Source organism: Amphiprion ocellaris, chromosome 5, assembly GCF_022539595.1.
Source record: "Amphiprion ocellaris isolate individual 3 ecotype Okinawa chromosome 5, ASM2253959v1, whole genome shotgun sequence".
Lineage (NCBI taxonomy): Eukaryota > Metazoa > Chordata > Actinopteri > Pomacentridae > Amphiprion > Amphiprion ocellaris.
This window is the reverse complement of record NC_072770.1, coordinates 7,704,038-7,776,126: the sequence shown is the minus strand read 5'-3', so window position 1 is coordinate 7,776,126 and position 72,089 is coordinate 7,704,038. Positions and strand designations below refer to the sequence as shown.

At 42.7% G+C, this 72,089-nt stretch overlaps 1 pseudogene; it reads left to right on the top strand.

Annotated features, from left to right (window-relative positions):
• The first annotated feature begins 20,860 nt into the window (after positions 1–20,860).
• On the top strand, positions 20,861–58,568 carry LOC118471081 (uncharacterized; annotated as a pseudogene).
• The last annotated feature ends 13,521 nt before the right edge of the window (positions 58,569–72,089 follow it).

Below are 72,089 nucleotides of genomic sequence, written 5' to 3'. Positions count from 1 at the left end.
AATCTTGTTCAGTCAGCTTTTGGCTGCAGACATGGTTCCAGGTTTTCATAGTGTTCTGGTTTCCTGTTGTAGTTTAGTATAATTAATTCTGAGTTTAGTGTAGTTCCCGTTTCCTGTTGTATTCTGTATTAGATTTGCACTTTGTAAATAAAAGCATTCAATCAATCAATCTTTATTGGTCATTGCACCTTTTCATATACAACAAAATTTCATTTGAGCTGCCCTGCCAATGACAGCTCCGGCTGCTGCGCAGTGCTGCGCGCACCTTTCTTGAAGAAAAAAAGAAAAAGGACATGTTGGGATCTGGGTAGGGATAGCAGAGGGTAAAAGAAAAAAAAAAGGCTCGTTGTACCAAATGAAACCTCCAATGTTGGGAAATTCAATTTGAGAAGGAACCTAAAAAAACAAACCCGCAAACAGGCAAAGCATGACGTTAGACAAGGATAGTTGGGATAAGGATGTGGGGTGGTGGAGGGGGGAGCACCGCACAGTTAGTCAGATGCTGTGCAGCAAATTACTGCGCATGGATACCTGACCCCTGTGCATAGTGAGGAAAGCTTGTGGAGGCGGGGGGGTGAGGATATGGGAATGTGTGTGCGAATGTTTAGCTCAGTCCTCAGTTCATGAGTCTGATGTGTGTGTATGCGTGTAGCCCATCTTCTTCCGTCTTAGACCTCCGGTGTCTCAGTTCGCGAGGGTGGGAGCGCGACAACACAGCAAGGTTGCTATGTTGACGTCCTCGGTTGGCCCGGTCCAAAAGTCAACAGGTGTCCTTGGGAAGGTGGGGGTGGGGGGGGTTTAGGAGAGCTATCTCTTGGCCATGAAACTTCCAGAGGAGTTTGTTATTGTTCCAGGGGCGCCAGAATGTAATCGGTTATTCACATGTTTGGGCGGGAGAGAAGTAATTTCACCTTCCCCCTACTGCTCTCAACAATTTTAGACCTCAGCTGTAGTGATTCTCACCCTGATGGCTTCCAATCTGCGACTCAAATCAACAGTCACACCAAGCAAATTGTTCATCTTACGATTGAGTTCGTCATACCGAGAATCGGCAGCCGTGATCCGTTCGTTTGCATAGACCAGCAGAGTTTGGACGTCGTTTCTGTCTGCGGTCTTCCTGATTTTCCAGAAGCTCAGGCCAGTGAACAAGCCAATTATCAGCAGGCCTGTCATCATAAATCCAAATATATAAACATCTTCCACATCCTCCACGGATAGGGGTGCCAGGCACATGATCCCCTTCCACTTCCCCCAGGCATCGATCACGTAACCAGAGGCAAAACTCCCATCCGGGCAGGTAGGCTCCCCTAGGCCTGTGCTCTTTGTGGCGACAATCTTGTCAATTGCGTTGAGAGACCAGTTAATCAATTCCATGATCGGTGTTTCGAAGGTCCAGTGCCAAGCGATCGCTCCAAGTCAGACAGACGAGACGAGACGAAGAAATGCAGCAAGCAGGGAGACATGAGGGTAGGGAGGAACAGAGATAGCGGAGCAAGGAAAAGTGCGACCGCCTCTGCCTACAATCTCTATTTCCTGTACCTGAACCTCTGACACCCACTGTAACATTTTCATTGGTATGGTGCTGTAATGGCAACAGGTGCTAAGCGTTGACCAGTCCTACCTTTTTTTTTTTCTTTTTTTTTTTTTGGAGAGGGAGGAGGTCATAGCTGAGCTCACTTCAGTGCTACCTACCCAGGCAAACCTGGAGCTGCAGCAGGGGCAGGTGGAACTTATGCTGAGAGGGATGAAACCTGATAGAACACCAGGATTTAACTGGATCTGTGGCTGGCAGTAGCCAGCTTGCTGGTGTCTTCTGCCATCTCTTCAACAGCTCCTTATTTGAACACTATTCCCTCACTCTGGAAGTCCTCCATCTGTCCCATAGCCAAAAAGCGCAACCCACCTGTGACAGTGACTACCACTAGCATTAACATCTCTGGTCATGAAGGGGTTTGAAAGACTCATTCTTTCCCAGTTTCAGGTAGAGGCCAGTATGCATGCTGACCCCCTTCAGATTGCATATAAGCAGCACAGGGGCATGGATGATGCCGAACTAACGCTGTTGCATAAGTGCTTACATCCATCTTGAGAAGTCCAAGTCACTCATCAGAATGGTCTTTGTGGACTTCTTCGGTGCTTTCAATACTGTGCAACCTCATCTGGTGGGACAAAAACCGCTCCAGATGGTTGTCAATCTGCATCTGATTCTCTGGATCTCTCATTCCTGACTGACAGACACCAGAGGGTCCGGGTCAATGGACACCTCAGCTCATCCAGAACAGTCTCCACAGGAGTCCCTCAAGGCTCTGTAATCTCACCAGTTCTGTACACACTATACACAAATGACTGTAAGAGCACAAACCCAGGTGTCGCATACATTAAATACTAACTGTGATCATTGATGCCACCAACTCCCAGGGAGACCTACAGGGTGAGATGGACAGTTTTGCGGAGTGGTGCAGGTAGAACTGCCTTGAGCTCAATCCCTCTAAAACTAAGGAAATGGTTATAGACTTTCAGAGATCATCCCCACTCTGTCAGTCAACAACCAGGCATTAGAGAGAGTTGAGTCATTCAAATACTTCAACAACCATGAATTACAAACTCACCTTTCAACCACACAGTGAAAGCATCTTCTCCAAATGTCAACAGCACCTCTTTTCCTAAGGAAACTCCACAAACTTCAGGTTCACCAGTCAGTTCTGACAGCCTTCTACAAATGTTCCATTGAATCAGTCATTACCTTCAACATCTCAGCCTGGTTTGGGTCTCTACCCACCATCCATCACAACCCACTAAACAAAATCATAATGAGCAGTAAAATAATTGGACTGGATGGAGTAAGAACCACTCATGAGCATCTACAACAGAGAGACAAAACTTAAAGGAACACAGATACCCTCAGACACCACTCACACACTGCACAGCCGATACAATCTGCTCCCCTCAGATCAGAGACACAGGTCACTCATTTTCAGGACAAAGAGAGCCATGTCAAGTTTCGTGCGCACATCCATCAGACTTATGAAGGACTGAACCACTTTATTTAACTACTACCTCTGCAGGATCTTTTATTTATGTATTTGGCACTTTGCACTTTTGTAAGGATGACATATGCTTTTTAATCTTAAATTTTACCAGTGTTTTATCTTCTATCTCTGGTATGTTGGATGTGTTGTGTGTATGGTATATTGCCTGTGTTTATGTATGTTATGTTGGTGGGTACGTGAATTGTATGTATAGTATACACACAGATGCTCTGGCACAAATTAAGTTCCTAACGGAAAAATAAAGTTATTTGTGTTATGATCCTGCTCCAGCCTCTGCCCTTCTTCCTCCTTTTCTCTTTTCTCCCATTGTTCCTCATCTGTTTGTTTTGACCTGTCTCTCTCTGGCTCCCTCTGTCTGTCACCTCTCCCTCATGTCTCTCTCTCTCTCTCCCTGTCTCTCACCCTCCTGCTCTCCCTGCTTCACCTGCCTGCACTCTGTTTTGCTGATTGCTACAATGAGTTTCAGCTGCAGCAATCAGTTCACACCATTCACCTGTTCTCCACCTCCCCTCCACCTATTTAAGCTCTGCCCGTTCATTCACTCCCCGCCGGATCATAGATTCACATCCCTTCATGGCTTCCTTTGCATTCCTGGATTCTGTTTCTCCCCACCAAGCCTCCTACCCCCTGTCAGCTTCAGCCCTTGGACTAAACTGATTCCCCCATCCTGGATTTCCCTCTCGTGGACTCTGTTCAACTTCTGTTTGTTCTTGGATACTCCCCAGTCTTCAGTACGCCAGTTTTGTTTCCCCACTAGCTTCTGATTCCCTGAGCCTGCCTAGCCCTTAGTTCTGTTTTCCCTGGTTTTTTGTAAGTACATTGCTGTGTTGTTTGGTTCAGTTTATTCCTGTTTGGTTTTGTGGTTTTTGTAGATTTAGTAGTATTGTTTCTTTTAGTGTTAGATTCGGCTTAATTTATCTCCTGGTTTGTTTTTCCCTTTTCTGTATTAGGTTAGTTATTTGGTTGAATAAATCCTTTTCCGTAAATTCACCTGTCTGCCAGTTTTCTGTGTGCCTGCACTTGGGTTCTCCTGCTTCCCCCCGTAACAATTTGAATTGAATTCTGTGTCATTTTGTGTCTCATTTTTGTTGTTTTGTTATTCTGTGTCTTAATTTTTGATAGATAGATGCTTTATTTGTCATTGCACACTTTCATATGAAACGAAATTTCATTTGAGCTGCCCTGCCAATGACAGCTCCGGCTGCTGCGCAGTGCTGCGTGGTGCCTTTCTTGGGGAAGAAAGAAAAAAAGACATGTAGGGATAGCAGAGGGTAAAAGAAAAAAAAGGCTTGTTGTACCAAATGAAACCTCCAATGTTGGGAAATTCAATTTGAGAAGGAACCTAAAAAAAAAACAAACCCGCAAAACAGGCAAAGCATGACATAAGACAAGGATAGTTGGGATAAGGATGTGGGGTGGTGGAGGGGAGAGCACCGCACAGTTAGTCGGTTCCTGTGCAGCAATTTCTGCGCACGGATTCCTGACCCCTGTGCATAGCGAGGGAAGCTTGTGGAGGCGGGGAGGTAGGGGTTATGGGCATGTGTGTGCGAATGTTTAGCTCAGTCCTCAGTTCATGAGTCCGATGTGTGTGTATGCGTGTAGCCCATCTACTTCAGTCTGAGACCCCCGGTGTCTCAGTTCGTGAGGGTGGAAGCGCGATAACACAGCAGGTTGCTATGTTGACGTCCTCGGTTGGCCCGGTCCAAAAGTCAACAGGTGTCCTTGGGAAAGTTTGGGGGGGGGGCATGAAACTTCCAGAGGAGTTTGTTATTGTCCCAGGGGCGCCAGAATGTAATCAGTTTCGGGGGAGAGGAGCAATTTCACCTTTCCCCTACTGCTCTCAACAATTTTAGACCCCAGCTGTAGCGATTCTCACCCTGATGGCTTCCACTTTGCGACTCACATCAACAGTCACACCTAGCAAATTGTTCATCTTACGATTGAGTTCGTCATACCGAGCATCGGCAGCCATGATCCGATAGTTTGCGTAGACCAGCAGTGTTTGGATGTCGTTTCTGTCTGCGGTCTTCCTGATTTTCCAGAAGCTCAGGCCAGTGAACAAGCCAATTATCAGCAGGCCTGTCATCACAAATCTGAATATATAAACATCTTCCACGTCCTCCACGGATAGGGGTGCCAGGCACGTGATCCCCTTCCACTTCCCCCAGGCATCAATCACGTAACCAGAGGCAAAACTCCAATCTGGGCAGGTAGGCTCTCCTAGGCCTGTGCTCTTTGTGGCAACAATCTTGTCAATTGCGTTGAGAAACCAGTTAATCAATTCCATGATCGGTGTTTCGAAGGTCCAGTGCCAAGCGATCACTCCAAGTCAGACAGACGAGACGAGACGAAAAGTGCAGCACGCAGAAGACATGAGGGTGTGGGGACGAACAGGGATAGATAGATACGGAGCGAGGAAAAGTGCGACTGCCTCCTACAAGAGCTCAGAGCAGTATTATAATAATAATTAATTTTCTTGTTTTGTGTCATTTTGTGTCTCAATTTTCTTGTTTAGTGTCATTTTGTGTGTGGATTTTGTTTTTTTGTGTCATTTTGTTTCTCATTTTTGTTGTTTTGTGTCTCAACTTGATTGTTTTGTGTCGTTTTGTGTCTCGATTTTCTTGTTTTGTCATTTTGTCTTTTGATTTTGTTGTTTTGTCAGATCTTTGTCATCCTTTTCTCTTTCTTCTGTCACTTTGCGTCTCATTTTTCTTGTTTCATCTTGTTTTGTGTGTCTTTTTGACAGTTTTATGTATTTGTTGTCCTTTTGCCTTGTTTTTTGTCATCTTTACCTTACTTCTTTCAGTTTGTGTCTCGTTTTTCTTGTTTCGTGTCTCTTTGGGACACTTTTCTCTCCATATACTGCAGCATTTTTAACTATTTATATTTAATTTTAAACACTTGACTGTGATTGAAGGCTGCACAGTGGCGTAGTGGTTAGCACTTTCGCCTTGCAGCGAGGAGATCCCCGGTTCCCGTCCTGGCCTTCCTGGGATCTTTCTGCTTCCTCCCACAGTCCAAAAATATGCTGAAGTTAATTGATTATTCTAAATTGCCCGTAGGTGTGAGTGCGAGTGTGATTGTTCGTCTGTATATGTGGTTCTGCGACAGACTGGTGACCTGTCCAGAGTGTCCCCTGCCTTCGCCCCATGTCAGCTGGGATAGACTCCAGCACCCCCCGCAACCCTAATGAGGATTGAGCGGTGTATAGATGATGGATGGATGGATGGACCGTGATCAAGTAATCAATCCAGATTTACTACTTGAAAACAAATCTAGTTGCTGTTCTATTTTTGTTGTGCCGTCAGCTCCTCTCCTCTTACAGGACAGTAAATATTTTTGACTTCACATTTCTGTGTAAATCCTGTTTTTCGGAGTTTCCAAACATCCACCTGCTTCCAGTGAGGCTCATGAATAATTATTTTACAGTTTCCAACCATGGCGGCGTCAGACTCTGGGATCTGGCCTCATTATGCTGCTGCTTGTTTACCGACTACATTTTGCCGTCAGACTCTGCAGCATCTCAGGAGTCGGCAGCCGTCTGGATGCTGCTTCTTCCCCCCCGAGCTGAAACCGACGCCTCGCATTCTCCAGCAGAGTTCAGCGTCACTGTAGGAGGGTTTATCAAAGCACTGCTCGAGAATAAAGATAAATTAAATATATATATTCATTGTTTGGCCTCTGGGATTTAGCTCTGGCTGTGTTAAACCACATGCATATGAATAAGTTTTTAAGGCCGGTGCAGCAGCAGTGAGTCAGAGGCAGGTTGCATTCAGAGTGTTTTTAAAACGCAGCAGAGAAAAAAACCCACAAGTTTGTAGCTGTTTCATGTTCAGTTTCACGTGAGTCAGACGACAGCAGGTTGGAGTCAAACACCAGTGAGACCGAAGCTCATCTGAGATACTAGGCAGGATTTTAGGAAATTTCATCTTTAACACCCGCCACGGTAACAGATGCTGAACAGCCAACCTGCAGAACGTCACAGAGAAGCACGAAAACAGGAGGGAACTGAATGAAACCTAATAAATCCAAAACAACAGTACGGAAGTCTGAAATAAAAGCCTGTTGAAGGTATGAACATTAAAGAAAGTCGATTCAGGTGGATGAAAGCGAGGCTGAGCTCCAAATCAGACAAACGCTGGTATTTTTTTCCATAAAATCTTTATTTTCAAACATAGAAACACTGAACTGAATGAGAAACTGCTCCAATTAACTAACAGATATTAGTTCATATCTATTGTACCAATAATATAATATAATATAATATAATATAATATAATATAATATAATATAATATAATATAATATAATATAATATAATATAATGAGAATAACTTGTTTACAGTTATTCTTCAGTTTGATTCTTTGTTAAATCCATCTTTTTTTTTGCACAAAGTTTCCACAAACTTCTTCAAACTGTTTGTTTATCTTTCAGTATATTTCTGTATTTTTGAAAGTATAAAAACGAAAACATGATGCAAAATTACACAAAACAACAAAAAGAGACGTGTGATGATTATGATGAGGTCATGCATGCTTCCAAAATACTCATGGAACCTGCTATGATCCTGTTCTAGCCCCTGCCCTTCTTTCTCCTTCTTCCTCTTTTCTTCCTTTTTCCCCCTCTTCCTGTCTTTGTCATCTGTCTCTTTTGTATTTTTCTCCTTGTCTTGTCTCCCTCTGTTTGTCTGTTGGTCTCTGCATCTGTCTGTCTCCCTTGTTTCACTCACCTGCCTGCACCTTGCTGATTGCAGTAATGCACATCAGCTGCAGTAATTACTTCAGTCTTTTCACCTGTTCTCTACTTTACCTCCTGCTATTTAAGCACTGTGCTTTCATTCACTCCCCGCGGATCATCGACCCACATGCCTTCGTGGACTCTGTTCCCACCTGGACTCTATTTTAGACTCTGTTTTCGACTCTGTTTTCCCCTCCTCTGGATTTCCCTCACTTGGACTCAGTCTTCTTTCAGATTCTCGCTAGCCCTGCTTGTGTCTCCAGCCAGTAGTTCCGATCTCATCTCCGTTCGCCCCTGATTTCCTCAGCCTGCTTCCCTGCTCCTTCTGTTGTCAGTTCCCCCCATCTTCTAAGTACCCCTCCTTAGATTAGTTTTAGTTTAGTGATCCTCCGTTTTTGAATTCATAGTGTTTGTTAGTAGTGGTTTGGTTTAGTTTTGTTTCCTCCCAGTTCAGTTCTCCATTTATGTATTGTTTTAGTTTTCTGGTTTAATAAGTCTTTCCTTAATTCACATGTCTGCCAGTTTCTCTGTGTCTGCGCCAGGGTTCTCCAGCTCCCCCCATAACAGAACCAGAGACAAGTCCTAGTTGTCTTCTTTTGTGATACAGTTCCAAGTGCAGCACGGGACATAAACAACCATTTTCCGTTCGTCTCTGCCCTCGGCCAGTCATTCCATTTCTTTCCATGTGCATCTACCTTCTTTTGGTTTCTGCCTCCATGTCCCTTTGCCATGATGTTTTTGGTCTTCCTCTGGATCTTTTCTCTTGTGTGTTCCATTTTAAAGCTGTTCTTGCTGTATTTGCTTGGTCTTTTCGTAAAGTGGAGCTCATGCATCTCCCCTTTCTTTTTCTAATTTCTTCTGCCACGTTTTTTTAAATTGGTTCTTTCCTAGACTTCAAGGTTTGTGATGTGGTCAAACCATTTGATATCATAAGCACTTGTTGATGGACACCTGGTTTTTCTGCAGTATGCAAAATGTTACCTTCAACCTGTCTGACCCATAGAGCAGCACTGCTTTGACAGAGATAAAGATTTGAATTTTCATTTTCGTGAAGGAGGTTGCCATCTTGTTTGAGTCAAAACACACATGGAAGTCAGAGTAAACTCATGAAAACACCCACAGGACAAGAGACCGTTAAAAAACTAGCATTGAGAGTATATTCAGGTGCTACAGTTCTGTTATATAGAATTTGTATACTGCTGCAGTGGTGAATGCCAGAAGCGTTTCCTCTGCATGACGCTCTGCTGCAGAACATTTTATAATGTGAATATGAGCGACTGGAGAAAACACCAGAGAAACGTCAATAAAACGGGAAAGTAGTCGGTCGGCGGCCGACTGCAACCTTTTCCTGACCTTTGGTGACATGTTGCTGAGTGTGGGTGAGGATGTTGCTGCGATCGATAACAACCGGGAAAGCTTCTGCTGCCGGAGGAACCGTGAGACGAGCTGAGAGACCAGCTGGACCTGAAGAACCAAGAGGAGAGAAAAACTCTGTGAACCTGACCAACAACAGCAGAGAAAAATCTGCAGCAACTTGGAGGTTCAGGGTGTGCTTGTGTTTTGTGTGTCTCTGGACTGAATTCAATATTTTACAGTCTCATTCACACAAACACAAAGCTTCAGTTTGAAGTCCTGCTGGTGTCTCCTACAGGAACCACAGTTCATTACAGCCACAAAGTGTGGGACAGAAAACAAAAGTGTGATCGACAGTTATATGCATCAAACCTCAGTATTCATATTAATGTTCCATTTTATTCCAGATTTCAGCAGATTCATTAAAGTTTCTCACAATGTTTCTTTTAGTCTTTCAGCTCCGAACACCACAGGGATGGTTCATAAGTTCCTGACTGTGTAACTCCTGGTTCTGTTCTAAACGTTGTGTTTCAGTGTCTGTAACTTTAAATGTAGCTGCTGCTGACATGCATGTAAATAAAGTACAAAGAAAATGAGGTTACCAAGCTTTGTGCAGTTTATTCATTCCAACTTCAGGTTCATCATAGCTTCCATCTCATCAGTACAGAGTGTGTGCATATTTTTTCAGTAATTGTTGATGTTTTTACTAATGGTGGGACGCAATTTAAAAAAAAAAAATCAATCTCATTAATTAGAGGCTTTGTTGGTTTAGGCAATGTTGGTTGAATAGACATATGTGAACTTAAACAACAAAAATGTTTAATTTCTATTTATCTGCAAAGTTCTTGTGTTGCAGGTACATGGGCCAGACGTGGCCATCGAACAGGCCGGGGGGGTCTGGCACCGTGTAGTTCCTAGAGCACAGCAGTTGTTTATGAAACTTATGGACTCAAATATCTGCCTCAACTCAAAATCTTTTTATTTATTTATTTTTTTCTTTTACCAGCAGAGGGCACAAAAGTTTAGCGTAGAAAACATAGAAAGCACACTTTTTTATACTTTTTTGAGTTACTGTATGGCTGTGTTGAATTGTTTTTTTTCCTTTTTTTGTTGTCTGCTACATTCATAGATTACTGCAAACTCAAAGTGCAATTGTAGTGATTATTACTCAAGTACTTTCAGTGTCTTGAAAAGTGGTCTATTAAGGGTTGGCTACACCGTTAGCCGGTAGCAAGACTGTCATAGCTAACATTGCATAGAGTAGTTTCATTTATGCAAACTCGATGCTGCGTGCAGAAGTTCCATGTATTGCGAAACTTTTATCAAACGTCTAAACTAGCCGTCATTAAGCTAAAACAAGGACATATTCAGCAGCTTATTTCTCACCTCAAATACTTTCAGAAATACTTTTTGCTGAACAGTTTTCATAATAAAAGAGAAAGTTTGCAACTGAGCCGCCGTGTTGGTCGGACGTTTCTACCAGACTGAAGGTTTGAAGGGATGCCATGTGACCACCTAGTGGCCCACTAGTGACACGCCCACCAAACGGGATTTTCAGATGCGGCATGTTTTCATGTGAGAAAAAAACGTCTCTGTGGACACGTAGCTTTAGCTCTGGAGCTAACAGCAACATGTTTTGCATTGAGGTGATACCATCAGGGCTGCACAGTGGCTCGGTAGTTAGCACTGTTGCCTTGCAGAGAGAAGATCACTGGTTCATGTCCCGTCCTTCCCAGGATCTTTCTGCATGGAGTTTGCATGTTTTCCCTGTGCATGTGTGGGTTTTCTGCAGGTACTCCAGCTTCCTCCCACAGTCCAAAAACATGTTGAAATTAATTGGTAACTCTAAATTGTCCATAGGTGTGATTGTTTGACTCTATGTGTATCCCTGTGATAGACTGGTGATCTGTCCAGGTGTCCTCTGCCTTCACCAGTCAGCTGAGATAGACTCCAGCCCCCCGCAACCCTGATGAGGACTAAGATAATGGATGGATGATACTGTCGGCTTGAAGTGCTGAGGTGATAGGAAAACTCTTTGTTGAACAATTTGCACACAACCACACTTTTATTTAAGCTGACATCTGGAAGATTTTAAAAGTAAACTTTCCTCCCAACAGGCTCAATGTGGTCTCGTCTTCCTTCACTGTTCACTAAACTTTCTTCTGTGCTGACATCACTCAGTGCATCCTGTGCTTCTTTTTCACGGCTGCAAACAGACTTTAGGGTCATTAGTGTCACCCACTGGGCTGGAGTATTCATCAGTGTTATCAGTGTGGTAGAAATTAGGGAACTGAGAAAGATGTGATTAAATGTATTTTTTAAAATTAATTAATCGAAATTAACATGTTAAAGACCCTACTTGTTACTAATCAATAATCTTGCAGACTCCCACCCAGATTTAAAATCACACATGCAGCATCGACAGGTTGCTCTACAGACTGTCCTGTTCTTGACCTCAGTGATGCAGCAGCTTCATTAGTAAAATTGTTAATTAACATTTCTTCAAGCACGATCTCGCTTTTTTCCGTCCTGCAGAGAAACGGTCACACTAAAAGAAGGAAACCTACAGACAGCGTCGGTTCTTCTCGGCTGCTCTTTGTCCTGTTTGACTTTACACTTGTGGACGGTTGGAGGAGCACCGTCAGCTATGTGATGGAGCTGCGAGCCGCTTCATCACACTTCCACGAATATGACGGAGGTGTTGACATGTAGCGCATCAGACAGCCTTCAACCTCCATCAGCCTCCGCAGCAAACCGCGGCCAACTCAGCATCTTCATAACTTCAGCGGATTCAGACGGCCGATGACCTCACGTCGTCCTCGTGCTGCCACATCTGCCCGGTGACACATCTGGTAAACCTCAGCGCCACAACCACATCACATCAGGTTGTCGCTGGCTTTAACACGAAGCTGCTCTTTGTCATCTTCTACAGGAAACATAATGACTCCACTCAGGCCTGGGCTTTTTATTGTATTTTATTGTATATTTTTGCAGGTACAGTGTATAAGATAAGATAACATAAGATAAGATAAGTCCTTTATTTCTCCCCACGCCAGGGGAAATTTACATTGTTACAGCAGCTTATGTAGCAATAAGACATAGTAATAGGAATAAAATAATAATAGAACAGTAGTAATAATATTTACAATATATACAGGGGTGAGAGATGAGGATGAAATAGTACAGTATTGACACACTGTAAGACAATGACAGTATAAAGTGGCTTAAAAAAAGTTTAAAAATGCAAAGATGTAGCAGTGCAATAATGTCTGTGCAAATTTTATGGTTTGGCGTGGTAATGATATGAGTCCAGGTTATGTTAACATCAGCCAGTGATGCTGATGTTGTAAAGTCTTATGGCAGATGGAATGAATGACCTGCGATAGCGCTCCTTCTTGCAGGGTGGATGTCTCAGTCTGCTGCTGAAGGAGCTGCTTAAAGACCCCACAGTGTCATGCAGTGGGTGAGAGGGATTGTCCATGATGGATGTGAGCTTTGCCAACATCCTCCTCTCACCCACCTCCTCTATGGAGTCCAGGGAACAGACCAGGACAGAACCGGCCCTCCTGACCAGTCTGTTTAGTCTCTTTCTGTCCCTTTCAGTGCTCCCTGCTCCCCAGCAGACCACTGCATAGAAGATAGCAGACGCTACCACAGAGTCATAAAATGTCCAGAGCAGAGTCCTGCACACTCCAAAGGACCTCAGTCTCCTCAGCAGGTGGAGACGACTTTGGCCCTTCTTGTACAGAACCTCTGTATTGTGTGACCAGTCCAGTTTATTGTTGAGGTGAACACCCAGGTATTTGTATGTGTCCACCATCTCAATGTCCAAACCCTGGATGTTCACCGGTGCAGTCTGGGGTGTCCTCCTCCTGCTGAAGTCCACGATCATCTCCTTCATCTTACCGGCGTTGAGCTGCAGATGGTTTAGCCCACGCCAGTCAACAAAGTCAGAGATGACCGTCCTGTACTCCCGTTCGTCCCCTTCAGATACACACCCGACAATGGCTGTATCATCGGAGAACTTCTGGAGGTGACAGCTCCCAGAGTTGTAATGGAAGTCCGATGTGTACAGGGTGAAGAGAAAGGGGGAGAGCACTGTCCCCTGTGGGGCCCCCATGCTGCTGACTACCACATCAGACACACAGTCCTGAAGCCTCACGTACTGTGGTCTGTTGGTGAGGTAGTCGATGGTCCAAGCAGCCAGGTGACAGTCTACTCCCGCTCCTTCAAGCTTCACCCTGAGCAGAGAAGGCTGGATTGTGTTGAAAGCACTGGAGAAGTCAAAGAACATGACCCTCACAGTGCTGCTGGTGTTCTCCAGGTGAGTCAGCGATCTGTGCAGCAGGTAGACGACTGCATCATCCACTCCAATGTTCGGTTGGTAAGCGAACTGCAGTGGATCCAGATACTGGCTCACCTGGGGACGGAGGTTCCTGAGGACGATCCTCTCCATGGTCTTCATCAGGTGAGAAGTGAGGGCCACAGGTCTGAAGTGGTTAGGCTCCCTGGGGTTCCTGGTCTTAGAGACAGGAACCAGGCAGGAAGTCTTCCATAACAGAGGAACCCTCTCCAGAATCAGGCTCAGGTTAAAGATGTGCAGCAGCACCTGACAGAGCTGGTCTGCACAGTCTCTAAGGAGTCTGGAGCTGATTCCATCAGGACCTGCAGCTTTCCTGGTTTTGATCTTTTTAAGCTCACTTCTCACCTGATCAGCTGTTATGGAGAGGCAGGGGGTGGTGGAGGAGGGTGGCAGGGGGAGGGGTGATGGTGGTGGTGGGGGGTGAGACGAGGAGGGGTGATGGGGCTGTATGTGGAGTCCGGAGGTGGTTGAAGACGGGGATGGGAGGAGGGGTGCTGTTGGTGGTGGTGGTAGAGAGCTGAGGTGTGAAGAAGAAGCTGGCTGGTCGGTGATTTGATGAGAGGGGGGAGGAGTGGGAGCAGAGTCAAATCTGTTAAAGAACAGATTCAGCTCATTGGCCCACTCCTGGCCTCCTGCTGCAGCTCCCCTCTCATGGCCTCTACTGTAACCAGAGATGGATCTCAGGTCTCTCCAGACGTCCCTTGTGTTATTTTTCTGCAGGTGAGATTCCATCTTGGTCCTGTAGCTGGCCTTGTCCGCCTTGATCTTCTTCTTTATCTCCTTCTGCACCCTACTCAGCTCCTCTTTGTCCCCAGATCCAAAAACCCTCCTCTTCTCCTTCAGCAGGTCCTTCAGTTCCAGGGACACCCAGGGTTTGTTGTTTGAGAAACACCGTACTTTCCTGGCCGGTACGATGTTCTCTGCACAGAATTTAGTAGTAGTCCGTGATAGTGTCAGTCAGTGAATCAATATCCTCCCCGTGTGGACCACACAGCACATCCCAGTCTGTGGTCTCAAAGCAGTCCTGCAGCGCCTCAGTGGCCTCGTCAGACCACTTCTTCACATACCTGATGGTGGAGGGTTGTTTCTTTACCATAGGTATGTAAATGGGCTGCAGTCTCACCAGGTTGTGATCTGAGCGGTCCAGCGGGGGGAGGGGTGAAGAGCTGTATGCATCCTTGATGTTTGCATACAGCAGGTCCAGGGTTTTGTCTCTGGTATGGCAGGTCACGTACTGGGTGAACGTGGGGAGAGTGGGAGAGAGCGATGCATGATTAAAGTCTCCTGATATGATGATAAGAGACTGAGGTTGAGATGTTTACAGCTGGGACACTTCACTGTGGATGAGTTCACAGGCTGCAGCCACATCAGCCGAGGGAGGGATGTACACAGTAATGGCTATTACATGTGAATACTCCCGGGGCAGATAGAACAGACGCAGACTGACCGCCAGTAATTCTACATCCTTAGTGCAGAGCTGCTCTTTAACGCTAATGTGTCCAGCATTACACCATCTCTCATTCACATACATCGCGAGGCCCCCACCCTTTCTCTTACCACTCTCCCTCGCGTTCCGTTCCACTCTGACCAGATGGAATCCGTCCAGAGTTAAAAGTGAGTCCGGAGTGAGTTCGTTCAGCCATGACTCCATGAACATCATGAGGCTGCTCTCCCGATACTCCCACTGCAGCCTGGTCAGCGCCGTCAGTTCTTCCATCTTATTCGAGAGAGACCTCACATTCCCCATTATTACGGATGGAACGGACGGCTTGTAGCGTCTCCTCTTCTCCCGACGCTTCAGTCCTGCCCGGCATCCTCTCCTTCTCCTGCGGAGCTCAGCTGGGATGTCCGGTCTCTCCCACGACGGCGGCCTGGCCTGGCTCAGCGCCAACAGCTGTTCCCGTCTGTAAACAATGCCGTGGCTGAATGGTTCACCAGATGTGGATTTAAAAAGTTCAGAAATCAGTAGTAAACAAAGTAGGGGAAGCGCAATTTGCACATCCATGTCTGTCCCGTACAAAAGCGTCACACCTACTTGATGAAAAAAAAACTTAAAAAGGGAAGAAAAACTACAAAAATAACTAAACAGACCTAAAGTTAACTGGAGCTGCTGTAACTAGCTGCCGCTCTCACGGCACCATCTTGCAAAAAAAAAAAAAAAAAAAAAAAAAAAAAAAATATATATATATATATATATATATATATCCATCCATCCATTATCTATACACCGCTTAATCCTCATTAGGGTCGCGGGGGGTGCTGGAGCCTATCCCAGCTGACTCGGGCGAAGGCAGGGGACACCCTAGACAGGTCGCCAGTCTGTCGCAGGGCTACATATATAGACAAACAAGCACTCTCACATTCACACCTACGGGCAATTTAGAATAATCAATTAACCTCAGCATATTTTTGGACTGTGGGAGGAAGCCGGAGTACCCGGAGAGAACCCACACATGCACAGGGAGAACATGCAAACTCCATGCAGAAAGATCCCGGGAAAGCCGGGACGCGAACCAGGGACCTTCTTGCTGCAAGGCGAAAGTGCTAACCACTACGCCACTGTGCAGCCCTATATATATATATATATATATATATATATATATATATATATATATATATATATATATATATATATATATATATATATATATATATATATATATATATATATATATATATTTACAAATTAAAGCTGCAGGCACCGTTGGACGGGTCCTCGCATTCTTGCTGGTCGGCAAATCCACGCATGTCCACCACGTGGCGCTGCGACCGAGCGTGTATGTCAGCCTGTGGATGTGACGAGGGCCGGACTCTGATCACACGTACAATTTCAGGCAGATTGGAGCATGTACACGCTAGTTATATACCACGTCCGGTCCATCCACCAGGTGGCGCTGCGACCAAGAGTATATATTGGCCTATGGGTGTGATCAGGATTGGACTCTGATCACACATGTAAAGTTTCAGGCCGATCGGAGCACGTACAGGCTAGTTATAGAGCATTTCCTTCCATCCACCAGGTGGCGCTATGACTATGGCTGTATATCTGCATGTGAGTGTCATCAGGGCAGGACTCTGATCATACATGTGAAGTTTGATGCAGATTGACGTATGTACAGGCCAGTTACACAGCATTTCCTATTTCATGGGAAAATGTGGAAATTCCGCTGGATGCCACTTCCATGCCCTCATATTCCATCTGAGACAGGTCCGTCTGAGCTTGTCACATCTGACTCTGGCACATTTCAACAACAGAAGATGTGGAGACTCCAACAGGTTCTGAGGTCATGCTGACTCCCAGCATGACATTACAATGCACAAAATAGTGTGCATTGCAGTTTTATATTGCAGTGTTGTTTATAGTTGTGTTCCCATTGTTTTAATATAGTTGCTGTCTATTGTATATAAACTCCTGTATTTCTTGGTGTGTTTGTGTTATACCCAATTCATCTGTAAATTTTGTAATAAATCTGACCTTTATTTCTGCAGCAGTGCCTTTGGTGTTTTTTCATATAAATATATATAAATGTATAATAAGGATCAAACAGACACAGATGTTTTTGCATAGTTAGCCTAAAATAACTTGATTTGAACAGAATTTATTCAAAACCATTTCATAATTGATCAAATGGGGCTTGTTATTTGTTGGGTGGCTGTTAGACCAGTCAGCTGCAGGGGATGTCGATGTACCAGGTAGGAGGGGCTATGACGTGAAACATTTCTTATACACACGAGCAACGATAATAATATTCATAAATGTGAGAAATAGTAGTGACTTTATTTTACAAGAGCAGTTGTAAACATAAGCACGTCTCAATGTCAAGATAAAGAAGATGTAATTGTGTTTATGAGTACTGAATAATATAGGTATTTTGTATTTTGTTTATGTTTCAAGCTTTGTGAAAATCAGATTTACTATGTATGTGACTGAAGTGTTCTATGTCATGTGCAAGTAAGAGATTGTGGTGTCTACAATGTGTATGGAGAGTCATTATATGTCCTTGTGTAGTTACTATGTAGTAACAGTTGCTGTAAGCATCTGTTAGGTTTGGTGTGAGTATGTCATGTAGACACTGAATAGTACGGAGCCCCTATGGTGACATGGTAAAAAAATAAAAATAAATTGTGGCCACAATATAGCTATAACATGCGCACGAAATACTAATTCGTTCGCACAAAATACTAAATCGTTTGCACGAAATACTAATTATGGCCATGAATTAGGTACAACGTGCGCACGAAATACTAATTTGTGGCCACGAAATTGGTATAATGTGCACACGAAATACTAATACTATTAATATCATTCCTGGACAGCTGGGTAAGCAATCGAGTGCACCTCAGCTGGGTAAGCAAATCGAGCGCACCTTCTCTAGGGTCTAAGGTAGAGGCATTAGAGGAACTAAAGTGACACGATGGACAGGGACAGTGTGATAGAATTTTATTTTAGGCTGGGAATGAGCTACAAAGACATTCTGAAAAGCCTGGCATTGCAAGGGACCATCATTACTGAGAGACATTTGAACAGGATATTGAGAGCCAGGTTGCTTTACCGGCGAAGGTACGACTTGGACGCCGGGATAGATTTCATTGTTGACCAACTGCAAGGCCCTGGAAAGGATCACGGTTACCGGTGGATGTTTACAAAGTGTAAACAGCACGGTATTTCTATCAGAAAAGAAGACGTCAGGATCCTCCTCTCTCTACTGTACCCCATCGGTTCCCAAGCTCGCCAGACCAGACGTCTCAGAAGGAGGCAATATTTTGCTCAGGGACCCAACTTTGTGTGGCACATTGAGTCATATGACAAACTGAAGCCATATGGGATATGTATTAATGGCTGCATCAACGGGTTTTCACGCAACATCATTTGGCTGCGGGCCGCCTTCACTAACAGCGACCCGAAAGTTATCGGGGGGTACTTCGTGGAAGCAGTGGAGCACTGTGGGGGCTGCCCAAGGCTCGTACGAACTGACATGGGCACTGAGAAGGTGGTGGTCAGAGACCTTCAGTGGTATTTATGGAGAAATGATGTGGATCAGAGAGCAGCGGAGACAAGCTACGTCACAGGACCAAGTACCGCGAACCAGAGAATTGAGAGCTGGTGTGGAGTGATGAGAAAAGAAGGAATCGAACCCTGGATCACGCTTCTGGCAGAACTGAGGGATGAGGGTTTCTTCGCTGTGGATTTCATTGACAAAGGTCTGTCACAGTTCTGTTTCATGCCAATCATTCAGGTAAATAGCCTATATTATGATCACAGCAAGAAATCCAGGAACTGTACCATCAACTCTACATTACCTTCATGTAATCTTAGAGATTTAAGCCACTGCGAGTTTGTTTATTTAATTTGTGTGATGTATTGATTCTTTAGACTGTTGTGGAAGTAAGATACATCACAATGTAATTTAAGCTACTTTTATTTGCTTAACACAAACTTTTGTTTTTCTTACTCACTGCAAAGGCAGAGAAGAAAGAGGACTATATTTGACTATAGGCCCTAATCACTCTTTTAAAATGCATTGCATGCCAGCTGTGACTGAATTGTTCTTGTTTCTTCAACAGGAGGCATTAAATGACATCCGGGGTGTTCAGAATGCTCACCATATAAGGCCGTCCAAGAACACCAACGTGGGATACCTGATGTCATGTACATGGCCCCTCACCTTTGGGGTGCAGAAGACTGTCTTGTTCCACTGACTGATGATTTAACCACATGTAAAGACAGCTGCACATTTGGCAGTTCAGTCCCATGTGATGTGGACGTGTTTGATTTGTGCACAATAATAATGGAAGAATCAAGCTTGGAGTTCCCATCTACCATGTCCCAGGCACTTGATTTGTATTTTCATCTGAGAGACACGGTTCATCCACAGTTATTTGAGGTTATTTAAATGGACACAAGCATACAAATCATGTAGTACATTTGGTACATGTTTTTACAGCATAATGTACATATTACTTCTCATGTTTGTGTGTTTAGAGAGTAAGAGCAAGTAAGTAAGTGGTAAGAAATGTTTGAGTCAAATAGTTGTAGACTACAAGTTAGACAAAATGGATCTTTTTGGGCTAGAGTTATTATCCTTCAATTAATATTCAACTTGTCAAACTGTAAAGGCTTCAAAAGTCATTCATAACAAAGTTTGGTTGTTACGTGATTTTGGTATTTTTGCTTTAGGGTAAAGTTCTAACAAAAAAAATTGATCTCTTATTGGCATCACCTAAATGGCAACACAAAAAATGTATCCATCTCTAATAGGGCTGCCACAAACGACGCGTCGACGAATCGCCTGAGCACGATACGTCATCAAAAGCGGAAGTGAGCGCGCAATGCAACAGAAATCACCGTCCGAGTGGAGCGCGAAACACACATGGACATCCGCGCTATAGTATATGCACGATGCGGCGCGGATGTCCGCGCTGTATCGTAAACGCGGATGTCCACGCTGTATTGTGCATATATAATATATGCATATACTATATATGCACGATACAGCGCGGATGTCCATGCGTGTTCCGCGCTACACTCGGACGGTGATTTCTGTTGCATTGCGCGCTCACGTCCGCTTTTGATGACGTATCGTGCTCAGGCGATTCGTCGACGCGTCGTTTGTGGCAGCCCTAATCTCTAACAAGGACAATAGCACACTGAGCAGCAACAACACAGACTGGCAATGATATCATAAATCTAACGTTATGATCAATTAAACAAGAAGACCAAGTAGGCTACTGTATAGTGTATCATCAATGCTCCGTATGTTTCCTGAGCCTGTTTTTGTGTGTACATGTTGTCTGAAAACTTTTTTCTACCACTGTAGAAATCAATCTAAGTCAGAAAAAAATTATGTAGTTTTATAGAGTTACTTAAAACTTACAGCCAGCAGCATAAACTTCTCCCTGAGGCCAGTGTACTGCTGACCCTCTACATTTGGGAGTTTGGATGGAGAGCTGAAGGAAGGTGAAAGTCTCTTCGCCATCTTGACGTGAATGATACGTCATATGTCGTTGCTTCTCAACATGCATACTTTTCCGTACTTGCGCTCTATGGATGAAATATCCGGATGTGTTGTCGCTCTGCCCACATATCGCCTGTAGCACGAGCGAGAAGCGAGTCTGGATGCGCTGCGGATCCTGCTAGTGTGTGTGTGTGTGTCTGTGTGTATGTGTAATCAGTAATGTTTTGTATGATTTGTATTTGGGTGGAATAAAGCTTTCTAGCCTTAAGTGGTTTAATAAAAAGCTCTGCTTTGTTTAGGTGGAATAAACGTGTACAATTATAGATAAATGGAAATGAATTAGTGCTTGTGAATCATATTACGGTAGGAGTTACAACTACTTCCTGTGTCACGGTGATGGACGAGAGCTCCTGTGAAGCTCCTGTGAAGCAGCAGAAATGTGCTGATAGTGATTGGATCCTTGAATCATGTGATTGTTGCTCCACCGAGATGTTTCCTTCATGATGGAATTCCTTCACGTTGGATATTTAAATCTGAAAATCGCGCCCTGCCCCGGAGTATAAATACTGTGGTCAGGTACACAGCCGTTGCTTTTCGGTGATTTTATCTCCGCAGAGGCAACGTGCAGATTGTCTGAGACCAGAGACTATCCTAGTTTTCCGGATTCTGAGAATTTGAGTGCTCTCTTACAACCCTTTTCCTGTGGACCTTCTCTTCTCGGCGAATTTTCTTCACAGAATTTTTGTCTTTTGGCTTACAGCTGTGCTTCAGGCAGGTAAGTGTACCAGTAGCTGTGTTAGCGTGGTGTTTGAAATGATGTGCTGTCCAGTGTTGGCTGAACTGAATTTGCATGTGTTTAATTGTGTAGTGGTAAAAGTGTATTGTAATGTCTGTCTGGGAACGTTTGTAAATGCATAGCTCTATTTTTTCTGGTCTTTGTGCTGGCTTTTTCTATGTCTTTTCGACGTTGCTCGTTTGAATCCCGGTGACTGTTTCGTGTCGCCCCGTTAGCATGGTGTCAGCATGGCGTAGCATGGTGTGTAAATGATGTGTTCTCCGGACGCATATTTACTGAGCTGTTGTCTCGTGCTGGCTGCATTGAATTCTAATGTTCTCTACTGTGTGTTACAGTTTTTATTAGGATTTTGAGGAGGCTTTGTGTTAATTTCGCTGTGCTTCATGTCTGTGTATTAGAATGGTGTTTAATATGAGGTTCTGTCGTCGAGCTACAGCTGAATGGAATTATTTAAGCAAGAAGTTTTGTGGCAAATTATGAAGAGGAGTTGTTGCAGCAGATTTTTTTGAAAGTGTGTGTTTGTGTGCGCACGTGTGTGTGCACGTGTGCCGCATTATTGTAGAATATGACAGCAGTTTTGAGTTAGCTGTATTTATGTTGTGTGTCTGAAGGGGTAAAGTTCATAGTAATTAGTCCATGGGCCAGACCAGATATTGGTACCACCTCAGGTGACCAAACCTAAGTGGCACTAAAATGTACATTGGGTTAACTTAAGAACATTAAGATGTGATAGCCTTTCCACACTGGCAACTTAAAGGGATAGTTCGGGATTTTTGACATGAATCTCTATGGCGTCCCTATCATTAGTAACGTACACTCTCACTGTCTTACCCCCGACAGTGTCCCGTGAGCCGAGTTCTGGTCCGGTTCTGGTCGCGGCAAAAGTAGTCCGGCAGGTTTCCAGGGTCACTTAAATAAAACGTATTTCTTCTAAAAACAGCATGTGTTCAAAAGAGTGATTTATTTGCATCACAAAACCCATTTCCACGAAAAAGTCACACCACGTAATCACTTGGCACTACTTCCTGTCCCGTCGTATCAATGCGCGCTGCCGTAAGCTGACTGCTGCCTACATGTGTTGATATCAACAACACATGCGCGATCAATGCGCGATCAATGCGCGCTGTCCTCCAGGCAGCGCGCATTGATACATGTGTTGTTGAAAACCAAACACTACCAGGGTCAAAATTATTAGCCCTCTTAAGAACTGACCTTTTTATTGAGCCAAACCACAAACCGCTGTTGTGCAATCATGTGTTTTAACTTTGAAATGGACACAGCTTGTAATCAATCAATCAATCAATCAAGTTAATATTGGGGGTTGTCCTCCACTTTACACACAGTATAAAAACTTAAGGATTTGAGCTATTACTTGAGAAAGTATCATGCCAAAAATAAAAAGAGAAAAAGAACTGTTGATGCTTAAAAAAGCAGGACAAGGGTCTACAAAGTTATCACAGCATTTCCAAGTGTCAAGAAGTGGAGTGAGAAGTCTTATTAAGAAATTCAAAGAGAGCCACACAGTACAGAACAAGTCTGGGAGAGGGAGGAAGTCAAAGATTTCAAAGACTCTGGAAAGAGAACTTGTGAAAGATGTGTCTACAAATGCTAGAACAACCACCAAAACACTGGTTAATGACTTAGAGAAGTCAGGAATTGTAGCATCAAAGAAGACAGTCACTAGAGCCCTGCACAGAAATGGAATGAACCCTAACCCTCCACTTCTACAGAAGAGACACCTTCTGAAGTCTGCTGAGGACAACCTGGAGAAAGATTATGAAGACTGGAAGCATGTCCTTCAGATGAGACCAAACTCTTTGGCCATAGAGACGTTGCTTATGTTTGGAGAAATAAGGGAGAGATGTAGAACCCAAAGAACACCGTCCCCACAGTTAAACACAGTGGTGGCAGTATCATGCTGTTGGATGCTTCAGTGCTTCTGGAACTGGGAATCTGGTCAAGGCTGAAGGAATCATGATAAAAGAAGGATATATGTGGATTTTGAAAGAAAACCTCCAGCAGTCAGCCGCAAAACTGGGTCTGGGTCTTCCAACATGACAGCGACCCAAAACTTACGTTGCTCCTGGTGAAGATCTACCTCCAGAAGACCAAAGTAAACGTGACTGACTGGCCTGCACAAAGCCCTGACTGGGATCCCATTGAAAATCTGTTGGGTCAACTGTAGACCAGGGTCCATGCCAGAAGACCATCAGATCTGGAGGAGCTGAGAGATTTGTCAAAGAAGAATGGGCTGGGATTCCTCAGGAGACTCGTTACAAACTACAACAAATGACTGCCAGCTGTTATCCAGCAAAAATGATACACAACTGACTATGAGCATCAAGGGGGCGAATAATGACCCTGGTAGTTTTTGGTTTTTGTTAAATAATTTTGTTTCTGTGTGCAAAATAAAATATTGCACACTCCAAAATTAAACTAGGATATTTGGAAAAGCTGTTTTAAAAATTCCTTGACCTGTTTAACAGCGCTTGAGAATTTTTTTGAAAAAAAAAAAAAAAAAAACAAAACTCAAATTTCATAGCGGGCCTAATTTTGTCTTCAACTCTACTTGTGATGTATAGGGATTTCTTTCAACGGTGCAAAAATGCAACACTGGGCTTTAATGGATGCTGCTTATTTACACAGACGGCCCCATCACTATATGGGGCCGTCTGTGTAAATATGTGTGTGTGTGTGTGTGTGTGTGTGTGTGTGTGTGTGTGTGTGTGTGTGTGTGTGTGTGTGTGTGTGTGTGTGTGTGTGTGTGTGTGTGTGTGTGTGTGTGTGTGTGTGTGTGTGTGTGTGTGTGTGTGTGTGTGTGTATGTATATGTATATATATGTATATGTATGTATGTATGTGTGTGTATATATATATATATATATATATATATATATATATATATATATATATATATATATATATATGTATGTATATATATATATATGTATGTATATATATGCGTGTGTGTGTGTGTGCATGTGTATATATGTATGTATGTTATGGGGTTAAGGTTAACCCTATTAATTTTGTATAGGATTAACAGTACAGTAACAGGTACATACATCAACTGCATGCAACAAGTGTGATGCTCGTTTGTGCTTCACAGATCAAAAAAACTGGAGACACAAAGGAGAATGACAGCCACCAATTAAGAGTCTTCAGACATCAGAAATCATTATAATGTTCAACCAAAGTCCAAAATGTAAATAGTGGAGGACTGATTTAATACAATTCCACTTTTGCAAATTCAAAAAAATAAAATTGTAATAAGATAATTTTCTAACAGTTTTTTCATTGTGTGGAAGTGCATTCTAGCATGGATGGCAATTAGTTTTGACTTGTTAAATTAATTTGCATTCAACTGTGACATATTCAACAATTTCATATCAATACAATTCATTTTAAGATAAGATAATATTTTGATACTATTGAATCATCAATGCCTACTCGTCTGTGGACTTTGTTAAAAATAAGATTGTAATATTTGCATTCATTAAGAGCCGCTATTGCAATTTTGTAACGTTTTCACAAAATCCTGAAATATCCCCAAAAATGAAAAAGTGTCATTATTTTCTTGATTAAAGGTGTGCTAAAAACAGATTAAAAAGGGAAAAAAAATTACATCAATATCATTAATGGGTTTCAGCGGGTTAAATCTTGCAGTATGCAAAGATCACATCTAATATAAGTCAATAATCTAAAACTGTGAGAAATATATTCTACATATATTATGATAATTAAAACATCAGACCCAAATGAATGCATCTTTTCCTTCTTATTTGATAACTGTATTTGCCTTCACTTGTTTTTTCCTATAGACAGAGTTATTGGTCGTTAGGTGTACATTTGTTTTCAGGTCCTTTGAAGAAACTGCTGAGATGTCCAGTTATGTAAGTTGTCTTTTACAGTTCTAATTAAGGTTAATTAAGCTCCATTAGATCAGTTAACTAATGTAATATCCTTTCCTTTTCTAGGATTAACTAGGGCTGGGCGATAAATCGATTTTATCGATTAATTCGACTTTGTACTTAGTCGATTTGTTTTAATGAAAATCGATTTTCTCATGAACATCCGCCACCAACGCCTTCCCGCTGGGCTCCCGTAGTTCAGAGTGCGCCCCCCTCCCCCCGTGCTTGATACACAAACAACATGGCGGGGAGCGGTGCAGATCTAAAGGCGCGTGTCCACTTAATGTGATTTTCCCGCACGGCAACGCACCGCATCTGAAAATCGCACGGACGGCGGGCGGTCACTAGTGGACCACAACATGGTCACATGACAGCGCTGAGCAACAGCAGGCCGCTACATGGTCACATGACTGAGCTTTCAGCTGGACAGTCCGGCAGACAAGTCGGATAAACACAGAGGCTCGGCCGCAAACTTTCCCTTTTATTTCAAAAACACGTCACCGAAAAGTATTTCTGAAAGCATTTGAGGCGAGAACTAATCTGTGCAGCAGCTGAATCTGTCCTCGTTTTAGGTCACTGACGCCTAGTTTAGAAGTTTGAGGACAGTTTTACGATGCGTGGAATCTCCGCACGCCATATCCAATTTGCATAAAGTAGAAGTCAGTCTACTTTATGCAAATGAGCTGCAGCCCTCTCCAGGTAAACACACCGGATCGCAGTGGGAAACACACTGCAACAGGACCAGCATGCCACATGCGGCGCATTTCCAGCTGTGATCTGGTGTGTTTACCTGGACAGGGCTGCAGCTCATTTGCATAAAGTAGATTGGACTCTGGTGTGTGGAGATTAGGTAGGGGGTTTTAAAAAAAAAAAAAAAAAAATCGGATAAATCGTGAATCGGGATTTTTTTTATGAAAAAATCAGAGATTCTTTTTTAGGCTATATCGCCCAGCCCTAGGATTAACTTTGAATTAACTTGAATGACCTTTATTTTATATGATACTGGTACATGGAAAAAAATGACTCCTATCTGTATTTTATGTTTTTGTCTCATTATGACGATGTACCATTCTCCGAAAATTACCTTTGAATTTGGAAAAAGTGCCCGCACAGCACAACGGGACAGAATTCATTAAAAATGTAATTAGAATAAAACTGCAAACGCAGTTGAAACATCAACTTAGTAATGGAAATAGTATTTGCAACAGTGTTTTTGGCATATGATCCATTCTGGTAGCAGTCTGTTACAATTGGGTTACATTTTGAACTTTTCATTACAATTTTGACAGTTTTGACACCATTTAAATAGCTATTTTGTATGTCTAACTGGAAGTCATAGTCTGCTGTCTCACACTGACCACAAATCACAAGACATGGTTAGTCTTTTCTAACTTCAATAGAATTTAACTTTGAAATTGTCAAATTTTCACTATTCTATTGTTCCGTCCTGTTTACAGATAATCTCGTTACCATAGCAACGAAATCTTTCTCAGTCTCATGTTTGTTATAGTATTGTTCTGTGCAGGTCATGTGTAGCATGTGGCATTTCTTATTTTTTCGCAATGAGGAAAAATCCGATCAAATTCCATCCTGTCATGTTGTTAGGACTTTTGGCTCAGGCCCCATGCATTTCATTGTGGGTCATGTCCATTAAACCAGTGATAACATATATTAAGCTGTGAATCTGCAAGGGCTATCATATCAAAATGCAAACTAGAGACTTATAGCAAGTTAAAAATACCAAAAAGAATTGGTCACCTCGGGTGGTACCGATACGTGAAATTTTGGGTCCTGGCCCAAGGACTAAATGTCATGATTAAGCGTTTGTGTGAAAACTGTATAGGACTAGCGGGCTGTATGTGTATACCAGGGGTAGCCAACATGGTGCCCGCGGGCGCCTGGTCGCCCGCAGAGACCATGTGAGTTGCCCTCAACACATGTTCTAAAAATAACACTAGTCACCATGAAATTCCTTATCAAAAATTATAGTTGCTGTGCTTTTAAAATCAAAAATACTTACATTAATGCAGATTTTAAATTACAATATTTGTTATAATTTTTTTTAAAACAAAAATGTCTTCGGTGTAAATGAACTTGGACCGTCCGAGTCAAAGTTCACTGCGCATGTCCAACTACCACGTCACTGCTGAAGCGTCCGGACGCAGACACTTTGGGAAGCTAGATGTGGTTTTTACCCCCAAAACATGACAGAGAAGTGAAAGAGAAAACACTATTTTCACGATGACTGGGAGGAAGATTTCTTTTTCACGATAGTGAAAGATAAATGTATGTGTCCTATTTGCGGGGCGACTATTGCGTCGGCAAAGCGGCACGATGTGGAGAGACGCTACGTTAGCCGCCACAAAGCTTCCATGCTAACTAACTATGGATCAGCAGGGGACCAGTTTTGCAGCGTTTTTTGTCACTGTTGGCCAAAATCAAAGAGTTCATGCAGTCCAAAGGGGAAGACATCTCGCTGCTTGAGGACACTGAGTGGATTCTTGCCCTTGCATTTTTAAGGGACATCACTGGGAAACTGAACCATCTGAACTGTGAGCTGCAAGGTAAAGGTAAGATATGATAAGCTCTGCAATGCCAGGCTTCCCACTAACACACATTTACAGACAGAGAAAGAGGTAACATGTCATTCAAAACACCGTGCCATTACACAAAAATGTGAAAAATAATTTGTTGAAAACATGTAATGATTTGTTGTTATGATCTGTTAAAAATGTTGCGATGCTGGTGAAAAATGCTGGTGATTAGTACTAATGTGATAGGATTCATTTCAAAATGTGAAAGAGTTGATTTTTTTTCTTACATACCTGGTAATTTGTACAAACATGGGACAGAGTTCATGAATTGTTCAAAAATGTTACAACGGTACTGGTTTGCACAAATGAAGCATAATTTGATGAAAGTTAATGATTTCCTAAAAATGTTAGAAGTGACAATTTGCACAGAAATGTAACTGGTGTGATTTTGAACAAAATGCTGCAACTATGCTGATTCATACAAAACTGCCAAGAAATATATTTACAAAAGTTTCAGAGATGGGATACCTCTGACTTTTAAATATTGGAACAGATTTCCATATATATGTGTCTGTGTGTGTGTGTTTCCTACTGTCATTGTTGTGGAAATCGTTAATAATTATTGTAAGGAATAATTAACATAAATGTGATCAGACAGTCTTTTTACATATTATTTTCATTATTATTATTGTTGTTTAAAGATGATGGCACAAGTTTGCTATTGAGGAAGTTTGTATCAAACAAGGTGCCCTTCGTACTACTCAGTACCCTTGAAGTTGCTCTCAGGTTCAAAAAGGTTGGTGACCCCTGGTGTATACTGTGTGACTTTTTTTCACTTCTTGACACTAGTGGTGTATAAATCCTGGTGTTGAGTGTTTCATGTTGCCAGCCATGAAGTGTATTGTAATAATTAAGATGTTGTTAATTTGTAATAATATTGTAATAATGTAATATTTTGTAGATGAGCTGGTATTTCTGCATTCTATCTGGCATTGTTTTCCCTTTGTTTTCATGTGTGTTTGTGTGTGCTGTATTATTGTAGAGTATGATAGCAGCTGTCTTGCCTTAGCTGTATTTATGTTGTATGTCAGAAGGGTTAAAAGTTCATAGTAATGCCATGATTAAGCATTTGTGTGGATTATAGAATGCTTTGTGTAAATCTCAGTGAGTGTTTCATGTTGGAGTATTAGCCTGGTTTTTACAATGATGGTGTGGTGTGAAGTGTCAGCTGAAAATAATTTGTAGGTCTGTAACTGTGTAGGGGTGAAAGTGTGTTGTAATGTCCTGATTTAGCATTTGTGTGTAAACATTTGTAGATGACTAGTGGGCTGTATTTTTCTACTCTGCGTAATTTTTTTAGGAAAGGTCTTTTCAAGGAGGCTTTGTGTAAAAATGTCTGAATGTTTCATCTTGGTGTATTAACATAGTGTTTAAATGGATGATACGTTGTCAAGTGTTTGCTGAACTGAATTTTTATGTATGATGGGGTAAAAGCTTTTTGCAATGCAATGAGTAAGCAGCTGTGTTTACATTTGTAAAGAATGGCTAGCGGCAAGTCCCAGCATCACTCCCAGGCTGCCAAGAAGGATGGAGAATGGAGGTTCGGCGTTCTCTGAACATCGAACCTCAGGAACCTACCACTTCCATTTGTGCATGTATGTAGCCCAATTGTACATCAATTTTATGTTGTATTTTTAAGTGTTGTCTTCTTCATGCTTTGTGTCAGATACATGATTGATCTGCATACCATGTGGCTTTAGAGTCATACATTATTTGTAAAGCATGGATGTTCAGTATTTTGGTGTTGTGTGTTTTTATTTTAGGCAGAGGTACAGGGTACCGTCATGCTGTGCAGAAATGGCCAACTTCATCATTGATTGGACGAAGCCACAAGTTGGTCATTCCAGCCGAGTCACCGCACAAGAAGGTATGATTGTTGTAGAGTGGTTGAACATGATATCCAAATACTGTTACAATGACATTAATTCTGGAAAATGTGTTTGTTCTAGTTTGTGCTGCTCATCGGTGACTCCCATCTTCGAAGCTTCACTGATGGTTTTGTGGAGATGCCAGAGGGGCGCCTGTCCTTGGTCGACACCAGAGGCCACTGCTGCTGAGCTGACGACAGAGGTGGTGGACGCTGCTTTGCCACGGACACCTGCCGCTGTCTGTCTGCTCGCCCCCAGTAACAACCTCACGGCCAGCAGAACCATCGAACATGCGTCTTCAGACTTTAGCAAACTTCTTGCCATTGTCTGTGCCAACTACAAAAACGTAAGCATATTTGCTAGTTATTTTGTGTTAATATGTTATTGGTATTAAAAGTTATGTATTGATATGATAACCGCTGATGAATATATGTGGTTGATGTGGGAGTTTATTGAATTCTAATAAGCAAGAATTGTGTTCTACAGGTTGTCATGGTGGACTTTCCTCCATGCCTGAACATTGATGTGCAGCTACAACAACTCTTCAGGGAAGAGTACCATCGTGTGGCTGCACGTATGGGTATGTACAATACTAGCACTTATAGGCATGCGCACATCTGCGTAAATGGCTATCTAACAATTGGCAAAGACATATTCTTGTGAAATTAAATATGACCTTTAATTGAGCCCAAAAATGTTTTTTCATAATGTGAATTCTCCTTCTCGACTGCTGAATCCTTCTCGACTGCGTCTTCTGACGTTACGGTGAGCGTATTGCGTCACTTCCTGTTGTAGCGCTGTGTTGTGTTCTGTGGCTGTTGTAGCTTATACACTCCATCTAATTTGATATTCATTAAATCTGTGTAGTGGTAATATTTGAATCGTAACATACACTCGTTTTCTTCATGCACCTTCTCAGTACTTAATTCTAAGTTAATCTGTTATCTCTGTCTGCTAGCGTAGCACTTAGCAGTTAGCATGGCTTCACCCTCTTCCTCTCCTTCTCTTTCCTGCTCAGTGTGTCACATGTTTAGTTACTCCTCTGCCTCCTTTAGTGATAACGATACCTGTAATAAATGCAGTCTCTTTGTAGCTTTGGAGGCGAGGCTCTCTGAATTGGAAGCGCGGCTCCGCACCATGGAAAACACCCCGCTAGCTGTTAGCCAGGCCCCCTTAGCCGGTGCAGACCACAATAGTATAGCTGCTAGTGTAGCCTCTGCTAGACGTCCCATAGCAGCTCCCGAGCAGCCGGGAAGTCAGGGTAGCTGGGTGACAGTTCGTAGGAAACGTAGTCCTAAACTCAAGCCCGCTGTCCCGGCACACCACAAACCGCTTCACGTTTCTAATTGTTTTTCCCCACTCAACGACACACCCGCTGAGAAACCAACTCTGATCATTGGCAGCTCCATAGTTAGAAACGTGAAGCTAGCGACACCAGCGACCATAGTAAAATGCCTCCCAGGGGCCAGAGCAGGCGACATAGAAGCAAATTTGAAACTGCTGGCTAAAGATGATCGTAAATACAGTAAGATTGTTATTCACGTCGGCGGTAATGACACCCGGTTACGCCAATCGGAGGTCACCAAAGTTAGTGTGGCATCGGTGTGTAACTTTGCCAAAACCATGTCGGACTCCGTAGTTTTCTCTGGACCCCTGCCAGATCTGACCAGTGACGATATGTTTAGCCGTATGGCATCGTTTCGCCACTAGATGTCTACGTGGTGTACTGCAAACGACGTTGGCTTTATAGACAATTGGAGCTCTTTCTGGGGAAAACCTGGTCTGATTAGGAGAGACGGCATCCATCCCACTGCAGAGTTGTAGTCTTCCACACTTCTCTGCAGTTTCCTCTCAGCTGTCACCCTCCAGGAATTCAGTTAGCTTTATTGAGACTGTGTCTGTCCCCTGACCACCAAAATTCAATAAATTAAACAATTCAAATATAAGCAAAAGACATAGTAACCAAAAAAATCTAATAAAAATTAATACCACTATTTGAACTGAGCGAAGAAACAGGACAATTAAATGTGGTCTGTTAAATATTAGATCTCTCTCGTCTAAATCTCTGTTAGTAAATGATTTGATAACTGATCACCAGATTGATTTGTTCTGTTTGACTGAAACCTGGTTGCAGCAGGAAGAATATGTTAGTCTAAATGAATCAACTCCTTCTAGTCATACTAACTGTCACGTTGCTCGAATCACAGGCCGAGGAGGAGGAGTGGCAGCAATTTACCTCTCTAGCTTAAAAATTAACCAGAGACCTAGACCTAGTTACAGTTCATTTGAAAATCTCACTCTCAGTCTCTCTCATCCAGATTTAAAAGCTCAGAAACCAGTTTTATTTGTTGTTGTATATCGTCCTCCTGCTCCTTACTCTGAGTTTTTATCTCAATTCTCAGACTTTTTATCTGATTTAGTGCTCAGCTCAGATGAAGTGATTATTGTGGATGACTTTAACATTCATGTTGACGTGGACAGTGACAGCCTTACGACTGCTTTTAATTCAATATTAGACTCAATCGGGTTTTCTCAACATGTAAATAAACCAACTCAGTTTTAATCACACCCTTGACCTCGTTCTGACTTATGGCATAGAAATCAAACAGTTAACAGTATTTCCCCAGAACCCTCTTCTTTCTGACCATTTTATGATAACATTTCAATTTACAACAATAGATTGTATAGGAGTTAAGAATAAATATCATTACAGTAGATGTCTGTCTGACAATTCAGTGACTAAATTTAAGGAAATAATACCCTCTCTATTTAGTTCAGCACCACTTACTGATATAATGGAAGGGAAATATTATAATTTTACCACCACAGAAGTGGATTATATTGTTAATAATGCTGCAGCCTCACTGCGTACAACACTTGATATTGTTGCACCTGTAAAAAAGAAAGTTATATCTCAGAGAGGACCTGCTCCTTGGTATAATTCCCAGCTGTGGACTTTAAAGCAGGCATCCCGAAAGCTGGAAAGGAAGTGGTATTCCACTAATTTAGAGGAAGTTTATGTAGCTTGGAAAAATAGTCTAGTAATTTATAAAAAAGCTCTTCGTGATGCCAGGACAACATATTATTCATCTTTCATAGAGGAAAACAAGAACAACCCCAGGTTTCTCTTCAGCACTGTAGCCAGGCTAACAAAGAGTCAGAGCTCTGTTGAACCTTGTATTCCTTTAGCTTTGAGCAGTAATGACTTCATGAGCTTCTTTACAAATAAAATTATTACAATTAGAGAAAAAATTTATCTGGCCCTTCCTACAAATGTCATCATCGAGTACAGATGCTTTAGAATTGGCTGTAAGACCAGATAGATATTTAGAATTTTTCACTCCCATACATCTCTCTGAACTAATTTCAATAGTTTCTACATCCAAACCATCGACATGTCTTTTAGATCCTATCCCAACTAGACTGTTCAAGGAGGCTTTACCTTTAATTAATTCCTCAATGTTACATCTGATTAATCTCTCTCTAGTAACAGGCTATGTACCACAGGGTTTTAAGGTTGCTGTAATCAAACCTTAAAAAGCCCACTCTAGATCCAGATGTTTTAGCCAACTATAGACCAATTTCTAACCTCCCATTTCTCTCTAAAATTCTGGAAAGAACAGTTGCAAATCAATTATATGAACATTTACAAAGGAATAGCTTGTTTGAAGAGTTTCAATCAGGCTTCAGAGTGCATCATAGCACAGAAACAGCTCTGGTGAAAATTGCAAATGACCTTCACATAGCGTCAGATAATGGGCCGGTCTCTATACTTATTTTGTTGGACCTTAGTGCAGCATTCGATACAATCGACCACAAACTTTTATTACAGCGACTACAACACTGTATTGGCATTAAAGGGACAGCACTGGACTGGTTTAAATCCTACTTATCAGACAGGTTCCAGTTTGTGCATGTCAACAATGACTCTTCTGAGCATACTAGGGTTAATCATGGAGTTCCTCAGGGTTCTGTCTTAGGACCAATACTGTTCACATTATACATGCTTCCCTTAGGCAATATTATTAGGAAGCACTGTCTTAATTTCCATTGTTATGCTGACAACACTCAATTGTATTTATCTATGAAACCAGATGAAACTAATCAGCTAGACAGACTGCATGATTGTCTTAAGGACATAAAGACCTGGATGACCTATAATTTCTTACTACTAAATTCAGACAAGACTGAAGTCATTGTATTTGGCCCCAAACATCTTAGAGAATTGCTTTCAAAGCATATAGTTACTCTGGATGGCATTACATTGGCCTCTAGTACTACTGTGAGGAACCTCGGCGTTATCTTTGACCAGGACATGTCCTTTAACTCACACATAAAACAAATCTGTAGGACTTCCTTTTTCCATCTGAGAAATATTGTGAAAATCAGGAACATCCTGTCTCAGAGTGATGCAGAAAAACTAGTCCATGCATTTGTTAATACTAGGCTTGACTACTGTAATTCCTTATTAACAGGTTGTCCCAAAAGCTCTCTGAAACATCTACAACTGATCCAATATGCTGCAGCCAGAGTACTGATGGGAGTTAGCAAGAGAGATCATATTTATATACTGGTTTCTCTTCATTGGCTTCCTGTTAAATCTAGAATAGAATTCAAAATCCTTCTTCTGACATATAAAGCTCTTAACAACCAATCTCCATCATATCTTAAAGACGTGATAGTACCATATTATCCTAGCAGAACTCTTCGCTCTCAGACTGCAGGCTTACTTGTTCCTAGAATCTCTAAAAGTAGAATGGGAGGCAGAGCCTTCAGTTATCAGGCGCCTCTCCTGTGGAACCAGCTCCCAGTTTGGGTTCGGGAGGCGGACACCCTCTCTATTTTTAAGACCAGGCTTAAAACCTTTGACAAAGCTTATAGTTAGGGCTGGCTGGGGGACCCTGACGGGGTGAGCTGGTGTTTTCATTTGCACAACTGACTTCCCCTCTTGACGTCCCTTTAGTTTGCCCCTAGTTATGCTGCTATATACCTAGGCTGCTGGGGGACCTCTCTTGATGCACTGAGCACTCTCAGCATGATGCACTCTAACTACCTTTGTATTTACTATATATACCATTATTGCATTACACTAACTCTGTTTCTCCCTGTGTCCTTTCTCCAAGTGTCCCTGGTCCCAGAGCTGGGTGCTTCAGATGTGTGGTTGTTCTCCCACCAACTGTAACCCTCTACCTGTAACCCTCTACCTCTATCTCTCTACTCCTCTATCTCTATCCCTCTACCTCTACATCTCTACCTCTTCTGTCCCTGTCAACCCGCCCGGCCAGCAGGTAGATGGGTCCCCCCACATTAGAGCCGGGTTCTGCTCGAGGCTTTTTTCCCTGTTAAAAGGGTGTTTTCCTTGCCACTGTCACCTTTTGGCTTGCTCTGGGGTTCAGGCATATGGGTTCTGTAAAGCATCTCGAGACAATTTGACTGTAATTGGCTCTATGTAAATAAAATTGAATTGAATTGAATTGAATTGAATTTTGTTCTTAAAAGGTGCTGTGGACTACTTTCCAACGGGCCACCTTGACTTGTGGAGCAGGGATGGTGTAAGTAGAACACAATGTTGTATCAAACCAAATGGAAAACTGTGCAATTGAAATGACAAGTTTGTACATGGAAAGCAAGAATATGCAGTTAATTCTATCTGACTGTTTCTTTCTGTAGGTACACTTGTCTGACACTGGGTTAATGCCTATCCTCGCGCAGTTGCTGTGGCATGCTTCCTACATGGTAAGGCTTGAGTATTGGTTTACTTTGTTAGTGGGTAGTATTCTTTCATTCAGGCATGGCAATTTTCCGCCATTTTAATTTTCAAATTGATCATTTCTGTGAATCGTCCAAATCCGTTGAGAAAATTTAAGGGGGGGTGAGGTATGTTTTTGTTACTCTTGCTCCCGGCTTTTGAGAAGCGCTCGGCGTTTCTCCCGCAGCGTAACAAAGAGAACCAGTCTAGCTCCTGCTGCATTGTAAAATGCCTTGCGATTGGTCGAAATTGGTTAGCTGCCAACGATTGGACCAATCAAATTGCTCGATGCATTCTTTTGTTACAATTCATGGCGGCATGTTCATGTTGGAATTTTGAGCTATTGGGATCGTTTTCGGTGGAATCATGAGGTTTTTATCGAAAGATCAAGAGTCATCGGTGCTAGAAATAGATAAGTGTCAAAAACAAGTTCCGATGGAATTGGCTTGAGAGAAAAGTGACGGTAAAGGTGAAAAATGGTTCAAAGTATGACGAGGTGACAGAAACACTCGGACAATTTCTGAAGAAGCCAGACGTGGCCGGCAAAGCTTTTTGTGTATATTGCAAAGACTTGATTAACTATAGAAACTCTGGAAATGTACAATTCTGACACAGCTGACTCCATAGAGGAAACTGTGACATTGGAAGTGACTTTGTGATCAGTGTAGAACTCCAGTGTAAATAGTGTTAAAAGACCTATAGAACTGTAAAAAATAGTAGGACTAAATGCAGTGAGACAACATTGAAGAAAAAGTATAGTGCAGTGGTTCATTTTGCTCTCCATAACCTTGAGTGAAATTGACTCATGACAGTTTGAAACTTTGAGTCAAGTATTATCAGAGTGGGTCAGTTTGCTTTAAAATAATCATTTTGATTTCTCAAGCCATGAGTCAGAAGTACTCACTATAAGTAGAATATCAGTCAAATATGAGTCATTTAACAAAACATTGGGTATTTGACTCATGACAAAATGAATCCCTGATAGTGTTTAAAGAGTGTTCTGGAAATGTAAAAAAAAAAAACTGACACAGCTGACTCCATAGAGGAAACTGTGACATTAGAAGTGACTTTGTGATCAGTGTAGAACTCCAGTGTAAATAGTGTTAAAAGACCTATAGAACTGTAAAAGTTGTAGGACTAAATGCAGTGAGACAACACTGAAGAAAAAGTAAGTCAACTTTTCATTAAATTAACTTATCTCATTACAATCTAGTCTTCTGTAATTCTATGCATGTTTTTCATTCTAAATCACCTCTATTTTACTGAAAACCTCTCGGCTTCAGGGGGGCTGTGCCCCCCTGGACCCCCCCCGAAGACTGTATACCGAACATTTTCAGCTGAAATCAAAATTTGCTGTTGCCATGCCTGTTCATTGATCATGCATATGTATGATATGTCGACATCTATGGCACACGTGTATATTTCTGATTATACAAGAAGCATTTTGTAATTGTGTTGTTTGATTCAGACAAGTACAAAGTGTGTGACTGTTTTTGCAGGCTCTTAAGCCACCAGCACCAAAGCCACAGGCACCACCCAGGTCACACCAGCCCAGCTCCTTGCCCAGAGTAGTCGTGAGAGGTCAGGTCACCCAACCCCCGTCTATCAGCCAACCCCTTTGAATGGATGGTCGTTAGCCGTGGGCGTGAGGTAAACGAGAGTTCCATGTATTTATGTTGTGGCGACTGTTTTACTAAAGTGCTTTGTGCAGAAAAAAAATCTGTAATTATTGTTAAGGGTTACCTATTTTGTAATACATGCTGTCTTTCTACTTACAGCATCAGTCCAGTGGTCAGCATGAGTCTAGTGGTCGCGTTGACCAAACGAGCATGGCTGGGCATCAGGTTTGTCATGATTGTATGTTGATGCAATGTCAACATTCAAAGATGCATATTGATTACACATGTAAGGTTTATTTGGGAGTCAATACATTAGAAGCATTGTATTTCTTTATGTGTACACAGGAGGAGTTTTCCATACCGGCTACTCCGAGCACCTGCTAATATGGTGTCCTGCTGGATGTGGTGGAGGATGTTCCTCCATCACTTCCTGCCTGCCTTTCCAGCCAGAACAGCGGTTCCTAAACGCAGAAAGGTATTGTACTTGCATATTGTAGCTGTCTTCTTATGAATGACATCCTATTCCCCAAGAATGGTCCTGAGAACAGTTGTGCTTTTGTCTATTTTAGGAACCGCACGTGAAACGCGTCCAGAGGGCTGCTTCCTCCAAGAGCAGTGTGGCACAGCCACAGGTGCGTGTTTGTATCAATGCAATATTTACGACACTTTGATTTGTTTTGTGTGAAGTAGCAAAGGACCAATTACATGTCTGATAGGTTGAATTGTAATTACATAAGTGTGAAAACATGAAAGTATCCCTGGATATTTGTGTTAATATTTTCTCAAATGTCTTAGTAGACAGAAGCAGCTACAGGTGTGCAGATGTGTTCGAGGAGATCATCTCGCAGTGCTGCAGAGGCAGCACTGCGAGATGATCTGCACCAGGATGATCTGCAACGCAGGAGGTTGGTGCAGTTATTCATTGTGTTCTGTAGTTTTAATTTAGCATGCAGAGGTCTATCCCAGTGAGAGGGGCTATTCACATAATTTGAATGTGTCTCCAAACATTAAAATATTTTGAGGATATTTTATTAATATTATCCTACATTGTGTATATTTATTTATAAATTTTTACAAATTCTTGGATTTCATATTACCATTTTACGACAATACTTTCCAACATTTTATATATATCTTCTAAAATATAAATATTTGTTGATGATTTTATTAATTATTTTAAAAAGATTATAAATTGTTAATTGTTTTATTTTAGAATATTTTATTTGAATAATTTAAGCTTTTTTTTTTTTAAATTGAACTTTTTTTAAACAATATTTCTTGGTATTTTCAGACGTATTAATATTTTCCAACATAGATATTTTAGAGGGGGATTTATTAATATTGAATTAATATTATCATTAAGAATTTCAAGCTTTTACTAACATTAGCTTCATTTTCAGCCTTTAACTTTTCGTGTTTGAGTCTTAACTACAACCAGCATTGTTACAAATGACTAAAACATTGTGATATTCTTTATATTTGGCACTGATTGGTATTTTTGTCTGTTTTGGGGACTTTTTTTCCTACTGAGCAGCGTTTTACAGTAAATTACTGTGTTAATTCTGTTTTCCAGCTGATTCTTCTCCTGAATGTTCCGGTTGTGGTTCTGTCTCCAACCCGTTGACCTAATAATAAACCCAAGGGTTTCAATAGGGTCTTCGCACCATTCGGTGCTTGGACCCTATAATTCCTTGCATTCCAATAGGGTCTTCGCACCATTCGGTGCTGGGACCCTAAAAATAAATAATTCCTTGCATTTCAATAGGGTCTTCGCACCTTTGGTGCTCGGACCCTTGCACCACTTCGTGGTGCTCGGACCCTAATGATAAGAAACCCATGCATTCCAATAGGGTCTTCGCACCTTTGGTGCTCGGACCCGAATAATAATGAACCCGAGGGTTTCAACAGGGTCTTCGCACCATTCGGTGCTCGGACCCTAATAATCATAATAAACCATAGGGTTTCAATAGGGTCTTCGCACCTTTGGTGCTCGGACCCTAAAAATAATAATAATAATTAAAGCTGCAAGCAGCGTTGGACGGGTCCTCGCATCCTTGCTAGTAGGCGAATCCAAGCATGTCCACCAGGTGGCGCTGCGACCGAGAGTGTATGTCATCCTATGGATGTGATGAGAGCCGGATTCTGATCACAGCCAGATTAGAGCATGTACAGGCTAGAAATGCTGCAGGTCATGTCCATCCACCAGATGGTGCTGTGACTGTGGCTGTATATTGGTCTATGGAATTCATCAGGTCTGGATTCTGATCACACGTAAAATTTCAGGCAGATTGGAGCTTGTACAGGCTAGTTATAGAGCTTTTCATGTCCTTCCACCAGGTGGTGCTGTGACCGAGAGTGTATTTTGGCCTATGGATGTGATCAGGATGGGAGTTTGATCACACGTAAAGTTTCAGGCAGATTGGAGCATGTACAGGCTAGTTATACAGCATTTCCTGTCCATCCATCAGGTGGTGCTATCAGTCTGACTGTGTATTGGTCTATGGATGTCTTCAAAGCTGGACTCTGATCACACATGTAAAGTTTGAGGCAGATTGGAGCATGCAGAGCATGCAGAGGACGAAGGATCTTGGCGAAGCATCAAAATTCTGGAGGCCGCCATGGCTACATCCTCAGATTTTTGCGGAGCATTTTGATAGCTTTTGATCACCCATGCCTGCTGTACACCCTGACCAAATTTCAGCTCTTTCGGTGGTACCCTGTTTGAGTTTATAGCTTTTGATAATGTCTAAAAATGTCCCAAAATCAATGAAAATATGACGCATAATTCAAAATGGCCAACTTCAAGTTGGGTTTTGGGCATGGTGTCAATTACATTTTTGTGCGTCTTGAGGAGTTACATAAGCCTACCAAATTTCATACCTGTAGGTGACACGTACTGGCTGTATTTACCGTTTGAAATTTTCCAGGTTGCGCTATGGAGCCATTTTGCCACACACATGTGCAGTTCCCCTAAAACATCAAATTGTTTATTGGTCCAGATATGTGTGGTGATTTTGGTGAGTTTTTGAGCATTTTTAACCTGTCAAAAAGTACTTTGTTACGGCAACAATGCGTTGCCACGGCAACAGCGTTCTATGAATCGTCAAAATCTTCACATAGTGGCATCGTCTTGGTGTGCCCACTGAGCTGTACAATTTCTACAATGATATGACAAAGTTTCAGGCAATGGTACGTGCAAATGTAATGACAATAACTTCTTATTGCCAATAGGTGGCACTATGAGTATTTCTAAATTTATGAGTGTGGATGTGTTCAGACCCTGACTGGTGTCCATCACATGAAGTTTGGACTGGACCATTTGAAGCTGAGATATAAATAATTCAATTTTCTTGGCGAGAAATCAAAATTCGCTGCACCGCCACAGACACGCCCTTTGACGACGAGTCACCATTTTCTCTGTGAGTCATCATCAAGATGTTCAGGCTTATGTCACCAAATTTGAAGTGAATATGATCAATCTGCTAAGAATAGTACATCAAAGTGTAAAAAATTACCTATTTCCTAATACCACAAGGTGGCACTATGATTGTAAATACTACACTATGATTTTGAAAATAGCCAAAAATGACCCAAAATCGTCGAAAATATGACACATAATTCTAAATGGCTGACTTCCTGTTGGGTTTTGGGCATGGGTGTCAATTACATTTTTGTGCGTCTTGATGAGTTACATATGTGTATCAAATCTCATCATTTCAGTTGACACGTACTGGCCGTAGTAACTGTTTGAAATGTTACAGGTGGCGCTATGGAACCATTTTGCCACACACATGCAAGTCATGGCTGCCAAATTGGAGTTTCAAAAGACGGAAAAGAGTGAAGAAGAAGGAGAAACCCATGGGTTTCAATAGGGTCTTTGCACCTTATGTACTCGGACCCTAATAAATAATTCCTTGCATTTCAATAGAGTCTTCGCACCAAAGGTGCTCGAACCCTAATAATAATTCCTTGCATTTCAATAGGGTCTTCGCACCGTTGGTGCTCAGACCCTAATAATAGGGTCATACCATGTATTATTATTTAGCCAACCAACTACAATATCTCACCAAATGGATACATCCACATGAAGAATATAACTCCTGGCTGGAACTAGAACAGTTAGATTGTAACCAGATCAAAATCTCTGACCTTTATCACTTCTGCCCTTAAACATCACTCCTGCTTCAAGAACCCTATGATCGCTTCCACCTTGTCTGCTTGGTGGAAAACATTGGAAGTCACAGGCTCCCAATTAAAACCCAGTATACTCTCCCCAATCTGGCACAACCCTGATTTTGCAAACAACAAAATAGCTCTTTATCTCAGCACATGGTCAGAGAGAAGAGTTCACCCACCTCCATCACCTTCTTGATAATAACATATTTAGGACATATATAAACTTATTCCAAACATTTGAAATAAGAAATGGAAATTTTCTTCAGTACATACAGGTAAAGAAGATGATTACAAGTCGAATTCCATCGCTACAGACTACTTTACAGCCAATGGATTTACAGCCACCTGAATTTGTCAAATACATTGTGAAACTGTCTCCAAGAAATAAGAAGAATCTGTCATAAAGGTATAGTTTATTTTCAAAGACAGACTCTATACACCTACCAACTCAAAAATGGGAAAAAGACGTATCCAAATCTTTTGACTCAGATTTTTGGACCCAGATCTGTGAAAACACATTTAAAATGACAAAAAACACCACCTTACAATTGATCCAATTTAAGGTGCTTCACAGAACGGATATAACGCAATATAAACTGTATAAAATGGGCTTCTCGCACTCAGACACATGTACTCAATGCACCCAAAACATGACTGACACTTACTTTCACGCTCTGTGGCTTTGTACACCCGTCTATCAATTCTGGGTAACGATCACACAGAAACTCGCCAATATTTTGGACTGCGGGATTCCGCATTCCCCGAATGCTTGCCTAATTGGCGATCTAATGCAAACAGCCCACCCAGACATTCATATCCAACCCACACTTGCAGCTATCGCCATTGCCAAAAAAACTATTTTATTTAACTGGAAAGATAAGAAAGCCCTCAACATCATCCATTGGCTGAACCTCCTCACAGAACATATTTCACTTGAGAAAATATCTGCTATCAGAAAAAACCAACTGGACTCCTTTAAAGAAAAATGGTCTCCATTTATTAAATCAATAAATATTAATCTATAGCCTCCGCTTGTATGTGAGCGTATCCCACTCCCCTCTTAAAATTGTGATACTTATTCTGTCTGCGTATGGTCTGACTTTCCTCTGCTTTATTTCAGTTTATTAACCCTCTACATTTTTAAGAAGGATGGCACCATGGACTTCAAGGCCATGTGCATGCACTAGTGGTGTCCTTTCCCTATTGCTCTTGGGGTCGCTCTCTGGCTCTGTGGGGCCTGCGTGGCTCGGGCCCCTCTGCTTGGGGGTGGGTGTCCCCGGTGTCTCTCCCTTTGAGCCCTGGGTCTGCTGACTCTGCACGCTCTCCCGGGGCCTTAGGGGTGGCGGCGGCTGGTCTCTTCTGGGGCGCCCTGCCTGGCCCTGGGGTTTGGGGTGGGTCGGCCCTTCCGTCACTCCCTCTGTCTCTTCCCGCTCCGCTTCCCTCCTCCTCCCTCCTCTCCTGCCTGGCTGCTCGTCCTCATGGTGGGGTGGGTGGGATCTCTGTGGCGCTGCGGGGTGAGCGCCCTGCATCCTGGACGTGCCGGCTCCGGGGTGGGCGTGGGGGCTTGTGGCCTTTGCTTCCTGGTGGTGCGGCCTGGTCCCCCCTCCGGGGCAGGGTGCTGCGTGCGGCTGGCCCGTGGTGGGGCTATGGCATTTGCCGGGGCGCTGCGACTTCCGGGGATTGTGGTGCTGGCTGGGCCGGTTGGGTTCGTGTGGGCCCACCTCGGCCTCTTGCCTCCTGGCTCTGGGGGCCCTCTGCATCAGTGGTCAATCAATGATGGTCTTACTACCTGTCTCCCCCGCTCCTCTGTCCTCATGGGCCAGATCCACACCAGATTGCCTCTTACTGTGAACTTCACATACTTCACACCTCACTGTATATAGCTACTCTTAGGCACATATAGGGACAGAACAGTTAGGGCCCCGAGAGCAGGTGGGGGCGGGAACGATGGGCTCCGTGGTGGGGCAGACGGCAGGGCTTTGCGGCCCTGTCTCTTCCCCATCACCCTCTTGCTTGCCTCCCCTGCTCTCCAATTTCTTTTTTTAATGCACCACACACACTCACACCTTGGGGGTAGGTCTGGGATGGCTCACGGATCTTGGGTCAGGGTAGGCTGCAGAGTAGCCATCCTCTGTAGTCCTCTGGCCTGCCCCCTTGACGCCTTGCCCAGCCTCCCCACTTTTAATGCACCACATGACCCTCAGGGTTACACTTATCACGGTGCAGGGATAATGTCTCCAGTCTGGGATCGGGAGACATATTAATAGGGGGGGGGGTTTCACTGATATGGCCTCGCTGGTGGGACCCGGCCCCCTTATGGCTATGGGGCGGCGGGGGTGGACCATCATCCCTGTTGCTGTGGCTGGGGGGGTCCCCAGGGCCTGGGGGTTGTGGCCTGGGGAGGTTCTCCTGCGTGCCCGATGGGTCCCGGCTGGTGCGGTAGCTCTTGGTGGGCTGCGGGGGCTGGATTGGCCGTCCTGGTGGGCGCTGTGGCTGTGGTGTGGGCTGGTGGCATGTGGTGGCTCTGTCCTGGTTGGGTCATCAACAAGATGGCGCTGATTGAGCGGCAGCCAGTTGCAGCAGCTACATGATATTTATAAGAAAAAAAAAGAATCATCTGTATATAATGGTTTTTTTTTTCTGCAATTTTTGCACCGTTTCTTTTTCTTATCTATTCCTGCTCCGCCTTTATACTTTTTCTTTGGAGCTGCTGTAACAGTGAACTTTCCCCACAGTGGGATCAATAAAGTTTATCCTTATCCTTGTCGGGGCACATTGCGGGGTGTGGGGACCTTGGGTGTCCTGTGTGTAACCTGCCTAAAAAGGGGTTGTAGTATCTGATCTGATATGAGTTCTGATAGTTGTTGACCATAAAGTGAACTTTTAATTAACAGATGGTAGTGATTACATTTGGTATGTGTTTCCAGCCCAAGAAACTCTATGCTGTGTTGACCTTGGGGTCCACTGTTAACCTATAGCTGACCTGTGACCCTTAGGAATGTGCAGAAGGGGGGTTTCGTCTGAGGAGTTATCACTCTTTAGTAGGGGTTTAAACCAGATGTTGTAATTCTATCCTTTACCAGAGGGTATAAAAGCAACCTGACTTCTTTGTTCTGCGGGATTTTCATATTGGCTGGGAAACTCTCCACAGGCAGACCATGGTGCCTGTTCAGATGCTGTCCTTTTCAAGTAATAAAACTATATTATAAAAGTAACAGTGTCAATGGACGTTTTCTTCAACATCTACACATCCTTGAGGTTTAAGAGAAACTACGACAAAAAGTGGCGACGAGAATGGGATCAGTTTGTGGTCTCCTTTGAGGTCACCGACAGCTCCAGCGCACTTTTCCACCGCTTCAGAGAAGAAGAAGAGAGAAAGGACCGGTGAGTATGTTTCTCTCACAATGTGGGGTGCTGGTTGGTGCGTGGAAGCTGGGGGTGTTTGGCTGCACTGTAAAGGATCATGTGTGCATATGCAAGGATGTGTTGAAGTTGGGGATAGCGTTCGGTCTAAATTGGGGGTTTATTGCGCATAGATAGAGTTGAGGTAAGAGTTACAAGAAAAAGAGTTTATTGTGTTAAAGAGAGAAAAAGTATAGAGAGAGAGAGTTTAGAAGTGAAGAGAGATGATGCTGCAGCAATAGAGAAGAGAATAGAAGTTGAAGAGAGATAAATGTTGAAGTTGAAGAGGTAAATGTAGAATAGCAGAACTAGGAGCAAGCTAAATAACCATGCAAGATTAATGAGACAGGCCTGAATCTTGTTAAGGGTAAGACGTGTAAATTAGAAGCTTTAAGTGAAAGTTGGCTTTTGAGTAGTTGAATTGGCATTTAGAAACAAAAGAGGACAGAGTGGATTTTACCTGTGGGGCCCAGAGGTCAATTGGCAAAGCGAAAATATAGAGAGGAAGAGATGAAATGAAGAGAGACTAAGTGAAGAAGAGAGAAAAGAGGCCTGAAGAAATAGAGTTTGAGAAGAAGAGGAATGAGGATGACAAGGGAAGCCGCAGATTTGGACAAAGCCCTCTGGGAGGCAGGTAGCACTGGCCACAAACCCTGTTATGTGAATAGCCTACATGTAACAGGTCAGTTCATAGAACTGGGGATATAATGATTATATTCAATCGTAAATAAGTTCCCTCTCAAGTTCCCACCGAAAGACGTCACGGTGTCCGAAGCAGCTTCTCGATTGGATGATTTATATCCCAGAATGGTAGCATAAATTTAGATGATAGAGAGAGAGTTGAAGGAGTGGCTTAAGCATGCTTTAGGATATGTATGAATGTTGACTGCGCTTGTGAGTCTGGGTCTGGGTCTGGCCGTCCCAGCCCCTCCTCCCTGCTCTGTCTGTGTCTGTCTCTCTGTGTGTGTGTGTGGGAGATCTCTGACATGGGGCAGGTCCCTGTGCTGTTTGTTGGGGAGAAATTTGGCCAAAATTAAACAGATAATGAATACATAGATGAATATAGGGGATATTTCTGATTGTCGACTTTTATGGCTGATATATAGATATATATGTATAGAATAGACTTCTTATTAAGTAGATAGGTTTATAGAGAGAGGTTGTTGCCTCCTCAGTGTTGAATACCTATGATCCCTTCTGCAGGGGGGCGTTTATGAGTTTGCTGAATTCGTATGAGCCTTATGAGAGGACTATTGTGAATCGATAATACATCTGAGCCTTATAGTGGATGTGTATACATCTGATGAATATAAGGGAGCCTTTGCTGAGTCTGAGGAGAAGTAGAGACTCTTGAGGGAATTTATTAGTTGGGGGACAATTAAATGATCTAAATGTTGATGGAGAGATGAGTGCAAATTGCAATGAGTGGTTTTTTGGGTGATGTGTAAGGTGATCTTATGACATTAACCCTTTGTTTTGTTTTTCCAATGTTCGACTGTGATGTGTGAGAATTGTGGAGGAGACTGAGGAGATGGAATGCGTCTGAATCCGATCCTTCAAGAGGACAGATGAGAGGACAGCTGATGGTGCTCTACATGAGCTGAAGCTTTGCGGATGACAACGTGTGGCTCTGGTGTCTGACGTCATCAAGGCTAGTGTGATTTTATCCACAAACTGTTTTTGATGTTATTTTGCTTATGCACACACCTATTTATTGCTGATATTGGGCACACATATTTAGTCTGTTCACATATCGGCCCACAGTGTTTCCTTTAGTTTGGGGTCAATGAAGCACATCTGTGTATACATACAGGGGATGTTTCAGTTATTGGGGAGGAAGCTTGGCAACAGACTGACCATCTGAAGCATTTAATTGATTAGTAGATCATTAGTGATTGAGAGGATTGTTGAACATTTGTAGAGAGGTTGATTTGGCTTGAAGGCTGTTCAGTGCATGATGTCAAAGATGGAGCGTGAAGTTAGGAGAGTGATTACGCCTGTTGATGTAGTCCAAAAGAACAATCCGCTTGTTGAAGGTATTGCAGAGATGTCGTGGAAGTGGAGCAAGCGATGGCCTGATATCGACCGACCTTGGCCAGTAGAGGGGACTCTCAATCCTGATGTGATAGAGACGATGCAGGTGCTGGTGTCCACCCATAAAGCAGGCCAGAAGAAAGGACAGAGACGCATGGAGAAGAGACAGATGGAGCTGGGTATGCTGAAGTTGTTTGAAAATGAAGGACAGAAGTTGTTGAAGGCTGTGAAGGAAAGGAGAGAGCAGAATGTCAAGGACGCAGAGCAGCTAGTGGAGAAGATTGATGCACCTTTCTCACATGTGGCTTCAATGAAGAAGCCCCCACCTAAGGAGAAGGAGGTGAAGTTTGCTGATGTTTATCCTCAGCTCCCAGTGCTTGGAAAGGGGGGTGACTGTTGCATCAGAGATGAGGCTGTTGGAGGATATGATCCAGTAGTGAGAAGGATTTTGGCTAAAGCAGAGAAGAGAGGTGATGAGAGAGTGCAGAGAGGAGGTCTAGGAGAGAAGGAGACTGATGAGAGTGAGGATGGAGACAGTGATGGAGATTCTGAGAGTGAGAGACAGTGGGCTTTAAGAGAAGTTGAGAGTAGGAGAGGAAAGGTGTCAGATAAGATGTGTCCAGTGGTTGTTAGAGGCCAGAATCTGGAATACAAGCCTTGGCAGAATACTGATATGTCAGATATACTTGAGAAGTAGAACAGGCGGGTCTTAACAGATATGTGGCAACTGCGGTGAATGATGCAGATCTCTTTGCTGCAAGTAGAGGGAGGATGTGGAGAGCGTTGAGAGATACGTTCCCAACAAATATACATCCTGATAATATTTTGGTTGAGCCACTGGGTCCAGAGGAGAATCCGAGGGCCTATGTGTCCAGGGCTCATCAGATGTGGAGAACTGTCACAGGAAATGATCCAGATGTGAACCAGATGGAGAAGTTGATTCTGCGAAGTAAAATACAGAGGGGGTTGCCCCTATCAGTGAGGAGTAGATTGGCAGAAGTGGTTTCTCTGGGGAGCATGATGAGAGCTGCCTACACTGATCATGTGGCTCATCTGGTGGAGCTACACAGGAAGAAGGAGCATGCCCAGAAACAGCAGGACGAGGAGATGCTTAGGAAACTACATCAGATGCAGCTGGTAGAATCTAGGAGAGAGGTTTGTAGTGAGTAGTTGTTATAGAAGTGAGTCTGACTCCTGAGAGCAACATATATCTACATCCAGTGAAACAGCCAGAGGATTCTTATTGTATGATATATGATTTGAGTATATAGTGCCTGATTTTGTAGTAGATTTTTCAGTATTCCACTAAGTGTAGAGACAATTACATAGTTCTCATATTTGTAATACATATTGGAAGATGACTTGGATACAGTTTTCCCTGCTGACGTCTGACGTTACGGTGAGCGTATTGCGTCACTTCCTGTTGTAGCGCTGTGTTGTGTTCTGTGACTGTTGTAGCTTATCCACTCCATCTAATTTGATATTCATTAAATCTGTGTGTAGCGGTAATATTTGAATCGTAACATACACTCGTTTTCTTCACGCACCCTCTCAGTAGTTAATTCTAAGTTAATCTGTTATCTCTGTCCGCTAGCCTAGCACTTAGCAGTTAGCATGGCTTCTCCCTCTTCCTCTCCTCTTTCCTGCTCAGTGTGTCACATGTTTAGTTACTCCTCTGCCTCCTTTAGTGATAACGATACCTGTAATAAATGCAGTCTGTTTGTAGCTTTGGAGGCGAGGCTCTCTGAATTGGAAGCGCGGCTCCGCACCATGGAAAACACTCCGCTAGCTGTTAGCCAGGCTCCCTTAGCCGGTGCGGACCGCAATAATATAGCTGCTAGTGTAGCTTCTGCTAGCCGTCCCCTAGCAGCTCCCGAGCAGCCGGGAAGTCAGGGTAGCTGGGTGACAGTTCGTAGGAAACGTAGTCCTAAGCTCAAGCCCGCTGTCCCGGCACACCACAAACCGCTTCACGTTTCTAATCGTTTTTCCCCACTCAATGACACACTCGCTGAGAAACCAACTCTGATCATTGGCAGCTCCGTAGTCAGAAACGTGAAGCTAGCGACACCAGCGACCATAGTAAAATGCCTCCCAGGAGCCAGAGCGGGCGACATAGAAGCAAATTTGAAACTGCTGGCTAAAGATAATCGTAAATACAGTAAGATTGTTATTCATGTCGGCGGTAATGACACCCGGTTACGCCAATCGGAGGTCACCAAAGTTAGTGTGGCATCGGTGTGTAACTTTGCCAAAACCATGTCGGACTCCGTAGTTTTCTCTGGACCCCTGCCTGATCTGACAAGCGATGATATGTTTAGCCGTATGGCATCGTTTCGCCGCTGGTCGTCTACGTGCTGTACTGCAAACGACGTTGGCTTTATAGACAATTGGAGCTCTTTCTGGGGAAAACCTGGTCTGATTAGGAGAGATGGCATCCATCCCACTTTGGCTGGTGCAGCTCTCATTTCTAGAAATATGGCTGATTTTATTAGAACTCCTAAAGCATGACAACCCAGAGTTCAGACCAGGATGCAGAGTTGTAGTCTTCCACACCTCTCTGCAGTTTCCTCTCAGCTGTCACCCTCCAGTAATTCAGTTAGCTTTATTGAGACTGTGTCTGTCCCCCGACCACCAAAATTCAATAAATTAAGCAAATCAAAAATAAACAAAAGACATAGTAACCATAAAAATCGAATAAAAAGAAACAGGACAATTAAATGTGGTCTGTTAAATATTAGATCTCTCTCGTCTAAATCTCTGTTAGTAAATGATTTGATAACTGATAACCAGATTGATTTGTTCTGTTTGACTGAAACCTGGTTGCAGCAGGAAGAATATGTTAGTCTAAATGAATCAACTCCTACTAGTCATACTAACTGTCATGTTCCTCGAATCACGGGCCGAGGAGGAGGAGTGGCAGCAATTTACCTCTCTAGCTTAAAAATGAACCAGAGACCTAAACCTAGTTACAGTTCATTTGAAAATCTTACTCTCAGTCCCTCTCATCCAGATTTAAAAGCTCAGAAACCAGTTTTATTTGCTGTTGTATATCGTCCTCCTGCTCCTTACTCTGAGTTTTTATCTCAATTCTCAGACTTTTTATCTGATTTAGTGCTCAGCTCAGATAAATTCATTATTGTGGGTGACTTCAACATTCATGTTGACGTGGACAGTGACAGCCTTACAACTGCTTTTAATTCAATATTAGACTCAATTGGGTTTTCTCAACATGTAAATAAACCAACTCATAGTTTTAATCATACCCTTGACCTCGTTCTGACTTATGGCATAGAAATCAAACAGTTAACAGTATTTCCCCGGAACCCTCTTCTTTCTGACCATTTTATGATAACATTTCAATTTACAACAATAGATTGTATAGGAGTTAAGAATAAATATCATTACAGTAGATGTCTGTCTCACAATTCGGTGACTAAATTTAAGGAAATAATACCCTCTCTATTTAGTCCAGCACCACTTACTGATATAATGGAAGAGAAATATTATAATTTTACCCCCACAGAAGTGGATTATATTGTTAATAATGCTGCAGCCTCACTGCGTACAACACTTGATAGTGTTGCACCTGTAAAAAAGAAAGTTCTATCTCAGAGAGGACCTGCTCCTTGGTATAATTCCCAGCTGCGGACTTTAAAGCAGGCGTCCCGAAAGCTGGAAAGGAAGTGGTACTCCACTAATTTAGAGGAAGTTTATGTAGCTTGGAAAAATAGTCTAGTAATTTATAAAAAAGCTCTTCGTAATGCCAGGACAACATATTATTCATCTTTAATAGAGGAAAACAAGAACAACCCCAGGTTTCTCTTCAGCACTGTAGCCAGGCTGACAAAGAGTCAGAGCTCTGTTGAACCTTGTATTCCTTTAGCTTTGAGCAGTAACAACTTCATGAGCTTCTTTACAAATAAAATTATTACGATTAGAGAAAAAATTACTCTGGCCCTTCCTACAAATGTCACAGATGTATCATCGAGTACAGATACTTTAGAATTGGCTGTAAGACCAGATGGATATTTAGAATTTTTCACCCCCATACATCTCTCTGAACTCATTTCAATAGTTTCTACATCCAAACCATCAACATGTCTTTTAGATCCTATCCCAACTAGACTGTTCAAGGAGGCTTTACCTTTAAATAATTCCTCAATGTTAGATCTGATTAATCTCTCTCTAGTAACAGGTTATGTACCACAGGCTTTTAAGGTTGCTGTAATCAAACCTTTACTTAAAAAGCCCACTCTAGATCCAGATGTTTTAGCCAACTATAGACCAATTTCCAACCTCCCATTTCTCTCCAAAATTCTGGAAAGAACAGTTGCAAATCAATTATGTGAACATTTACAAAGGAGTAGCTTGTTTGTAGAGTTTCAGTCAGCCTTCAGAGTGCATCATAGCACAGAAACAGCTCTGGTGAAAGTTACTAATGACCTTCTCATAGCGTCAGATAATGGACTGGTCTCTATACTTATTTTATTGGACCTTAGTGCAGCATTCGATACAATCGACCACAAACTTTTATTACAGCGACTAGAACATTGTATTGGCATTAAAGGGACAGCACTGGACTGGTTTAAATCCTACTTATCAGACAGGTTCCAGTTTGTGCATGTCAACAATGACTCTTCTGAGCATACTAGGGTTAATCATGGAGTTCTTCAGGGTTCTGTCTTAGGACCAATACTGTTCACATTATACATGCTTCCCTTAGGCAACATTATTAGGAAGCACTGTATTAATTTCCATTGTTATGCTGACGACACTCAATTGTATTTATCTATGAAGCCAAATGAAACTAATCAGCTAGCTAGACTGCAAGATTGTCTTAAGGACATAAAGACCTGGATGACCTATAATTTCTTACTACTAAATTCAGACAAGACTGAAGTCATTGTATTTGGCCCCAAACATCTTAGAGAATTGCTTTCAAAGCATATAGTTACACTGGATGGTATTACATTGGCCTCCAGTACTACTGTGAGGAACCTCTGTGTTGTCTTTGACCAGGACATGTCCTTTAACTCGCACATAAAACAAATCTGTAGGACTTCCTTTTTCCACCTGAGAAATATTGTGAAAATCAGGAACATCCTGTCTCAGAGTGATGCAGAAAAACTAGTCCATGCATTTGTTACTTCTAGGCTTGACTACTGTAATTCCTTATTATCAGGTTGTCCCAATAGCTCTCTGAAACATCTACAGCTGATCCAAAACGCTGCAGCCAGAGTACTGACGGGAGTTAGCAAGAGAGATCATATTTCTCCTATACTGGTTTCTCTTCATTGGCTTCCTGTTAAATCTAGAATAGAATTCAAAATCCTTCTTCTGACATATAAAGCTCTTAACAACCAATCTCCATCATATCTTAAAGACCTGATAGTACCATATTATCCTAGCAGAACTCTTCGCTCTCAGACTGCAGGCTTACTTGTTCCTAGAATCTCTAAAAGTAGAATGGGAGGCAGAGCCTTCAGTTATCAGGCACCTCTCCTGTGGAACCAGCTCCCAGTTTGGTTTCGGGAGGCGGACACCCTCTCTATTTTTAAGACCAGGCTTAAAACCTTCCTTTTCGACAAAGCTTATAGTTAGGGCTGACTGGGGGACCCTGACGGGGTGAGCTGGTGTTTTCATTTGCAAAACTGACTTCCCCTCTTGACGTCCCTTTAGTTTGCCCCTAGTTATGCTGCTATAGGCCTCGGCTGCTGGGGGACCTCTCTTGATGCACTGAGCCCTTCTCTAACTACCTATGTATTTACTATATATACCATTATTGCATTACATTCACTCTGTTTCTTTCTGTGTCCTTTCTCCGAGTGTCCCTGGTCCCAGAGCTGGATGCTGGATGCTTCAGATGTGTGGCTGTGTTTTATGGTCCTTGTGTCCCACCCCCCCACCTCTCTATCTCTACCCCTCTATCTGTATCCCTCTATCTCTACCTCTACCCCTCTATCTCTACCTTTCTACCTCTTCTGTCCCTCTCAACCCGCCCGGCCAGCAGGCAGATGGGTCCCCCCACATTAGAGCCCTGTTAAAAGGGTGTTTTCCTTGCCACTGTCGCCTTTTGGCTTGCTCGGGGGGTCAGGCATATGGGTTCTGTAAAGCGTCTCGAGACAATTTGACTGTAATTGGCACTATATAAATAAAATTGAATTGAATTGAATACTCAGTCTGTTGCTAAGTTGTTGCTAAGTTTTTGTTAAGTTGGTTGTTAAGTTTGGTGTTGGGGTGTCACTTACAATAGAGATGTCCAAACCTTAAGGGGGTTTAGTTTGATCCAAGGGGGGACTTCAAGATGTCCTATGTATGATGTTGTTGGTTGCAAGATACTGGTGGATGATTTGTTTCTTCCCAGAACACTAAGGGGAGAGAGTGGCTGTGGTGCAGAGATTCCTGCAGCCGAGTGGACTCAGATTCTCACATGTGGACATTGGAATGGACAATGAGAAAGGAGGGAGAATCCTGAATGAGGACATTGCAGTGGCATACTACGACATCAGCAGATGCTGAAGAGCGACAGTTTGATATACTGATGTGTTCTTATGTATGCTTACAGGATTGGATGCTGTTTATCACGTATGATCTGTTTTATTATTAGAGGTTTACTCTTGCTTACATTTTCCTACATAGGGGGATATTTGAATTGTGATAACACTAGTATGTTTAGTTTTGGGGGTTTCTATAACTCTATGATGGATGTGAGCTGTTTATGATAAGGGGATGTTTTCTCCTAGGAGGTGAGTACATTGGGATCTCAGGTGTTTTGTTTTTTTCGATTGTTTAGGGACAGTGATGTTAGGCAGGAGAAGGTGCACTGAAGGGTACGATGGGTCGACCAGCCTGACTTTGGACACTTTTTGAGTTTTATTTCTGTGATTCCCAAATGTATTTACTTCTTCTTATTTCACAGAATCCTTTGAACCTCTTCTGATTGGCTTGGAGTACCATATGTGGTCGCCTAGGTAGAGGGACCGTGGGAGAATTTTCCTGTCTTGATTGTTTGATGGATAAGTTGGGAAAGATAGCTGCCAGGCAGGTTTTTCGCTCTCACACTCCATAAATTTACTATGTTGCTGAGCTTGTGCCATGATTAGCATGGACAGACGAAATGTCATAAACATTCTGTGTGTGACTCTTATGTACTCAATATTACGATAATTAGCGAGACAAATGTCTCGAAGGGGGGATGATGTAGTATCTGATCTGATATGAGTTCTGATAGTTGTTGACCATAAAGTGAACTTTTAACTAACAGATGGTAGTGATTACATTTGGTATGTGTTTCCAGCCCAAGAAACTCTATGCTGTGTTGACCTTGGGGTCCACTGTTAACCTATAGCTGACCTGTGACCCTTAGGAATGTGCAGAAGGGGGGTTTCGTCTGAGGAGTTATCACTCTTTAGTAGGGGTTTAAACCAGATGTTGTAATTCTATCCTTTACCAGAGGGTATAAAAGCAACCTGACTTCTTTGTTCTGCGGGATTTTCATATTGGCTGGGAAACTCTCCACAGGCAGACCATGGTGCCTGTTCAGATGCTGTCCTTTTCAAGTAATAAAACTATATTATAAAAGTAACAGTGTCAATGGACGTTTTCTTCAACATCTACACATCCTTGAGGTTTAAGAGAAACTACGACAGGGTTAACTAATAATCTTTATTCATTTCAATTATTATTTGTCCGTTTTGCATTTTTGAGTCATTTGTATTTTTATTTTGAAAACAGGAAGTTTATTTTGTATAGAAACCGGAAGTAGTGCTCTGTAATGCTCACTCTCGCCTCTTGAGTTAATACGTCTGGAGCACAGGCTTCTGTTTTCTCCCGTGTGGGTGTTAAACGAGGGGAAAAAGGTATGCAAACCTGGTTCTTTTTCTTTGACACTTCAAATTTATTTGTCAATGATGTAAACCTGTGTAATTTCATTTTAGAAGTCCGAGGACCGATAAGGAAGCATTGTGTTGCCCAGGTTTTTCTGGTAGAAACCCCCTTCCTTGGTAAGCTAGCTCTGAAAAGTTCTCTGTGATTGTGTGTGTGGAAAACACCACGAGGTGAATGACGCTAGGCTTTTGCACATTTTATGTTGTTTCTGGTGAATGTATTTCATGTAAAAGGAATTTATTTTGTGGTTTAAAAAGAGAATTCATACAGATTTTGCATATTTCACTAAAATAGGCACTTTGTGAAACTTTTACACTGTTAGGTGCATGGTCATTTTCTTTTGTGATTAACTCACAGTGAAGTTCATTTTAAGTAAATTAACGGTTAAAAGCAGCAAAGCTGTGATACACGTCAATGTTGTCATTTTAAAAACTATTTCATTTATTTTCATTTTAAATGAAAAAGTTAAATGTTAAAAAGAGATACTACATGCTGAAAAAGTGAGTTATATGTATTACCTTAAAGGTAATGTGTCTTTCATAAATTAGTGAGTTCATAAGTAAAATGTGGTCACATTATTAAAAATCACTGTAATTACTAAAGGTTAAAATGCTATATTTTGACTGTTTTGAATTGGTTAATGGGAAAATAATAATTGTTACGTTTTTGTAAACAATACTACTTCATTTTCCTAACTGAAATGAAAGTTGTAATGTTGTACAACACCTGGAAACCTATTTAGATTATTTTGCTCATATTATCCTGGACTATAAACCTGTTCTTCATACAGGTCAGGTCTTTTTGTGATGCAAGAAAGAATTGAGAAACACCAGTCCTTCCACAAGGCGGACTGGCGATCCATTTGAGGGCGAGCCTCCCATGACGAACTGTGGAAGTCTACCACACCTCTTTACAAGTGGATCTGGTGGTAGGATCGTGCAAAGATACTCTTCCTGGATACTTACTCATGACTTTTGACTATTCCCCCTGACTTTTGACTTGAACAAATCTTGGATCAGCAAAGATCAATACTCATAAGGAACACTTTTGAAAAAGACAATTTATTTCATTTTTTTTTTTTGTTATTGGGCCCATAGTTCTGTGCACAGTATTTTTGTACACTGTTAAAATTATTTTGCAAAACTAAAGTTACAATTTTACCACTTTAAATCTGTGTTGCTTTATTACTTAAACTCAAAGCTCCTTACGAACCTAGTAGCGACGTGTATATACCCTGAAGTGGGTTACATGTGCTCTCCTGGGGCCTGGTGCAGGGGAGTATGTGGGTGCCTCCCTATCGGCATCGCCCCACCACACTGTCCATTTTTGCCCTCTGGACTCGCATCGGGGCCCGGCTCCGATTTCCTCTGGCCAGCTCCCGGTGGCGGCCTGCTTTGTGCTGGGCTGGTTGCCATCCCTTCGGTGGGCCGCTCGGCCCCTGTGTCTGGTCGGGTGGGGTGGGGGGTTCTGGTGGGGGCTGGGGTGGGCGGGGTTTGGGTGGTGGTGGGGTCCTCGTGCCCCGGGCCGCCTGGGTCGGTCTTGGCGTGCTGGGGGTGTCGGTAGCTGCTTCCTCTTGTTCTCTGGGTCCTCGTGGTTCATGGTAGCCCCGGTGGCTCTCTGGGGGTGCCGCCCTGTGGCTCCTGCGACCCGGGGGGGTAGGGGTGCCCTGTTGGCTTGGCCCTGCCTTGCCGTGATTGCTGTTCTGGGCTTCGGGGTCCTTCACACTTGCATGTTTGTTCAGCTCTCGCCAGCTCCTGTCGAGTCCCATTGACAGCGAATGATGGGACCCGCCAGAATGTGCTGAAACTCTCCAGAGTCTCTATACTAAACTCATTCTCTTTTTCACTAGTATCCTCTTCCGGCCTATTCTATTCTATACTATCAAAACATCCACAGTTATGGTGTTCAATACCGTTTGTTTAATTATTTATTTATTGAATCTCTTTTTTGTTGTTGTTGTGTTGTTTTTTTCTGTTTTATTGATGGGCAGTTAGTAGTTGGGAATAACACACCACCTCACACTCTTTAATTGTAATAGCACCGCCTGTTAGTTTCTATCCCTGTTCGTCCTGTTTTGTCCTGCCCAGTCTTTGTTTCCCCTGCACATCACAGAGATGTAGTACTGCCCTCCCTGGCTCATAATAAATAAAGAATGTCTGCTTAGCTTTCAGGGATGGCTGGTGATGGTCACACACATGCACTAAATATTAAAATATTTGGCTGCAAGACTAAAATATGCATCAATATCATATAATGTTGACACCCCTTTTGTGGAGTTGCACAATGAGAATAAATGCAGACAAAAAAAAAAAATTATAAAAAACCACAGGGTTTCAATAGGGTCTTCGCACCTTTGATGCTCGGACCCTAATAATAAACCATAGGGTTTCAATAGGATCTTCGCACCTTTGGTGCTCGAACTCTAATAATAAACCACAGGGTTTCAATAGGGTCTTCGCACCTTTGGTGCTCGGACCCTAGTAATAAATAATTCCATGCATTTCAATAGGGTCTTTGCACCATTCGGTGCTCGGACCCTAATAATAAACCATAGGGTTTCAATAGGGTCTTCGCAACTTTGGTGCTCGGACCCTAATAATAATAAATAATTCCTTGCATTCCAATAGAGTCTTCGCACCTTTGGTGCTCGGACCCTAATAATTCCTTGCATTTCAATAGGGTCTTCGCACCATTTGGTGCTCGGACCCTAACAAGAAACCCATGCATTTCAATAGGGTTTTCGCACCTTTGGTGCTCGGACCCTAATAATTCCTTGCATTTCAGTAGGGTCTTCGCACCATTCGGTGCTCGGACCCTAATAAGAAGGAGAAGAGTGTCACAGTCACAGCCAGAGGCTGTGATTAAGCGGCAGTGCTCTCTCCTTCTCTGGCCCTGGCTCTCTCTCTCTCTCTCTCTCTCTCTCTGTCTCTCTCTCTGTCTCTCTCTGTCTCTCTAGATGTGTGGCAGAGGCTGGCAGCAGGTGTGGTGGATTCCAATCAGCTGATTGAGTGCAGATGGGAGTCGTCTAATCAAGCAGGCTGGCTTCCCTTTAAAACCTGATGCGACTCGTCTCTTGGTGCCAGACTATCTCCTTACTAAAGGTTAGTGTTGCGACCTGAACAGTGTGAGCCATTCTTTTCCTAGTGCTTGCATTAATCCTATTCTCTGTGTTTAGTGCTGACTCCTGCCTGTTTCTGTTGTCATTTCCTGGCTGTTGAACTCACCACCTGGCCGAGGCTTCCTGGCTTCCACCAGACCTTTGGATTCTCCAGGGATTCTCTGAAGGCAGAGGAGAACTCTGGCTGCTGCCACGCCGTAGAAAAACTTGCCATGCCACCAAGGACGCCATTCTGTCAGAGTCAGTTAAGTTCTTGCCCTAGCTTCACCAGATAATAGAGTTTATCTGTTCATGTTTATTCTGCTAAGGATATTTGGGTTCTGTAGTCTGGGATTTTTGCAGTCTAGGATAATTTAGTTATTTTGGTTTCTGTTTAATTTGTTATCCTGCCTTGGTGTTGCCATACGTGGGTTGACCTTTTGTTTAGTTATTTTGTGTACTTAGTCCGCTACCCCTCTAGGGGGTATCTAGTTCTGCTACGCCTTCGGTGTTACTCGTTCCATTTCCTGTTGTAGTTCGTATTTGTTCTGGCTTATTCTGTAAATCTTGTTAAATTGTTCACTCATTTGCCTTCTTATTTCCTGCATTTGAGCCTTAAAATAAGTTTTATTTTGCTGTTTAGTATTTATAAAATTCCTCACATTTGGTTCAGAATTATCATTCTTCAGAGCAAACATCAGAAACTCTGCTCAGTGTCATTGGTTGATAACCAGCTTCATGTGATTGAAGTCAGACAGTGAAAATATATCCTGGATATGTTAAACTGGCTTCATAGTTGCTAGTTTAACTTCTGTTCTGTTTTTCTGATGAGTTTGTTTTATTGGTTTTGTGGTGTTGCCTCTGCTGTTTGCATGTTAACATACAGAATAACACACTAAAATGGAAAGACTTTGGTCACTTTTTCTCCTAAATTGGCTTGTTTTCTTCAGAGTGGTGTAATAAATCCTGATTACAAACAGGTGTTGAGTTTAAATTCTGGACATCGGCTAATTGCAGAAGCAATGCTGAATCTAACACACATAAATCTCACATTAATGATCACACTGGGATTTAACTGCTCTGCTTCACACAAACGTCTGAGGTGCGTTGATGTGTGTCTGCTGCTCCCCTCCCCAACTCTAACCGGGTCGACAGTCCGATTGGAAATCCATGGAAATCCAAAGCCTTTCCCCCACAGCTGCTGCTCATCGACTATCTGTCAGAGGGAGGAGAGAGGGAGAGGACAAACAGGAAGCAGAATGAAAATGAATAAGATGACAAAGAAAAAGAAGATGATGAAGACTAAGAAAATACAGAAAGAACAAGATGATGAAGAAAAGTTCTCAAAGACTGAGAGGAGGTTAAAGTCTGAAGCTTTCTGTCTGCACTTTTACTTTCATCTAATTGAAAGCTCCCTCGTGGTTAAAATCCATCTTTACTACTCCCTGGAGTTGGTATAAACCTGGAGATGTACAATAAAAGCTATTAAGTAGTGGTGGGACACGATTAAAAAAATTAATCTAATTACAGGCTTTGTAATTAATCGCAATATTTGCAGATTTGTCAAATAGCAATATTTGACACAATAAGTGAAGTTTTTCAATTCAAATAAAATTGTGGTTGACAGTTGAGTCAATGAATAGACATATACGTGTTTATAATTTAAAATTTATTTTAAAAAAGGAAAATGGGACATATAGAAAAAAGTGATTTTGATGACTTAAAGCCTGAATTTAGTTGTTTTTTTCCACTGTATGGCACATAAAATCAGCATAAGTAGTTCAAGGAGCTTCAGAAATTTGAAAATCCTGAGATTCATTCTGTTTTCATCTTTTCTGGGTCTGATAAATGATGTAGTTTTGATGGTTCTTTTTTTAATAGGAATATAAATTTTTATGTATGTAATTTTTTTTATAAACAAAAATGTTATTAAGAGATATTTTTGTTTAGGTTATTCCTCTTCCAAGGAGGCAGAGCCTCCACGGAGTAAAAACTTAAACCTCAAAAATGTTTCATTTCTGTTTATCTGCATTTTTCATCTGTCTGCTACATTCACAGATTACTGCAAATCTAAGTGCAATTATAGTGATTTTATTCAACATTTTAAGACTCTCTGTAAACTCGAGCACTGTCTAGAAAAGTGGCCTATTATGGGATGGCTACACCGTTAGCCATTAGCAGGACTCGTAGCTAACGTTAGCTCTGGTGCTAACAGCAACATGTTTTACATTGAGGTGATGCCGTCGGCTTGAAGTGACACAGTGATCAGAAAACTCTTTGTTGTACAATTTACACACAACCAGGCTTTTATCCAAGCTGCCATCGGTAAGATTTTTAAAAGAAAACTTTCTGCCCAACAAGCTCAATCTCGTCTTCCTTCACTGTTCACCAGTGCCTGACTTCACTCAGTGCTTCCTGTGCTTCTTCTTCATGGCTACAGACTTTAGGTTCATTAGCGCCACCTACTGGGCTGGAATGTTCATCAGAGTTGTGTGCCAGAAATGAGGGAACTGAGGAGGGTGCAATTAATTGCGTTATTTTTAACGCGTTATTTTTGCTGTAATTAATCGAAATTAACGCGTTAAAGTCCCAGCCCCACTATTAAGATATGAAGACTTTCCTCTAACCCTCCACTACTACTCGAACCCTCCAGCTTTACAGATTTGTTTGTCAGATTAGAAATAGTTTGTATAAAATGCAGATTTTTTAAAAAAAATATAAGAAAACTAGATAGAACCACGAACTAAACTCACCAAATGTCCTGCTGTGGGCTGTAAGAGTGAACACAAGAGTCTTCATGCACTGACAGCATCTGGGGAACTGAATACCCAGTGGATTATTATTGATGCTAACGTCCCTAGCTTGTTGTGGCTAACATTAACTTCAAAGGTCAGACCTCTGTAAAACTTTAATTTAAATCAGTAAACAAGGAGTGGGAGTATTACTGTGTTTTCATGTCTGTTCAGTTCAACCTAAACTCCGTTGCTGTTAGCATCTGTTAGCTTCTCTCCTGCTCTCTGTGCTCACATGAACTGCATTTGAATACAACTGAATTCACAATAAAGCTGTTCTTATTCCCAGATTATTCAGTTTTTGTTGTCAGACAGCAGAACGATGATGAAATAATGACTAAAATATGGCTCATTCAGTCGACAGGTTAATGGCTCATTCAGTCGACACGTTAACCAGCAGTCACTTCATTTACAAGCTAAAATACTCTGTTGTCTGACAAACCCACCAAACAGGAGATATTTCCATGTAAATAAAATGATCCTCAGATAAAACGTCCTGCTCTCACCAACTCATTCATCTGTCAGTCACAGACAATGAGAGAGTCTTCTTCCTGAAGGGGGTGGGGCCAGCAGCAGGCCAGCAGCATTTAAAGCTATGGACACAAACAGAATGTTTAGAACTAAAACCAGGAGTCATACAGTCATGGAGAAATAACCATCTTTGTGTTGTTTGGGGCTGAAACTCTGAAAAACACAATCAGAAGACATGAGAGACTTTTATTAACCTTCTGAAAAGCTGAACAATAAGGGTCAAACTGGACAGGACAGTCAAATTCCCATAAACCTCAGCATCGTTACATCCTGAAACAGAATTATTTTCTTGACACGTTTCAAAATCATGTACACAAAAATCAGGAGACACTTGTATTTATTTTCCTTAAAGGACAAATGTTGTTGTATTTTGAGGCCTTGTTGATTAATCCACACTTCTGATCTTACTCTAAACGAAGAGATGGATCATGGATGGAAAGATTATAAATGATAGATGGAGGGTTAACAGCTCAGTGGGTGGATAAATTGATTTATAGATTAATGAATGGATGGAATAATGGATTCATAATGGATAGAAGGAGGGATGATAAATACATAAGAGAACAAATGGATTGATAGCTGAATACATTAAGCAGAGGTAATTACACAGTCATTACCGTTCAAGCATTTGGGGTCACTTAGAAATGTCCTTATTTTTGAAAGAAAAGCTTTTTTTGTCATGAAGATAACATTAAATGAATCATAAATCCAGCGTAGACATTGTTCATGTGGTAAAGCTGGAAACGGCTGATTTTTAATGGAATATCTTCATAGGGGTACAGAGGAACATTTCCAGCAACCATCACTCCTGTGTTCTAATGCTACATTGTGTTAGCTAATGCTGTTGAAAGGCTCATTGATGATTAGAAAACCCTTGTGCAATTATGTTAGCACATGAATAAAAGTGTGAGTTTTCATGGAAAACATGAAATTTTCTGGGTGACCCCAAATTTTTGAATGGTCTTGTAAATAGATACAGGACTAATGAATGGTGATTTCAACAAAAACATCAGGCTCTTGTAATAATTTTTATTATGTGACACCAAAAGTAGAGAATGCCCTTTGGATGCCCTTGAATTTATGAAGAACTCAATGATAGTAAAATATAGAGGTCGACCGATATATCAGCCGGCCAATATTTGGGCCGATATATGGACTTTTTTCAATATCGGCCATCGGCCGATATTTACAAATAAAAAGCCGATTTGTGATCAGGCACCCGTATGGCCAGCTGCCGCGACCGCTTTTCCCTTAGAAGGACCCCCGGCACTCAGAGAGCGGAGCATGAGCGGAGCGAGTGAGCCAGGCAACAACAAGCCTCGCTCCACACTTTTAGGTTACTTTTTAATTGTATTTTTTGTAAACTTTAAGTATTTTTTTTTATGTTATTGTACTTTTTCACTTTTTGTGTTCAATAAATGTTAGAGTTCTACTAGTGTATTTAATTTGTAATATATACATGTATATACTTTTAGTGTTTAAATTGCCTTTTGTAATCGATGTGCTTTAAAAAAAAAAAAAAAAAGGATGTCGGCCTTAAAAATGGGCTTCTACAATCGGCTGAAAATTTTTTTAAAAATCTGTATCGGCATCGGCCTTTGAAAATCCCATATCGGTCGACCTCTAGTAAAATATGTTCAAAACTTTCCAAAGTTGTATATTTTATTGTCCAGCCAACCAGTAAAAAGATCCAAACACCGGCATCAAAGCTCAGGGAAAATCAATGCACTTATTCATGAAAAGTTTTTAAAAGTTTTTTTCAGTTGGTGGATGAACACATAACTCTGCACAAAGTGAGACGGGACGGTGAAGACGGTACGAGCTGCCCGGTGACAGAAGATAAAGAGGGAATCGAAATGTCAAATGTTAATGAGATTAGAGGAGGCAGAAGAAGAATTGAAAAGAGGAGGTGAAGCAGCAGAACAGGAGGGAGCTCAGATACCCTCTGATGTATCCCAACTAGCATATCTGAGCTTTAATGATTCTCCCTGTATGAAGGAAAGAGAGACTAAAGGGAGATCAAGAGAGCTGAGGGGGTGAGGAGGAGGCAGTGAAACAGCATGAGGAAAGCCAGAAGGGGCCTTCCAGACATTCTGTACGCCACCATTTCTTTTTCATGGCAGCAAAAAAGTATTTAAGTTTAAATTTCCAGCAGGCCCACCACCCGCAGGAGGGGCCATAGGGGTCCGGTGCCATGTGTGTTGGGCGGCGGCCAGGGGCGGGGAGCCTGGCGTACCGACCCCCGGCTACACAAGCTGGCTCTAGGGACGTGGAACGTCACCTCTCTGGCGGGGAAGGAGCCTGAGCTGGTGTGCGAGGTTGAGAAGTTCCGACTTGATATAGTCGGCCTCACCTCGACACACAGCAGGGGCTCTGGAACCAGCCCTCTCGAGAGGGGTTGGACTCTCTTCCACTCTGGAGTTGCCAATGGTGAGAGGCGCCGAGCAGGGGTGTCAATACTCATTGCGCCTTGGCTCGGTGACTGTGTGTTGAAGTTTACCCCGGTGGACGAGAGGGTGGCCTCCCTTCGCCTTCGGGTGGGGGGACGGTTCCTCACTGTTGTTTGCGCCTACGGGCCGAACAGCAGTTCGGAGTATCCGCCCTTTCTGGAATCCTTGGAGGGGGTGCTGGAGAGCGCCCCTTCTGGGGATTCCATAGTTCTGCTGGGGGACTTCAACACTCACGTTGGCAATGACAGTGAGACCTGGAGAGGCGTGATTGGGAGGAACGGCCCCCCCGATCTGAACCCGAGTGGTGTTCTGTTATTGGACTTCTGTGCTCATCACAGATTGTCCATAACGAACACCATGTTCAGGCATAAGGGTGTCCATATGTGCACTTGGCACCAGGACACCCTAGGCCGCAGTTCGATGATCGACTTTGTTGTCGTATCGTCGGACTTGCGGCCGCATGTCCTGGACACTCGGGCGAAGAGAGGGGCGGAGCTGTCAACCGATCACCACCTGGTGGTGAGTTGGCTCCGATGGTGGGGGAGGATGCCAGTCAGACCTGGGAGACCCAAACGGATCGTGAGGGTGTGCTGGGAACGTCTGGCGGAGTCCCCTGTCAGAAGGAGTTTCAACTCCCACCTCCGGTCAAGCTTCAACCATGTCCCGAGGGAGGTGGGGGACATTGAGTCTGAGTGGACCATGTTCCGTGCCTCCATTGCTGAGGCGGCCGATCGTTGCTGTGGCCGTAAGGTGGTCGGTGCCTGTCGCGGCGGCAATCCCCGAACCCGTTGGTGGACACCGGCGGTAAGGGATGCCATCAAGCTGAAGAAGGAGTCCTATCGGGCCTTTTTGGCCTGTGGGACTCCGGAGGCAGCTGACAGGTATCGGCTAGCCAAGCGGGCTGCAGCTGCGGCTGTCGCCAAGGCAAAAACTCGGGTATGGGAGGAGTTTGGCGAGGCCATGGAAAACGACTTCCGGACGGCTTCGAAGAGATTCTGGTCCACCATCCGGCGTCTCGGGGGGGAAAGCGGTGCACTGTCAACACTGTGTATGTGGGGATGGTGCACTGCTGACCTCAACTCGGGACGTTGTGAATCGGTGGAGGGAGTACTTTGAAGACCTCCTCAATCCCACCGACACGCCTTCTGATTCAGAAGCGGGGCCTGGGTTCTCGGGGGTAGATTCTCCCATCTCTGGGGTCGAAGTCGCCGAGGTAGTTAAAAAGCTCCTCGGTGGCAGGGCCCCGGGGGTGGATGAGATCCGCCCGGAGTTCCTCAAGGCCCTGGATGTTGTGGGGCTGTCCTGGTTGACACGCCTCTGCAACATCGCGTGGACATCGGGGGCAGTGCCTCTGGATTGGCAGACTGGGGTGGTGGTCCCTCTTTTTAAAAAGGGGGACCGGAGGGTGTGTTCCAACTATAGGGGGATCACACTCCTCAGCCTCCCCGGGAAGGTCTATTCAGGGGTACTGGAGAGGAGGGTCCGCCGGATAGTCGAACCTCGGATTCAGGAGGAGCAATGTGGTTTTCGTCCCGGCCGTGGAACTGTGGACCAGCTCTACACCCTCAGTAGGGTCCTTGAGGGTGCATGGGAGTTTGCCCAACCAGTCCACATGTGTTTTGTGGATCTGGAGAAGGCTTTCGACCGTGTCCCTCGGGGAACCCTCTGGGGAGTGCTCCGGGAGTACGGGGTAACGGACCACCTAATACAGGCTGTCCGTTCCCTGTATGACCGGTGCCAGAGCTTGGTCCGCATCTCTGGCAATAAGTTGAACTCGTTTCCAGTGAGAGTTGGACTCCGCCAGGGCTGCCCTTTGTCACCGATTCTGTTCATAATTTTTATGGACAGAATATCTAGGCACAGCCAGGGTGTTGAGGGGGTCCGGTTTGGTGACCTCAGGATTCCGTCACTGCTTTTCGCGGATGATGTGGTCCTGTTGGCTTCATCATGCCAGGACCTCCAACTCTCACCGGATCGGTTCGCAGCCGAGTGTGAAGCGGTCGGGATGAGGATCAGCACCTCCAAATCCGAGTCCATGGTCCTCAGCCGGAAAAGGGTTGAGTGCACTCTCCGGGTCAGGGATGAGGTCCTGCCCCAAGTGGAGGAGTTTAAGTACCTCGGGGTCTTGTTCACGAGTGAGGGAAGGATGGAGCGAGAGATCGACCGGCGGATTGCCACGGCCTCCGCAGTAATGCGGACGCTGTACAGGTCCGTCGTGGTAAAGAGGGAGCTGAGCCGAAAGGCGAAGCTCTCAATTTACCGGTCGATCTATGTTCCTACCCTCACCTATGGTCACGAGCTTTGGGTAGTGACCGAAAGAACAAGATCGCGGGTACAAGCGGCTGAAATGAGTTTCCTCCGCAGGGTGGCTGGGCTCTCCCTTAGAGATAGGGTGAGAAGCTCGGCCATCCGGGAGGATCTCAGAGTAGAGCCGCTGCTCCTCCGCGTAGAGAGGAGCCAGATGAGGTGGCTCGGGCATCTAATTAGGATGCCCCCCGGACGCCTCCCTGGTGAGGTGTTTAGGGCACGTCCCACTGGGAGGAGGCCCCGGGGAAGACCCAGGACACGCTGGAGAGACTATGTCTCCCAGCTGGCCTGGGAACGCCTTGGGGTCCCCCGGGAGGAGCTAGATGATGTGGCCGGGGAGAGGGAGGTCTGGGCTTCCCTCCTAAAGCTGCTGCCCCCGCGACCCGACCCGGATCAGCGGTAGAAGATGGATGGATGGATGGATGGAAGTTTAAATTTTCATGATACACTCTGCAGACTCGGGTTCACACCATCCTGAATCCTCACAGATCTTCGTGGGCACTGATGAAGCTCAGATTAAACCCTGGTGTCACATTTATTACTGGGACGAGGAATTAAAAAATAAATTACAAATTCCAAGCTGTTAAACTGTTTAAATTGTGTTCAAATGTACAACATCTGTAAAAAGTATCCACCCTCGTTGGAAGGTTCCCCTTTTATTGCTTATAGACATTGCAATGGTGATCAGCATCATGTGGCTTTTTCTTTTTTGACAAAAAATACTCTTTCATATAGAAGTGAAAACTGTTTTCTACAAAGCAATATCAATTATTTAGAAGATCCACTTCACATCATGATGCTGCCAATTCCATCATTGATCCTGTGTTGGTTTCAATCAGTCCTAACATCTGGATGCTGCAGTTTTACCTCATTCTACTTTAGAAAACAGTTCAAACTCAGTCAGGTTACACAGGAATCGTGAGTAAACAGCCTTTTTCTAGTCCAGCCCCAAATCCTCAGTTGGATTGAGGTCTGGACTCTGACTCAGCCTCCACAACTTTCATCTTGTTGTCAATAAACCATTTCTGTGTATCTTTGGCTGTTTGCTTCGTCTCATCGTCTGGATGGAAAACCAATCTTCTCCAAGTCTCAGTTCTCTTCAGACTTCATCAGCTTGTCCTCCAGGATTTCATTTACCCTCTACCTTTACAAGCCTTCCAGGACCTTGCTGCTGAGAAACATCATGATGGTACCACCACCATGCTTCACGTCATGATGCTGCCACCACCATGCTTCACATCATGATGCTGTCACCACTATGCCTCACATCATAATGCTGCCACCACCATGCTTTAGAGTATGATGCTACCACCAGCATGTTTCACATCATGATGCTGTCACCACTATGCTTCACATCATGATGCTGCCACCACCATGCTTTAGAGTATGATGCTACCACCACCATGTTTCACATCATGATGCTGCCATCCCTATGCTTCACATCATGATGCTGCCATCACTATGCTTCACATCATGATGCTGCCACCACCATGCTTCATATCATCACCACCATGCTTCATATCATGATGCTGCCATCACCATGCTTCACATCATGATGCTTCCACCCCAACGGTGATTCACATCATGATGCTGCCACCACCATGCTTCATATCATGATGCTGTCACCACCATGCTTCACAGTAGGGATGGTGCCACCACCATGCTTCACAGTAGGGATGGTGCCACCACCATGCTTCATATCATGATGCTGCCACCACCATGCTTTGAGTATGCTGCTGCCACCACCATGCTTCATTCTGGTGATGTTGTGTTTGTGATGATGTGCATCTTTTGGTGTCTGTCAAACACAGTGTCTAGTCTGAGGGACAAAAAGCCTCTGCAGAGTTTATAGAGCCTAAGACAAAACATTCAGGCATCTTTAAACACTAGCATTCACCATCAATAATTTCTAGCATTACCTTTGCATGATTTATAAACAGTCTCACAAACCTAAGTGACTGAGTCATCTCACTCCTTCTCTCATTCTCAGGAATGTTCACATGAAAAACCTAATTTAGTTCCTGAAACAAAAAGTAAAGCACATTTCACACCAAAATAAACTCGTATAAATTAAGTACATGATGATGAGTATGACGTGTCAATACCACCCTTCACAGTTATCACACTAGCATCAATTATAAAAATGTTTCACACCAAAATCTGAAAGGTGTGTTCAAAAACTAAGAAATTAAAATTGTCGTCATCTTTCATTAAAGAAATCATCTTTCCTACAGCAGTAAGGACCCTGAACTCACCACTGTAACACACACATTATTATGCTTTAACTTGTAAACTACTCAAAGCAAAAACGAAAGAAGTAATTAACAGCCTCTTTAAAAAAAAAACTCATCCATCTACAGATGTGAAGGCAAACCGTCTGACTGACAGGAAAATTAAGTTAACCGCTGGGAATATGCTGTGTGAAGGGGGATTCATTAGCACTCTCAAAGGGACACAGTCATTTATAATTAAATGCAGGAGCTGATCAATAATAGATGACCAGCAATGAATGTTTTCCAGTGACACAGAGCTTGAGACAAAGTACTGAGAAAGAACAAGAGGAAGGAGCAGAAACCTTCAAGGTGACTGAAACTAATCACACATAAAACACATCCTTTTACCTCAGAGGGACCTGGATGGATGAGTTTGCAGCTTGGAAACACGAATCTGGTGATTAAGAAACATAGACAAACCACATTTCTGCTAGAAACAAAATTTGCCTTACGCACAGGAAGATAAAATACAGTCAGGTCTTATGAATAGACCTCTGTGTCCACACACGGTCTTACCAATGATCATTCAAATGTGAAAATATTTAATTTGATACCTCATCTACTGTTCCCGGTACCTTCACAACCACCAACATACTAACTGAGAATGTCAAAACGAAAACAGATTTCTAAACAATAATGTCACTTAATTGAGAATATAAAAATTATTATTATTTTCTTAAGTATTCACATCTTTAAAGTGATTCACCTTATTCAATACAGATGCAGTCAGTTGGTGCTAGAAGTCACACAGTGAAATAAAGATGATGTGAATGTGTCTCAGTGATTGTAGTATAAAGACTCCTGTATCTGGAATGTCCAGTCACTGGTGGATCAGTACTCCTAGATCAAACTACACCATGAAGACTAAAGAACATTCCAAGAAACTCTGAGAAAATGTTGTTGAAAAATATCAGTCAGGATGGTACAAGAAAATTTCACTGAATATCTCGTGGAGTCAGTTAAATCCATCATTAAGAAACTGAAGGAACATGGAACATGAATAAATCTGACTAGACCAGGACGTCCTCAAAAACTGAGTGACCGAGCAAGAAAGAAACACCTATGCTTTATGGAAGACAAAGAGAAAAGACACTGCTGGAAAAAAGCTCATTTTAAAACTGTGCTAGAGTTCACCAGAAGACATGCGGAGACTCTGAAGGCAACTGGAAGAAGGTTCTTTGGTCTGAGGAGACCAAAATGGAACTTCTTGTCTATCAGATTAGATGCTATGTTTAGTGGACACCAAATACTGAACCCCATCAGAAACACACAATCCCCATTGTGAAGCGTGGTGGTGGCAGCATCATGATGTGAAACATAGTGGTGGCAGCATCATGATGTGAAACATAGTGGTGGCAGCATCATGATGTGAAGCATGGTGGTGGCGGCATCATGATATGAAGCATGGTGGTAGTACCATCATGATGTTTCTCAGCAGCAGGTCCTGGAAAGCTTGTAAAGGTAGAGGGTAAATGAAATCCTGGAGGACAAGCTGATGAAGTCTGAAGAGAACTGAGACTTGGAGAAGATTGGTTTTCCATCCAGACGATGAGACGAAGCAGCCAAAGATACACAGAAATGGTTTATTGACAACAGGATGAAAGTTGTGGAGGCCGAGTCAGAGTCCAGACCTCAATCCAACTGAGGATTTGGAGCTGGATCTGAAGTTCCATTCAGTCATAATTCCTGTGTAACTTGACAGATATTAAACAGTTTTCTAAAGAAGAATGAAGTGAAACTGCAGCATCCAGATGTTCAGACTGATTGAGACCAACACAGGATCAATGATGGAACTGCAGGTAATGGTGTTTCTCCTAGATATTGACTTACAGAGGATGAATATTTATGCAATCACTGATTTTTGTATTCTATATTTTTAATCAATTGGCATTATTTTGTTGAAATCTGTTTACACTATGATATGAAAGACTCTTTAATGTGAAATTCTTATCAGAAAATTTAAATTATATCGGCCACGACTGAATGCTAAAAAGTAATAAAATGGCAAAACTTCAAAGGGGGGTAAATCCTTTTTATAGACACTGTTTAAAAAAAGGGTTGCTGCATAAAAAAATCCATTATTATAGAAAAAAAATAGCTAGTTAATGTGATGCCAATATATTTACAGTTTAGACTGAGAAATTAAGGTTTCACATTTGGTTCCTGCAGGTGTTTTATTCATATTTTCTGATATTTTGCTGCTCAGGTAGACGACATTATGAACGCTATTTACCAGGTTCTGTCAAAGGGTAAGAAAACCACATTAGCAGCTAACATTAGCAACCAAACTTAGTGTTGCATCACCGGGCTGCGATCCAAGATGGTCTTTCAATGTTGGGACAGCTTGTGACATTTTTCTGGTGCACTATATAGAGGGGATGGAGCTTACAGCTGAGGAGATGAGCAGCATAACAAAATGGCTGATTCACTGTATAGTGGGCGATCGGATGTTCTGCACAGGGCACATGTCTGTCCTCATGACGCCACCGCAAACATCTTCCCACAGATTCACTTTTCATCAGAACACTTAACTATTTCTGGTACGATCAGGGAGACTTAGATCAGTGATTTACGCAGTTTTAAAGCCCCAACCTGTAGTGTTTATGCAAAAAATAAGGTAGAATCTAATATTAGGAGAATGTTTCAAAAAGCTTGAGGACACCAGCAGAAGAAGTAGAAGAAGTCACCACCTTGTCTAATGTGACGGCAGAGAGACTGATGAGCTTCTTTACAGCCACCAGGGGATGAGTATCACCAACAGATGCAAGGTCACCGGCTAAAGTGGTAACGCTTCGGCAGCCGTGATGCCATTGGTCCAGTCAGAGAGCACCAGGGAGCAATAATGCAAACCGAGTATAATTCTGCAGAAACATCTCCACAGAATGATGAACATGTTGCCTCAGAGACGAGGAGGCTGGTGTTCAGGTAAACGGAGGAATCAGAAACTGTTAAAATCCTGCTAATGAACATACTTGTGCTGATTTCATGTCAGTGTTTTTGTGTTTGTCCCTCCATGGCTGCAGCCTGCAGTGAAACACTGACTTCCAGCAGCATTTCATCCGTCCCTCCCCCCTCCAGTCACTGCTCTCTGCTACCATTTCGTTCTTCCTCCATCAGCCTCCCTCCATCCATCACCTCCTCGGCCTCCCTGCTCACTCTGAAGACAGATCTGAGAGTAAACGGAGCTTTAAAGAATCACATGATGGTGTTTGCCGTTGTTTCGTTTCATGCATGCTACACGTTGGTGTTTGTAGATATTGAGGAGATAAAACCAGCAACTTGTCTGAAAATAAGTCACCTTGTTGTCATTTTGTGTTGTTTTTGTGTTGCATTTTGATCATATTGTGTCATAGTTGGTTCCTTTTGTGTCTCATTTTGTTCATTTTGCATGCCTTTGTTATTTTGTATCATTTTGTTGTCATGTTGTCACTTTTTTGATTATTTTACCTGTCACTTTTGTGTCATATTTGGCTCATGTTGTGTCTCATTTTGTTCATTTTGCATGCCTTTGCTGTTATTTTGTGTCATTTTGGTGTCATGTCACGTTTTAGGTCTTTTTGCATCACTTTTTGATCATTTCATCTTGTGAATATTACAGAATAATACAAACATGCCTTGATTTCTACATTAAATGTATATAAAATGAAGTATTTGTGGTTGTTTTCATTTTCATCATTTTGTTTCAAATTTGGTTCATTTTGTGCCTCATTTTGTTCATTTCACATGCCTTTGTTGTTATTTTGTGTCATTTTGTGGTCATATTGTCACATTTTAGGTCTTTTTGCATCAGTTTTTGATCATTTGATCTTGTGAATGTTATACTTTCCAATGATTCTATGGAGGACTAAAAGTGACAAAATTAAATAAATTACATAATTAAATAATTAATTAAATATGTCATTAATTAATTAAAATTGAAATCAAATATTTAATTAATTAATTAATTAATTAATTAATTAATTAATTAATTACAATTGGAATTAAATACTTAAATGTTATTAAATAAATACATTGTTAAATAATTAAATATGTCATTAATTAATTAAAATTGAAATCAAATATGTCATTAATTAATTAAAATTGTAATTACATACTTAAATGTGTTATTAAATAAATACATCATTAAATAATTAAATGTCATTAAT